This window comes from Haemaphysalis longicornis, unplaced genomic scaffold (genome assembly GCF_048455015.1).
Source record: "Haemaphysalis longicornis isolate Haplotype H1 unplaced genomic scaffold, Haemaphysalis longicornis Haplotype H1 scaffold_2, whole genome shotgun sequence".
Taxonomy (NCBI): domain Eukaryota; kingdom Metazoa; phylum Arthropoda; class Arachnida; order Ixodida; family Ixodidae; genus Haemaphysalis; species Haemaphysalis longicornis.
In genome coordinates this window covers 52,665,786-52,728,834 of record NW_027526295.1, presented here as the reverse complement: position 1 = coordinate 52,728,834, position 63,049 = coordinate 52,665,786, and the positions used below count along the sequence as shown (strand labels likewise).

At 49.9% G+C, this 63,049-nt stretch overlaps 1 protein-coding gene across 1 annotated transcript; it reads right to left on the bottom strand.

The window, feature by feature from the left end:
- Positions 1 to 5,617: 5,617 nt before the first annotated feature.
- On the bottom strand, positions 5,618 to 44,910 carry LOC144168895 (ras GTPase-activating-like protein IQGAP1). The gene is made up of 15 exons (XM_077697887.1): positions 43,694 to 44,910; positions 41,052 to 41,260; positions 39,780 to 40,068; positions 37,592 to 38,215; positions 33,029 to 33,193; positions 31,972 to 32,319; positions 30,979 to 31,298; positions 28,066 to 28,507; positions 26,468 to 27,082; positions 25,146 to 25,384; positions 24,601 to 24,772; positions 15,644 to 15,874; positions 14,360 to 14,590; positions 11,229 to 11,497; positions 5,618 to 7,248 (listed from the first exon to the last, which is right to left on the bottom strand). Exons 1-15 carry the CDS (start codon positions 44,204 to 44,206, stop codon positions 6,942 to 6,944), a joined length of 4,974 nt encoding a protein of 1,657 aa, XP_077554013.1. The 5' UTR covers positions 44,207 to 44,910; the 3' UTR covers positions 5,618 to 6,941.
- Between the last annotated feature and the right edge of the window lie 18,139 nt (positions 44,911 to 63,049).

Here is a 63,049-nt window from a genome sequence, read left to right as displayed (position 1 = left end):
CGCGCGCGCTCCGCTCCCCTCATTCTCCTCCCGCAACGTCGCAATCGAACTGAAAACTAATGGGAACTTGAGTCGACCCCATGGCTGCTTAGCATACTACTCAAGGTTCCCCTACGGGAAGATGGTGAAATTTTGAACACGAAAGTGTTTTATGCCTGGATGCACAAAAATTTGAGTTATACTGTATCCGTCACGGAAATGACGCCAATACAGCTTTCCCCAAGCGACCCGTCAGCAGGACGTCGCTCTCCAAGGACACCTAAAAGACGGCCGCAGACCCGAAAATCATTCTCACTTTGCAGCAGACTTCACTGCACATTTCACTTTCGTGTTTTACCGATTCCTATGACAGAGCAATCAACGAGTTTTTCTAAAATTTTTGGCGAGGTGATTGCACAGTGGCGCTACGACTAAGGGCGCTCTGCAACGCCACCCCGTTACAAAGGCGAAGCCGCTAAGCATCATCATAAACTTCCACTGATTTGGTTCGCCCGTTATGGGATTTCCAAGTGCCAGCAAAAGACTCAGCAGAGACACCAATCACTACGAGTCACACAATTTTTGATTGTAGGTTTTAACGCGCCGACGCAACGCAGGCGATGAGGCGCGCCGTAGTGGAGGGCTCTGGATTAATTTTGACCACCTGGGGATCTTTAACGTGCGCCGAAATCTCGAACACACGGGCGTTTTTGCCTTTCGCCTCCATCAAAAAAGCGGCCACCGCGGCCGGGAATCCAACCGGCGAACTTGTGCTCAGCAGAATCACTACGAGTCATTAACAACCACTAGATATCAGTTCAGTTCAGTTCAGTTTATTTCCCAGAAGCATCTGGACGACTTCCTGGCTAAAAGCTGCTCGAGCAGCTTGACAAAGGCGCAGGAAGCCGTTACAAGGCATGGAGAACGGACCACGTAACACAGATGTAATCATAAGTAACAAAAAAAACAAAAATAAAACACGATTTCAATTTAACAAATCAGTTCTACAAATTTCATCAAAGATAATCAAAATTAGATGAAGGAAACACAGATTAGAGAAACAGGCCACGAACAGAATGAATAGTTTACATTATCAATAGGAGATTCAAGCACACTGTAAATAAAAATTAAAAATAATACGCTAGAAATATGTAGGAAAAAACATGGTTCAGAACACAGTGCATAATCGATTCCAAACACACAGTAAACATACAATAGGACAGAAATACAGAAGTAAAAACCAGTTAGGTTCAGTTACAATAGGCCAGGAATACAGAAGTAAAAACAAGCTAGGTTCAGTTACGATTGCAGGATGTATGTTCGAAGTTGTTTTCTACTGTACCCAGAAGTATGTTGGTGTCTATTTAGTGTCATGGGAACATTATGAGATAATTACTGAAACTTGTAATTTGTACGAAAATGTGGTATAGCTCATATATCGGTGCAGCGTGTTTTAACAGTCGATGAGTAAGGTTGTAATGATGCAAGAGAGGACAGGTAATTAACGATTTGAGGTGAGGAGCAATTAAAGATCTGTAATAACCGAAACTCATACATTTTATCGGCGCGAAGTACATTATTCACTAGAAATGCCTCTTTTGTCGTGTCGGTGCGTTTAAGATTTGATATTTGTCGTATAATTCTTTTTTGTATAGTGACAATCCTATTCATATTTCTTTTAGTTGTGGTAGCCCAAGCCAGGTTGCAGTAATTTATGTGTGAGTAAAATAAAGCATAGTAAATTTGAAGCTTTGCTTGCTGCGGAAGAATACTACAGCAGAGCGACAGTACCCCATTCACTGCAGATAACTTTTTACTAAGAGAATCAATGTGAGTGTCCCAATTCAAGTTTGAAGAAAAATATACCCCTAGAATTTTGTGGTCACTGACAATTTCCACAGGCTGATGTTCATAACTAAGGTGGTAAGACGAGGAAACTTGTTTGTTTTTAGCACGGAATATGATGGCCTTGGTTTTATTGGGATTAATTTTGAGTTTATTTATTTTGGACCACAATGATATCTTATTGAGAAGTTCATTGCATTTTAGAATTATCCTATCTAAATTAGAACCAGAGACTGTAAAAGTGGTATCGTCGGCGTAGATCATAAATTTAACTTCGGGATCAATCAGGACTATGTCATTAATATAGGTATCGAATAACAGTGGACCCAGTATGCTACCCTGAGGTACACCGTGAGTAACAGGTAAAAGAGACGATTTGTGGTTGTTAATAAAAACACATTGGTGTCGGCCACGCAGGTAAGACTCTAGCAAGGCTAAAGGGCTCCCGCGAATCTTGGAGCAATACTCTCGGAAGGCTAATCTAGATATACAGGGCGTAATCAGGAAAGACGACGAATCCGTCTCTGAAATCCTTTCGAAAGTTGGCTCTGTAATAAACGAGCCAATCGCCGACAGTGACATTGAGGCTTGCCACCGTGTGCCTACGCGCAACGCTGATAGGTCTCATATCATTGTCCAGTTTAAGTCGCGCACAAAACGAGACGCTGTGCTCAAGAAAGCAAAAAAAACTCGACTCACGAACAATGACCTCGGCCTTGAGAACACGGCACCAGTTTACGTAAACGAACATCTCTGCCCCGCCCTGAAAAAAACTACTCGCCATGGCCGTCAAAAGGAAACATGAATACCACTGGAAAAGCGTTTGGTCGCACAACGGAAAAATTTTCGCGAAGCAAACTGATGACTCGCCTATTGTGTCGATAACAAATGAAAATGATATCGGTAAGATCTCTGCTAAGCAGGCTGCCAGTAACCAATGAAGCGTGTGCAGAAGCGCCTGCAGACTGCGTAGAGCAGTGAAGAAGTTAACGCTTCTACATAAAACCGCAATGTACGCCATGACTTACCACGAGTTTTGTTTGCCACACACAGTTAAGCTTTATGATTCATCCTGTGAATCGGTCCTTCATATTAATATACGTTCTATCAGCAACAAAGAGGATTCTTTTGCTCTCCTTCTCGACCAGTTCTCTTTCAATTTTAGCATAATCATGTTTTCGGAGACCTGGTATCAAAACGATTCCAAAATATTAAATTGGCCGGGTTATAATGCTTTTTACATAAATAGGAATAATAAACGGGGTGGTGGAGTTGCCGCCTATGTTACAGATCGGAAACACTGTGAAATTGTATCAGAATTTACTAGCGTCACCGATGATTATGAAGTGCTCACTGTGATGTGCAAAAAGCAAGCAATTTGCGTTATCTATCGCCCTCCGAATGGGAATGTACTGCAATTTTTCGATTTCTTCGAAGGGCTATAAGATTACATAAGCAAGAACGACTATTACCTTGTTTGTGGCGGAGATTTTAACTTAAATATCCTGGACCGATATTGGTCTATTCGAGAGTTCAACACTCTGCTTTCTTCCTATGATTTTGCCAACCTAATTTCAACTGCAACCCGAGTCACACAATCTACCTCTTCTGCGCTTGACCTGCTTATTACCAATATTGAAACTACCGTCCATAGTGCTGGGACAGTAGCATCGGGTTTAAGCGATCATTGTCCAGTTTTTCTCATTTACCACTCCCAATGCGTGGAAAACGATGCTCGATCTGAGCCTTTGATTGTTCAGCGAGTCACCCAAGACAGGCTACTATCATTTAATCAAGACGTCATGAACCATGACTGGTCATTTGTGCTTAATATAAGCAATGTAAACGATGCGTACACGGAGTTTATGCAGGCTTTTGTGCGCATTTACATGTGACATTTTCCGTTCACTGTGGTGAAGCCATCGAAAAAGATGCGGAAGCCCTGGGTGACTCAAGAGCACATAAAAATGATAAAAAACAAAAATTTCCTCTATCACTCGTTTTTGCGGACACGCTCGGAAACAACGCTAAAGTAGTTTAAAAGATTTAGAAATAACCTGAACACAGAATTGCGACGTTCCAAAATAAACTATTATGAAAACATCTTTGGGCATATCACTCGACAACGCCCTGATGCTGCTTGGAAGACGATAAATGATGTTCTTGGACGTAACACCAATAGATCCGGTGTGCAAAAGTTTACCCGTAGGCAACCGTGAACTTACAGGCGAAGAACTTGCAGACTACTTTAATACTCACTTTGTTAATGTAAAAGTGGCTGATAATAACCAACCCGATATCAGCACTCAGTTTAGCAATTCTATCGACAGTTTTTTTATTCAAAGAACAGATGAAATTGAAATAAACAATACATTTATGCTATTGCGAAACAGTAAGGCACTGGATATTGACAACATTCAAATTGAACCAGTTAAGTATGTTTTGCCTTATCATCGCCTCCCCACTTGCTCATATTTTTAACTTGGCGATTGAGCACGGAATTTTTCCCGATGCCATGAAAAAAGCAAGGGTATCAGTGATTTACAAAGGGGGAGACAAGAACAATCCATCGAACTATAGACCGATTTCTGTTTTACCTGTTTTTTCTAAAGGGTTAGAAAAAATTATATGTTCACGATTAACAAATTTCTTCGACGCAAAAAATGTGCTTACTGAGTCTCAATTTGGCTTCCGAGCGGGAAAATCCACAGAATTGGCTTTATTAACTTTAAAAGAAAACATCCTTGGAAACATTAAACAAAATTTATATACAGTAGGTCTTTTTTTAGATTTTAGTAAGGCCTTTGACTTAATAGACCATGACATTCTCACGATAAAGCTTAAACAATACGGGATTCGCGGGAGCCCTTTAGCCTTGTTGCTCGCACGGATTGGTGTCACCGCTTGGTTTTATGTTTGCAGTCACAGACCAATCAGATCTCTGGGATGTCAAAATTGATCCGGAGTCCTCCACTACGGCGTGGCTTAGAGCTTAAGTGGAGCTTTCCGCGTTATACCTTTACAATTATTTTAATACCTACGGTGGTGATTGGTATGTACAAAATCAAACATGCCCTGACGTAGGAAAATAAGCTTCCCTGGTATCATTCTGACTGTTCGATTTTTATGTTTTATTCTGATGCGAAAGCCTTATATCTTTATCTGCTTGCTTCACTACAAATATCGTCGAAAGACTGTAGTCGTCTAAAACTCCTGCTACGTTCCTTTCCACTCTACGCTCCCACCCCTCGCACTCTTGTCCTCTCTTCTCGCTCCGGTCGGGATTAATTGAATCGGGGTTTGTTGAGTGCAATTCAATTTTCTCGCCTTCGCAATGCCTAGGCGCAATTTCCGCATCCTTTTCTTTATCTTCTATTCGTTGTTCTGTCTCGAACAGCACGAACCGAAGTCCGTTCTTTTATCAGCGGGGCTCGCAATCTACGACGGTGCTTGTCACGTGTGTCACACTAGGCGAAAGTACATCACTGGGCCTACAGATGCTGCAAGAACACGGAAGTAGGACAAACGCGCATCCACGAAGTTTTAAAACCATGAAATGGCACTACACCGAAATACCACAAGCGCCGCGAGAACTACGCTCACGAGTGACAAGTGAAACAAAAATGACACGTACAGGTATGGACAAACCAAACGTGAACTTTAGAACACACCGTAACACAAATTACCACATAGACCACATACAGACTGTATTGAGGTACGGTTTTCAAACTTTATAACTATTGTTACTTGCATGTAAAGTTTGACTTTCATCAAAAGAAACGGCGCTATTTCTGTGTTTTGATTCATATTTTCCATTTCAGTTGTCCATGTCTGTACATTCTCTTTGGTCTCAGCCCAGTTACGGCACGCCGCCTGGGCAATGATATCAAATGGTGTTCCCTTCATTGTGGGGTTAAAAACACTGACATTGGGGACGACGGATGCGGCAATTTTTTTGTCGAGGTGTTTGCTAGAGGTGTTTTGTCGAGGTGTTTGCCAATGCGGTCCCATATGCGGAATTCTTGAAGGCGAAATGTCGCACGACCCGTTGTGGCGACGCGTGCCTATCTTTATCTGGGTCCAGTTTATTCCGCCGAGGGCAGGTTTGTAAGCCCACACTACGCCGGTCAACAAATGGAAGTGCTATTGTTTGCCGCTACCTTACAGGAGACCAACGAATACACGACCTCTCTGGTAAAACTTGTGTTCTATATAATATTCTAAGTGCGGCCCAGCGATAGTCAATGGTCGTCAAGAGGTATGAAGCAGATGACACAGGAGTGAGCGATGGCGGAGAAGGCAGCGTGTGAGCACAAAGCACACGCAAAAGAAAGGGGGTGACCTCCAAAAATTTCATGTTCAGATTTCAGTAGAAGGGACGTCAGGGTCTCTTATAAGCTTTTTTCATGGAGGAAAGGCTTTTCTTCATTTGTCGGCACACACGCAGTGCAGACATGCGGACCTATTTCTCCGCCTGCCGCCACAGGTACGATGACGCTGGCATGGGGCAGCGACTGTGCGGGAAATGACGGCGGCAGAGAGAAGCACTTAAGCAGCAACTTCCCACAGCTGTCTGCACTGCGTGGAAGGAATGCTGGGCAATGTGTCTGCGAGCGTCGCCCGGCGTGCGGCGATGAAGACGCAGTCGAAACATGGTTTTTATCTTTTAATGGCGGAATACAAAACAGACTGAAACCCTTGATTTCAGTCGCTGTGGCACGCACGTGAACTCACGTGGGCGTGGTCATAAGCAAAACAATGCCGAGCAGCTTAAACAAAAAAGCCTAAGGTTGGTAGTTGTCAATAAAATAAAAGGTCGTGCTGACACCAGTGTCCGCACATCGCACACTCGCACTAAACCTAACGCCAAAAACAACACAAGTACGCATAAAGAATCCGCCCTCAGGCTTATGGCAGAACTAAAGTGCTATTCGAGGCATGAACGGCGACCAAATTGAAGATGACTAGCTAGAAGACCAACTGTCTAGCAAAATTTTGGCGGGCTCGTACTGCCTGAGCCGCCTGAAAATGCTTCCAAGGAGGCTTCAACCCATAGGTCCTCTCGTGTCGTGAACAATTGCCCGCATCACGTTGGCGAAGCAGGGGCAGCTGGGATCCTACTTCCCGTAGAACTTCTTGTTCAGGAAGAAGAGCAGCAGATTGTTGTTGACCCGCGCCCGCTCCGAGAGCTCGGTGACCGCGACGCCATCGTACTGGCGCTGCAGAAGGTCCTGGATGTCAATGGTGACCTCTTCGGCGCTGACGCCCAGGAACGTTGCGCGCACTCTGAACACGCCCGCGCGCTCCGCGGGGGCGATCTCGAAGCTGACGTTCTTCAGCTGACCCGTCTCGAGGCCGGACACTTCGAGCAAGATGCCCTTCTCGTGCAGCCTTGCACCCGTGTACTTGAGCGTGCTCCGGGACCTGGTCGTTGAGAAAGTCGTGGAAACGTCACCGAATGAGAAACAAATTAAAAATGAACATTAAGGGGCCTGGGTTATCTGGACTATGGGTGCGCTGTAGTTGGTAGAAACCTACAGATTGAATGAGACCACATGCGACTCTTCAACACCCGTTAAAGTGGTGAATACAAGTTTTTCGCCACAATAACAAAAACAACAAGCGCCCCACAAAACAGCACTAGCAAGACAGCAGTGCCCGCCACCTCTTTTTTGGCATGTCAACAAGGGGTCACTCTGGATCCGACTGCTGTGTTAAACCCCGCTGAGTGGCGAATGGAAGAAACTCTCACTGAGAGAGACCGCGATATAGGGAGAGGGAGAGCGAAAGGCATAACTGCAAAAATAGCGAACCACGAAGGTGAAAGACCCAACAACATCTTAGGGCTGCAGTGCTGCTCGCAGCCGCGCAAATGAAGTAAAAAAAACAAATAAAAACCATCGCGCCTCATTACCTTAAAGGAACACTGAACTTAATTTGCCAAACTCCTTTGTTTGCATTGCGTAGACTTATCATTTATCCGGTTGATAAAGCAGCATTTATTGGAAGCTGCAAACTAACAGCAGTGACGCGCATATGAGATGAGAGGTTGATTGGACGATGTTCAATATTAGAATTAAAACCAGCTTCTGTTTCGGTTCCGAGAAACACGCTTGGCATCCGACGTTGTCGTTTGCTGGGAATCCCGATATCTCCGTAATCAGCATACCATGCTTCTGCCGTGTTGTCGGCTGTAAAATGCGCACTAAATTCACCGTGAACTAGAACTTTGCAGAAGTCTTTTCTAATTGGCTTTTAACTTTGGTCACGTGGTTCCGGCTGACAAAGCGGTTGTGTGTGCTTTCGTCATTTTGGCGTTTCATGACGTTAACTGCCTTTAGTACTAAAGCGTGCCTTATTGAAAACGCACAATTCTTGGTAGGCAATAAAAAACCAGACTAAATTCACCGCACGTGACAATGTAGACCTGTCTTTGCTATTCAGCAGCAATACGGCTTGTATGTCACGCCCTCTCCGTGAGTGCCTGAGAAGGCGTGACGTAGCACAACCAGTTGCCGGGAACACTTGCCGGAAAAAGCATGGGGAATTCACTAATTTTATGCAGTCGATCATAGGACCCCAGATAAGCCTGCCAGCACAGCTTGTAATCGCTGAGGCGAACGCAGTGGATGAACGCCCTCCGCGTCACCGGAGACGCTAAAATATGATGCGCTTTGCACCCGCCCTTGAAGCTTGCCTGGCTCGTGCCTGTGACGTAAGAGAAGTGTTCGCAGCAGGCCAAGGGTCGGCTGATTCGGCACTGTGCCCGCAAGCAGTCGGTGCTTATGGCAACAACACGCCACCGGAAACTGGCCAGCGCGTCAGTGTCAGTCTGCATGCCTTCAACGAACTCGCTCGTGGAGCAATAAAAATTACAGCCCAGAAATTGTAAATTCAGTATAAAATTTACTACCCGAAAATAACTACACGAACTTAAAAAAACATGCGGTAACGGGGTTTCGAACATGCGCCTTCCAAAACAATGCATGTAATCCTCCAGAGCACTCGGCCATAAGCCGGCGCTATCGAGAACGGAAATAGAGAATATATTAAAGGAGAGCTTTAGTGTTCTCACTGATGCGTCTAACAACTTTCTCTGACGGTGATGAGGAATGATTCCGGGTGAAGTTAAAAAAATTGGCTCCGATACACGCTGTGCAGGTGGTTGTAAAGTAAAGCTTTAAACGACACCCACAACAATTGCCCATGCGAGGTCACTTGAATTCACAAACGTGGCTAAGAGAAACCAGAGATTCTGCCAGCCGTTACCTGGAATTCGCGGGGGCGACGTCCCGAACGTAGCAGCAGCGTCAGCCACGGCCGGGCTAGAGCGGCGGACGCCGTCGCTGTAGCCCGGCCGTGAGTCCGAAGAAAGAAAACGGAGAGGAGCGTGTTTGGAAGGGCGACACAGCGGAACCTAGCAATCCTGATGTGCTAGCTTGGGCCTACACCACCATGCGACACAAGCGCATACACCGAAACAATTCGGCATGTGAGCTTAGGGATTCCCATTTATACCGATTTAAACTAGTAATTTTAGTTTAGTAAGTTTGAGAATGGCGAGAAAGCGGAGGGAACTTTTATAATCGCCATTTATCAGAACCAGTTGCTACTTTCGTTTTTTATATACTTGTTAAAACACAACCGAATTGATGTACACCAATTTACAGAACGGAGTCCCATTCCTGGCAAGAAGTGCGCAAAAGGTAGCGTTTCCTTACCGGTCAGATGTTTGTATATGGTCTCTACATTGTTTTACCGCCCTGCAAACCAACCCTTGACGTATCTTTGCCATACGACCACTTAACTCCGTCGGTCGGGTGCGGGATACCCAGGAGGTGCTGTCGAACAAATTAATCAAGCCGTGTGAAGGAAGGGCGCAATGGACGCGATGCTGCGCCAAAACAGGCGAAAAACAACCGTCGCTAAAGCAGACAACAAAGCCGTCCCTCCAACGAGCCCGCCGGTGCGAGCAGGCAGCTGCGCGGGGGGAACGCTGAGTAATAGCGCCCTATCGCCGCGCCATCTACACCGTGCTCCAGGAATAAAAACCGCCCTCCCCCTCGCCATCCGCGTTCGGAGTTTCTTGTCCCGCACGCCACGAAGGAATCCTTGGCTGGTAGATTTAGAAAGCTTTGCTTTTAAAAAGGGTTCCAGTGGCCTGAATCAAACCTGGGTCCCTTGCGCCATGAAGCCGGCGTCAATCCGACTGCTCCATATCGACATGGTCAAAGCGGTTTGGTAAAGACGGCAAACAAAGAGTCCGTCATGAGAACGCTTCGCCTTCGACCATCGTCGTCGTTGGACGAAGGGGGTGCACGATTTCTTGGCATAGCCTGCTTATATTTTTATTCAGTTTTAGCACTCCAAGCAGCTTAGACGACTTTTTTTGAATAACGGACGTTTAGTAGGCGTCCCCTAAATTCCCACAAGTGCCTCATCTCCAGCGAATGCATTGCTTAGGCAGAAAAACGATAGCAAAAGTTGGGTCGTGTTGCTGACCGCTATGCCAGTTCACCCAGCGGAAAAACGTGCTTCCCGTACCTTGGGTTCCCGCTGTGCGAAAAACGTTCCGCTTGATTTTAATTCCTTATTACCTAAATTAAATTCGCTGACTATACTTCCGGAGCGTACAAGGCAGCGAAGCGTCACAGGTGCGCTCGTGTGGAGCTAGTTGGACTTGAGCTTGATACAGTCTACAAATTAATTAAAAGCACATTATCCCAGGCACAAATCTTGTGCCTTAGTCTCAACTGAGGAACAAATTGCGACGACCCGCCGGCGACCGGCCGACTAAACGCGGTGCCGACTTGCTGTGTCGGAGGGACGGCGAGCCGTGCAGCAGCGCAGTCAGGCCACGCCATCTCGATTGAGGGACATACGATACGTCATAGGAAATCTCGAGGAGTATGCAGAGAGGCGGATAGCATTTTAGAATTGATTTTTCCACTGAATAAATTCTCGTACACGCAGCTAGAGTGGTCAAAACATAACCTAGAGACTCCAGACTATACCATCAGTGCAATTATTCCCGCAATGTTTACAAATCACTTCAGTGTCCCTTAAAATCTACGCCAAAATAATATACTTCCGGTCTTGCAAGCTTGGTAACTGAAGGCAGCAGTGTTTTACCTTTACGTCACGCTTCAGGGGCTCTGAGTGTTTCCATACACTTGCCTTAATGCCAATTAAATTATGTGAATACAGGGCTCCGAAAATCTGTCTTAGGTCGACTTTACCGTCTTCTTCCAACTTTGCACTGTCTGCACTCACACAGTATCTTCTCTCGTGAGACCTGCTGATAACTTTTATATTAGTCGCAGGCATGGAGGGGAAAAGTATTTTTCCTCCAGTGCGCAAGGCTGCGAATGGCGGCACGGCAAAGCGATCCAACGACGACTCACTTGAGTGGCCTGTGGCGGGCGACATCACCCACGAGTAGCAGCTGCGGTTGTCCCGCCGAAAGCGACTTCCGGCGCGACTTGCTTGTGGACGCCAGGTTGGCCAGGCAGGCCTGCACGTAGCGCCTGTAGTAGTCCACCGTTTCCTCATAGTGGCGGGTCTTGGCGTCGAGCTTGCGCTTCGTCGCCGCCAGCTGGGCCAGCTCCCTCTGGCGGTTGACGCGGCGGTTGCGCTGCTGCAGGATGTCGCCCGCGATGCCGTTCATCACGTCCTGCGAGTGAACGCCGTTGCACGACCGAATGAGTGCTGTGAGGGACGCTATCTCTCCCATCCACAATTTTGCGGTGACGCAGTACCCCGACTGACTTTGCAGTATGCGTGCAAAACGCATGCTTCAAATCCCAACATGTGCGTCCTGAGGGGGGCAAGGGTGGTTAAAACTGCCCACCCCCTCGTAATCACGAATTTCCCCCAGATAAACGCAAGGTGTCTGCAGGGGCTATTTAAAGGAACACTGACGGCAGTTGCATTTAGGCGAGCTTTTGTGTTGTGTGATGATCACCAGAATGCGAGCGTCGTGAACTCACCTTCACCGAGCATCGCACGCTCAGGCGCCGCTTCACAGTAGCTTTGCCTCGATGCGCCGTACCATAGAGATAATAAACTGCGCCGTACGGAGGCCCCGCATGTGCAGATGCGGAGCTGAGACATGACGAACCCACGGGGGAATAAAAGCAGCTCCGTTGTTGAACGAGTTTGTTTCTTATTTTTATTCCAATCTAAGACTGCTGTAGATGAATAAAAAACGACTAAGAAGTACAAAGAAGGCCCGCTCCACCGCCGCGGCGACAGAATAGCGCGGTCTATGGGGAAGACAAATAGAGCGACAGAAAAGAAGGGATGTGACGACTTTAGTCCAATCTCCAATATCGGGCCGGTGAAGCAGTGGCGAAACGTGAGCGAGTTGAAGGTAAAATTGCTGCTCGGGGGGGAAGCAACGACACCACCCAGAAAACTTGACCGAGTCCCTAATTTCCCACCCTTATATAAACTCAGCCGAACCGAGAATAAGCTTGTTTGCTCTGCCTTTGCGTCATTAGTGCGTAGCTGCCCCAAGATTTTTTTTGCTTATTGATAAAATTTTATTTAAAAAAAACCACTGTGTTTCTTCAGGACATTTTTCTGCGTGTATCCCTGAGGCTCATGCAAGGCTGTAAACAGTGCATGCCATGAGCCCGCAGCGTACGGTTTTGAAGTAAACTGTAGCGCTTGTTTTTTATACATTTCTTTGGTTTTGACCCTGGCGCAAAAAGACGGTCACAGGTAAGCAGGTAGCGCACATGGCTTGAAGGCAGTGTCTCACGTCCTCCCATGGCTTCATCGCAGTCACCTTCAACGGGACACAAATGTACCAAAATCCTCATTGGTCAAGGCCTTCAGTCATACTGCCCCTACATTTTTCCCTGCAGACCTATAACACATCCCTAGAAAATACGAAGTTACCGCAAGTAAGGTGCATGCAAACTGTGCTGTTCTGGGGCTAGCAACGACACCACGCAGAAAACTTGACCGAGTCCCTAATCTCCCACGCATAAACTTAGCCGAACCGAGAATAGCTTGTTTGCTTGTTCCGTCTTTGCGTCACTAGTGCGTAGCTGCCCCATTTTTTTGCATATTGATGAAGTTTTGAAGTTTTGATGATGAATGTACTTATTCATATAAAAATTATGGTCATCGTGTATCTTCAATCGTTGCCCCAATTACATTCGCCCGCCCCCTGGCGACCTACCTATGAATGTGTGCCAGTGATACGGAGTCAACACTCCGGAATTGGAATTACTGCGGATTCCTTCCACCTTTTCTCGACCGTGTAACGAAATGGGAATGGAATAGCCACATCGCTTGAAAGAGTGAAATAGGAATTAAATTAGGCGCCCCTTGCCCCGAATGGAATGGGAATGGGAACAGAATGGGCTGGATTTTGAGGCGAGCTGCAACGATTTTCAGATGATACCTACAGCCAAACCAGCTCTTGAACCTGTTGAATTTGCATGCACCTTACGTGCAATAACTTTCCATTTCCGTGATTTTGTGGACTTAATATGCTCGTAAACTACTGCAGTGATGACAAATAAATTACGTGAGAAAAGGCACGCGATATCACGCATTCATAGCAACCTCCTTTTAAAAGGCGCGCACCCGTTGACATCCGGGTCCGTCAGTTTGGCGTAGTGATACCGTACATGAGTTATTGCCGTTCTTAACGTGTGCCCGAGTATACCGTCCTACTCGCGCCATTTCAAAATGGCCGCCTCGCGGCAACAGCGCATGTGGGTAGCACCAGAGATTGGGACATGTGTAGGAGGGGCTGGAGGTAAGCCGGTAGAACTCCAGATTGTAAGGCGGGAAAAATACGTACCACCTCGTTTACCCCCCCTCCCCCCCCCCCTAGGGATTCGTACTCCGTCAAATTGAAAGGAATTGAGGAAAGGTCTGATTCCTCGGAACACCCGCCGCGGTGGCTCAGTGGCTAAGGCGTTGCGCTGGTGATCACGAGGTCGCGGGTTCGACTCCCGGCCGCGGCGGCTGCTTTTCTGATGGAGGTGAAAAGCAAAAACGCCCGTGTGTACGAGATTTCGGCGCACGTTAAAGATCCCCAGGTGACCAAAATTAATCCGTAGCCCTCATTAATCCGCGCGCCTCATCGCCTGCGTTCCGTGGCGCGTAAAACCCTACAGTCAATCAATGATTCCTCGGAACGAAGTTGGGATGGAATGAAATGGGGCTGCCTATTCGGCAACACCGATGTGTGCACCCTGCCACTTTGAATAAAGTTCTGCGGACGCCCGTGCCTACCAGTGTATAGTGCTCACCGAAGAATTTGAAGGTTCGATTCCTTTTTGCAGCTTGCACGTACAGGCAACCACACATGTACTTTACGTGTATAAGTTATCATACATACCATGTTTCAGCAACCAATCGCTAACTCAGTATAAGGCAGCATATTCCTCGGATATATGGTACACGTTATCGAGGCAAAATGTTATACAATATTATGAGATGAAGACAACAAAGTTTGTTGAATTGCAGGTTAAAGACAGCTGTGCCAGAGATTCGGAAAGACCTCGTATACCTGGTAGTCGTCCTCGGAAGAAGCAAGGCCGCGGTCCTCGAGCATGCGCAGGTTCTTCTGTAGCGCCTTGCGGAAGGCCTCGAGGGAGCCGTACTTTCGGCGTCCCAGAAGACTGGCTGTGGATGTTTTAGGGCTACGGACAGAAGTCTGCATTTCGAGGAAGTCCCGATCCAGGTCCGGGCTGACTTTCGCGGTGAAAAGTTCCTGAATCGTCGTCACGTGCTGAAATACCTGAGACGACAGAAGGGCGCACGTAGCTTTCACAGCACACAATGAAAAAGTGGTGTCAGCAGCGAATTTTCATCACTAATAACATTGACCACAACACGCAGGGGAATATACTAGGAAATGAGAACTTACTCCTTCAATGCGACACCGTTATTGCTGGCGATTCTTTTTGTTCGCGCTTGGCGATGAGGTGATTGTTAATCTGTCGCATCATAAGCCATTCCAGAAAACAAGCCCACAGCTGCAAGGCCTTGCTGTGCGAGTCATACATGGCTTTGGGTCACTAGCCCGTATCGCTTCCAGGCTTAATTTTTGCGAGGTCATTTTGCCCCTGAGCTGCCTGAACTACAGCGTTTTAAACTTGTGCATAAAACATGATGGGATACAGCCATGCAGAGCCTAGCTCTGTTAATGTTCAAGCATTACATTCACACGGTCTCCAACTCCTAGAAGGAAGGAGCAAAATTTCACGGCTTATATTCTTTCATGAACTAACACAGCCCTAATCATTTTACTTTCTCACTAATAAAACCCCACAACACATCTCTGCGTATCGACCACCCTAACAAAGTGCACCCGGAACTTTCCCGTATTGACCTACTCCGCTTTTCCTTTCTCCCTTCAACAATTAGTGACAACCGCCCATCACAAAACCCGAAAAATTTGCCGAAGAACTTGCAAAATTGTTTTTGTTGAGTGTAACAAAAACATGGTAGTATTTGCTTGTGGTGTATGGGTAGAGCCTATGTCCTGTTAAGTTTGTGGCTAGCTTTGTGTTGCTTGGTTGTTATTGTTATGTTCCGTTGTTTTGTAACTGTAGTATTTTGTACACCGAGTTTTCTGTTCCATTGTACCCTTGTTTAAATCCAATCTAGAAATTTCGCGCCTGTATTCTCTCCAATCTAGAAATTTCGCGCCTGTATTCTCTCGCGACGCTTGAGTGTACCGTGTGATTTGGTTATTCCCCTCAACGTCATACAAAAGGAAAAATAAAAAAAAAATCCCCAGCTGAACCGCCGGAAAGTGCATCCGACTACTGCAGAGCACCCTCCTCACCCGGAGCAGTTCGACGACCATGTGCTTGGTCTCCCTGAGCAGCTGGTCGGTCTCGGGGGCGTCTTCTTCCTGCTCGGAAGAGAACTTGCCGTACAGGGACAGCGAAATCTTCACGGAGGACAGCGCGGCCACCTCCGCGGCGCCGTCCGCAGTGGCGCCCCCGCTCTCCCCCACCAAGTCTTCCACGGTCGGCTCGGGGCCCAGGCCCAGCAGGAGGCCATGCAGCGGGTCCTACGAAGAGCGCGACGTTCAATGCAAAATACTTATGGGAGGATCGTTCCGTGCACTGAACGCGTGTTTCGCGTTAACCTGTTTCCTTATTTCTGCTGCCATTGTTTGTATAATAGGAATAATTCTTACATCTGTTTTATGGAACGCGTGGGGTACAGAAAATCGTGGTGAGCTAGTCAGAATCGTCGAAAAGGTGAAGTTGCCGAAGGCGGAGATCGGGGGCCGGGGATCCCGCACCAGGAAAACCAAACAGCAGGGCATGGGAAAAGTTATAGGGGGGCTCTGAGAAATGGCGACGCAGCACCCGCCAGAGTTATTGATATAGCAGTTGCGAAACTTCCCATAAGCCTCATGCATCAAAAAGTGGACCCACGATTGGTCCACTGTTTTGGATGATGATGATGTGGATACCCCTTTGTATCGGGTGGACACAACTTTGGCACCCTAGCCGTCGCTTCAAACTATATCTATAGGAAGGAAGTCCCAACGCTTGTGGTAGCGTGGAGCCCTCTGGGTCGGTTGGCGACAATACAGCACACTGGGTAGTGCTTCCCCGTAGGCTCGGCAGATGGCACTTTGCACCGCTGGGGATGAGTCGAAGCGCTGACGGTAGAGGAGGGTGCTCCCGCGCTGGCCTCGAAAAGCAGTGCATTCCCAGTGTCGTTGTCGTACAGCGTTTCCGCTGCTTGGGTGGACGTGGAGCGATACAGCTCCAGGGTGGACTTTGAAAGCATGGCCGAGCACCACTGGCCTGTTTCCACCTCGCGTATACGTTTCCGCGCCACGTGGCTCAGCTTCTGGGCGTCTGATGTCCGTAGCGGCTCTGCAAGAAAGCCGAACTTTGGACTCCACGTGTGCACTCGTGAGGTCCACACAGTCTGGGTGCTCTTAAAGCCCATGTACTGGAAGACACGTCGCGCCCACCGCTCATCGTCCATGTGCCGAAGTTGAGCCTCGAAGAACAGCTTGCTGCTTCCCACTCGAGACTCGAAAGACGACCATCCTAGGTCACCTTTGATGGCCTCAACGGCCACACGACCGTGGCAGCCGAGCGCTACGCGTCCCACCTCGCGCTGGCCACGCTTCAGCCACGCTCGGGTGCTGGATGAAAACCCACACCCCTGCGTTGGCGAAGGTCTGGGACATGGCCCTCCTTCAACAGCTCACGAACGAGGGTGTATCTGTTGCACCCCCACATTTACCTCGGCATAACACAGCACTGGCTCTTCGGCAGGCCTGCCTAAGGTGTTCCTCGTAAGCCCCCAGTAGATCCGACGAAGAGGAGAGTATCACCGCAAGGTACCGGTACACGGTCGCCCAGGGGATGGTGTCGCAGTTCGGCAGGAGCACGGTGTTTACTCCTGGACTTCTGGAGAACTGGAGCACCGCAGATTTCTTGGGGCTGAAGGAGAGGCCAACAGGGAGAGATATGTGGCACTCAGGGTGATGAGCCGCTGGATGTCAGGGATGGTTTCAGCCAGGAGCACACGATCATCCGCAAAAGCCAGTCCGAGTACCACCCAAATATGTGGTAGTCCCTCGTACAGGAACTGGAACTGGAATCCTAGTCCCGAGTCGATCAGACTTCGCTCCAGCCCAGAAACATACAGCATGTAGAGCAGGGAGAGGAGCGGACAGCCCTGCTTTAGACCCCACCGTACAGGTACCGACTACGATTGAGAATCGCCTAGACAGGCCACAACGGTGTTCTGTACATCTGGCGTAAGATGTCCACCAGTGTTTGTGGCACACCCAGGGCCGACATTCGGCTGAGCATCGGCTCATGATGGACGATGTCGTACGCTTTCGCGACGTCGAGTAAGCACGCGAAGAGACTCCGTGACTCCTTCCGTGCCAGTTCAATTGTCTGGCTCAAGGTAAATAGATTGTCTTCCAGGCGGCGATTGGATCGGAAGCCAATCTGTAGCTCCGTCAGCGCCCCGGAGCACTCCGCCCACTCATCCAGATTTTCACCACAAGGGTAAAGCGGTACACTACACTGGTCACCGGGATGGGTCGGTAGTCCCGTATGTTGCCAGCAACCCCACCTTTCTTGCGGACGAGGCGCGCGCGGCCGCACTGCCAGTCGGCTGGAACTGGCTCACCGGCAATGATTGCGGTCAAAATAAGGGCCAGTGTGTCGCGGGTCACATTCCCTAGGCTTTTCACCAAGCCCGCCGGTATTGCATCGAGACCCTGGGCCGTGCTCGAGCTCATTCCGACAAGTGCGCGGTTCAGTGCGCGCCGAGACACCTGCCAGTCGCACTCGTAAGTGTCCGCGATACTGCAGTGTGGAGCGGACTCTTAACTTCGCTCTTCAGTTGCATTGGGCGGCAAGGGGTTCCACGATATCCGTGACGGGCGCGCCTGTTTCCTCCCGGAGCTCTGGTAGAGTGGGTTTCCGGTCAAGTGTTGCCACATACGCCCAAAACTTCTGGCTCTTGTCGCCCAGCAGCAGTTATGGATTGCAGCTGGGCGAGATCGTGAGCCGCTATTTTCCGTTATACGACCTGCTGCATAGTCCGCTTGCATGCTAAGTACTGTTCCCACAGCATTTGGCACTGGCTTGTGCAAAGTGCTGCCGTCACCGCGGCCCGGTGCTGGCGATTGGCTGCTCGACGCGCATTCAGAGCCGCCCTCACCTCCTTGTCCCACCATCCTTTCCGCCGCACCCTCCCCTCTCGCGAGTTGGAGCGAATCACATAGGCGTGCATGATGCACCGTACTTCCCCCGCGTATTTTTCGTATCTCTTTGGTTGTGTAGCTTGTACACGCAGCTCGAATTCCTGCGCTACAGCCTCGTACGCTGAAGCGGGAAGAAACCGCCGGGAAGGCTCACGCTGTTCCTTGCAATCCCTCCCAGCAGATGTGGTGAAGCTGACCTTTATGCGGTTGTGGTCGCTGCTGGCGCTGAACTCTCCCGCTTTATGGATGTGGACGTGCTGGACGTGTCGCGCCAACATGTCACAGAACAGGGAGGATTTTAGAGAAGCAAAGGTCTAGCTTTGCCTGTAGTGCCAGAAAAAGCGTAGTGGCGGCGTCGTGAACTACCCAGTACGCCCGCTTGATGGCGCTGTAAACACGGCTTTGTAAACATGGCGGATGCTTTTTGCACAGGCCGCTTGAGCTCCTTAATAACATGGCTGCCCTCGCACGGCGGCCGCCGGCTCGCTGCTCCACGGCCGGACTCGACTCTCCTCCTCCCGCGCGCGAAAGGGGCGTCGAGTCCGGCCGTGGCTGCTCCTGCTGGCTCCTGGCTGGCACGCTGGTCGCGTGTTTACTTGCGCCGCGCTAGTGAAGTGATGTTACGCCAGGTGACCAGATGGCCTCGACTGGCACAGACCACAGTGAGCAGCAAGTGAGAACAAATCGTTTATTGACATCCGCAAGTTTACAGAGGCCAGGACATCATTTCATTTCGATCGCTGCAATTGTACGTCGCTTTCGTGACAACATTTTTTTTTTTTGCCACAACAACTCGTTCACTTGCGCTAAGATTTCGAACGAAGGGCACAAATGAAGTATTGACGGCGACAACGGTTTCCTTTGCACCGTCTTTCTAGCGGAGTGCATAACACTCACCTTCTGTTTGAAGAATCGAATATTCTGGCCTCGACAGCTGCCTTCCGATGCGGAATTTCCCACATTTGTCATTCCACAAGCACTCAATTCTCGTGTTTTGCCAGTCCTCTCAACAACTGATGGACGCAAAAGCACATAACAGCAATAACAGTCACGAAACCGGTGCTCCGCGCACATTGAAACGGTCGGCCGTTGCAGCGGTTTCAATTTGAATTGGCGGCTTTGTGGTTGCGAATTCAGAAACAAGGTGGTGCACCAGTCGGCTGTTCGTAAAAAGTTGCGTACATTTTTGCTCAACGGATGTTTGATGCGGAACTTGTTAATAGTATTTTTAAATAACACATTGTAAGCGAACTGTGTGGGCTCTTTGAGTCACGGAATTAATGTTTTGTATTCTATACCAAAAGTAACATTTTGCCTGCGCCGTCTGGTGGGCTTGATGGTCGAAAACAGCGCTTTAGGTTGGTCAAGGTTGGTCACGTGGGGCGTCGATTTTTACGCCGCCTATAGGGAAGACAGGGAACGTCCAAGCTTGCGAGCCCTGAACATGTGGGACCATCGAGGAAAGAATGTGTGGGACACTAGCGCGTAGTCGATGCAGCTGCGGCTGCTCCTGGCACACCACGTAAATTCGCCCTCGCAGTCCGGTGGCGCCATCTATTGATGACAAAATAAACAATACAACTTGGTTCACGGCCTCCGCGATCGGCTGCCGGCGGCGCGCCGTAGCAACGGCGCGCCGCCGGCAGCCGATCGCGGAGGCCGTGCTTGGTTCTCCGCCCGGCGGGCTGAAGAAAAATATTTGGGTCCTTACGTAAATTTTTCGTGCCGAAGAAGCCGAACGGGTTCAACCACGCAAGTGTTATATGCATTCTAACTAAGAAAAGTAAAAATTTGCGCCTGTGTGTTCAACAAGATGCGTTGTCACCTCCGCATTGTCGTCTCCTGCGCGTCATCTGCGTTCTTCCGGTGGCAAAAAACGTTACTTCGCTGTGGCGTCTTTACGCAAGCTCTCAAGGATTATTTAGAGCCACTTGATCAGCTACTAGATTAGTTTGCGCATTCATTATGATGTCGGTCGAGCAAGATCTGAAAGTTTAGTACTCCTGTTCGGACCTATGTTGTGCCGGAGTGCCCGCGCAAGCGTCAATTGTCCGAGGCATGCGCAGGCGCAGAAACTGTTGCAACAAAAAACTTCACTTAAACAATAAATAACTTAGGAAAGTGCAAGAATAAAAATTATGCGCCTTTGAAATAAAGTTTAAAGTTAAATTTACAGTTAAAATAATTAGTGTTTTTTGGATAGTGCGTACGGTGGCCACACTGGCGCCACCGTACGTACGATTCAGATGTGGTGGGGGGGTTCGGGTGCGGCTGTTTTTGAGGCGGAGTTTCGCAACTGCCTACATCGAAGAGCTCCGAGCACGGGCCAGTAAAAGAACTCTAGTTCTTTGATTGATAATGCGACCGACGGTGTACTGATGCATTCGTTTCCCGCCTTGTGATTGAAGTGCACCTCCACAATTTCTTCCCTATCTCTGACCCATTTTAGAAACGTGGCCTGTTTGAAGAGCGGGGTCCAGTTTGTACAGTGCAGAGTGCACCTTTTGCAGTGCTCAGCCATGTGGCCCCAGCGTTGTTCTTTACTGCCCAACAGTGCTCGCGCGCTCTGTCGTTGAAACATCTGCCTGTTTGGCCAATATAACACTTGTTGCAACTCAAGGGAGTCTCGTAGACCCCATGGTGCATTCTGTGTATAATTCGCCGTGCTTCTTGGAGCACGATTGCCGCTCCCTTTGCGTCATCACAGGGCAAACCTTCGCCAATTTGCAGGGCGCGCTAAACACCACGTTGACGTCGTACATTTGAACAACTCTTTTGAGGTTATGCGAAATCCTATGCCAATACGGGATAACGTGAACTTTATTTTCTTTTGCATGTCACCTTCCCTCGGTTTTCATTTAAATTCTTGCAGAAGTGCTTCGCAAACGCCAGAAATAACTGTAGAAAAAAATCCCGCATTGCCCAGCCGGGCAATCTGTTCATTAAATGCGTGTGGTACCTTGTGCGCACATGACTTGTTTAAGGCTGCCTTGATGCATTTCCCTTTTGATTAATTTCGAGTGAGCGCTATCAAGTGGAATCAACTGCTTGTTTGCGCGCGGCTTGTATTGCCAACACACGTGCGTGTTCGGAAAAGTCAGGCTCAAGTCTAGGAGCCGCAGACAGTTATTGCTAGGCAGCTCCCACGAAACTTGAGCAATTTTGAATATCTGACAAACGTTTTAATGACGCCATTTACTACATCATTCAAGCTTGTTCCGGCCACTTGATTAACCACAACAAGATAGTGATACACATATCAAAATATCGTGATGTAATGCGCATCTGCCAGTTTCGTCTTTACGCACCTATCAAAGGCACACAAATAAATATCAGAAAAAAGGGGGCTAGCGATGAACCAATACAAACTCCACGCCGTGTAGCAGAAAACCTGTCTTCAAATTGTACAACAGTACTCCGAAGGTAAAAATGAACAAGTTCCAAAAACTGTCACTACTAACACCGGTTTTTCCGTTAAATTTGAATTCACCGAAATCATCTATTTTGTCTCTCAAGGCACTGAACCCAAAATAAGGAACACTGTAATACAAGTCTACAACATCCATGGAGAAGGAATGCACAAAGTTCACGTTATCCCGTATTGGCACAGGATTTCACATAACCTCAAGAGTTGTTCAAATGTAGAACGTCAATGTGGTGTTTAGCGCCCTCTGCAAATTGGCGAAGGTTTGCCCTGTGATGACGAAAAGGAAGCGGCAATCGTGCTCCAAGAAGAACGGCGAATTATACACAGAATGCACCATGGGAGTTGTCTACGAGATTCCCTTGAGACAGATGTTTCCACAGACAGATGTTTCCGCGACAGCGCGCGCGAGCACTGTTGGGCAGTAAAGAACAGCGCTGGGGGCCACATGGCTGAGCACTGCAAAAGGTGCACTCTGCAGGGTACGAACTGCACTCCGCTCTTTGAACAGGTTACGTTTCTACAATGGGTCAGAGATAGGCAAGGATGAGATTGTGGAGGCGCACTTCATTCACAAGGCGGGAAACAAATGCATCAGTACACCGTCGGTCGCATTATCACTCATAACTGGAGCTCTTAGATGGACACGTGTAGGTTCGCACACGTCGTTGGCGTGACGTATTCATCACGTCAGAACAGTGCATTTAACCTAGGGTTTTTCAGTAATAAAGTTTAGTTGGAAGTGGCGCCTTGTCTTTGTCTACGTGTTTCTTCTGGTCCCCGTTGTTTAGCGCCTCAAATTTATTCAAACAATTGTACGTATTTATGAAACCTTTCACATTTGTTCACGATAGTTTTTAAGCCCGTGGGTCATGAACTAGTAAGTCGCCCTGGCGACGGCTAACGAGTGGAATGAGCTTATGATGTTCCAGGCGGAGGCAGTGGAGGCTAATGAGCAGGGCTAATTTCGGGGCGTGCTTTCCAGGGGAGTGGGGGCTCGTCGAGTGGAGATGGCCACGGCCACCGAGCTCACCAGTATGTTCGCGAGGAGATAAACTGAACGTATAGCTTGGCGTCGCCTGTTCCTAGGCAGTTCTAAGCAGAGGAATAAATCTTAACAGGGCATTTGAAGACGAAAAGTGCGTATACTACCAGAAATCTGTCGTGGCTTGTGTTTTCGGTCATATACGCCTCAATAGGAGGCAGGCAGAGAGTTGCTGTTCACGACAAGTGTTCGTCCCATACTCGTGATTGCGAGTGATCTATGAACTTTACGTGCAAACTTGACTAGAAGGCCGAAAGTGTGCAGAGCTATACCTCCACGCTGCGTTTTTAAGAAGTATTCAGGGAAAATCAGTGAGTCCAGAGGTAATCATGTTCAGGTTAGGACACTTTCCGCATCGTACGTACGTGCTCAAGCTTTTGTAATACAACTACTTCTAATGAAATTGGGATAGAAAGAAGCTTCTATTTATTGAGGCCAGGCTGTTTCGTTAGCGTTTGATCACTCCGTTAAAACATCAAAAATACACCGCACAATAGAACTGTTTATATATGCTTTATTTCCTACAATTATCCGAAATACTGTCAATATGATATACAGTCAAACCTCGATGTATCGAACTCGGCTATATCGAATTATTGCCTATATCAAACACTTTCTATATCACGCGGAAAATCACATGCATTTTTAATTTTTTTATTTCGAACTGGGACGGACATGAAATGGGTATATCGAACTCCGCCACCCCAGACTGCCTAGACCGCTCGCGCTCTGTTGACACGCGGCGAGCTATCCCGCAGTACCCTCGAGGATAGCGGTGGCACGATGGGTGTTCCCGACTGCTGCGCATCGGTTGCACCGAAGCAGAATTGGACGGTGCAAAAGCAGAATGCAAGCTTGAAGAAACCTGGGGCCAGCTGGAGCGCTTTGCTGGTGCTGAGCCACGAAGCATGTGCATTGATGACTTAGTTGGCGGTGACGACAGCACCGGAACGACGGCGGAGTTGACGGATGCGGAAATCCTAGCGGAGGTTACTACTGAGCGCACAAACGAAGACGCTGCCGAGGTTGTACCCGCAAGCGTTGATAGTGTCTCGCTCCCGACTTCGACCGAGGCTTCAGCGGTTTTGGCCCTACCGCACCGCTACTGCAGCGCTATACAAGGCACCGGCCTGTCGCTTGTGGAACGTTTGGACTACATTGAGGAAGTCGTGTATAACACGCCAGGCTACCCTGCTGCAGTACTTTAAGCCAAAAGAATAAATACTTTGAAGCACCAACTGAGTATTTACTGCACAATTCGTTCATTTATTGATTTGTACCAGTTTATGACGCGTTTTTTACGTGATTTTATATATCGAATTCTGGTTATATCGAACTATTTCGCGGGCACCGCGCTGTTCGATATATTGAGGTTTCACTGAAGTTAAGCATTTTATACAAAAATTGGGATAGCCGCAGTCTCATAAGCTTAATGCTTAATTTGTTTTTAGGAAGTTCCGGATTCATCGAAATAGTGTTGGAGGGTGCCGGGGGACTACTACGTGAAGTTTACGTCCAACTGCCTATGGACGCCGATTCAACATGGCGCCGCCCAGGAAATAACAGCGGTACCTCTGGGTCCGGGGCGATGCTGTCCCTGTACTCGAGCAGGTACCGGTGCGTGAGGCGCAGCTCCATGGCCGTAAGGGTGATGGTCGGGGGCGTGATGTGCGTTGCCTCGGAGTAGCTGTCCACGCCGAACCAGTCCTCGGGCTCCGGCACAGCGCACGCGTCGGCGAAGAATCTACGTCGCAGGGACCGCAATGCAATGTGTTCAAAAGCAGCCATTCATCGCGAAGATTCGGAATCTCAGATTGTGCTGTGTAACTGGCGAAAATACGAACCAGAGAAGGCGGGCGTTTGAAACACCGGATATGAATTGGCGTTGAAAGGCGCACAGCATCAAAAGCATATTGGAAAGAGAATAGCTTGGTTTTGGTTGCATACATTCCTGGATATGAGCTAACGGTAGACGAAATTAAACACAAGACGAGACAAGGGCACTTCAGCAAGCAGTTCACACCACTCTAGTAGCTGCTAGACTATGTTGAAAACATGTCTATTCATCAGATGTGCAAATGTGCAGCTCGTTGAACTGCCGTAAGAACGTTGCGTACCCGTGCAGCAGCTTTCCGCACGAATCTATGAGGCTGTCGAGGCGCATCTGGTACGGGTGCTGCGGCTGGTTAAAAGGCACGGCGGCCGAGGCGCAGCCCAGGATCTTGGCGATGTGGCCCAGGTTGCGACGCTGCAGATTGGTCACCGGGTGTTCGGGAGCCATCTGCACCACGCCGAAGGTGTCCGGGGCCACGATGCCCGGGTTGATGTAGCGGTAGTAAAGGATGTTCCCCATCACCTGCACGTGGTTGTACACAACAGCGCAGAAAGGTCAGCTGCATCGACGCACAGAAGCTTATAGTCATTTATTGACTGTGGGGTTCAACGCTGTGATGCTATACAGGTAATGAGGCAGGCCGTAGTGGAGAGCTCCGGAATAATTTTGACAATCTGGGGATCTTTAACGTTCCGCGAAATCTCGAAAACACGGGTGTTTTAGCTTTCCGCCTCCATCAGAAAAGCGGTCGCCGCGGCTGGGAACCGAGCCAGCGCACGTGGCCTCAACAGCAGAAAGAAGCCTATGGTCTAATCCCACATGCCGACGAAGTAAGCTAAGTAGCGGCCACTGCGAGGAGCAAACAGCAATCGTAAAAAAGCAAACAGCAATCGGAAAGAAGCAAACAGCAATCGGAAAGAAGCAAACAGCAATCGGAAAGAAGCAAACAGCAATCGGAAAGAAGCAAACAGCAATCGGAAAGAAGCAAACAGCAATCGGAAAGAAGCAAACAGCAATCGGAAAGAAGCGAAGCAAACAGCAATCGGAAAGAAGCGAAGCAAACAGCAATCGGAAAGAAGCGAAGCAAACAGCAATTGGAAAGAAGCGAAGCAAACAGCAATTGGAAAGAAGCAATCAGCAATTGGAAAGACTCGCGCGGATCTTACTTTGCATCGTTTATCTGTGCAAGACCTATCAAAACTGAGAAGCTTCAGCCTTTGGGGATATTTAGCAGAGTTAAAAAGAGCAAGAACAACATGTGCCCGACCAGAAATGAATTCTGGTAAACCGTTTATCAGTGTTGCTCTATCGCCTCCACTTCCATTGCGCTTTCTTTCACTGCAAAGTGATGAAAAGGCGAAATTATTACCTTTCGTCTCCAAGAAGCACTATTTACAACGTCGGTGACTTCTCTACGCATTCCATCTCTTTTTCGGTGCAGTCAGTTTTCCTAACATTAGGTCGTTTCATTCGCGCTGTTCCGTCTTTTCATGAACACTAGCAAACTACCTCGCACCAGAGTCCTGCTAAGTGAGATTTCAAATAGCTGGAATGTCGCACACAGCCCTACATAGTTCAAAACGCTCGCACGTATTTACACGTCACCTTGCTAATGTCTTCCGGCGATGACTCCGGGAACTTCTCCTCCAGAGCCTTCCTGAGCACCTTGCAGGTGTAGCGCATCCCGTAGGGAATCAGGTCCTTGCTGGCCGATATCCTACGGGCGAACATCCGGGCTTTGGTCTCGAGCGACAGCACAGACGTGTGAAGGATCTTGCAGACTGCGCCCTGCTGCAGGGCCTGTTCCTCATCGATGTCGTAGCTGAGCCCACTGGGCTTGCCGGACGTGGTCTCCAGGTCGTTCACCCACTTCTTGTAGATGTCCACGGGGTTGAGGTCAATGTTCAAGTCCTTGTCCTCGAGCACGTCCCTGACGAGCGAGCTGAGCAGCTGCTCGAGGCAGTTGTGGCCTCCCCTCGTCCGGAAGAAGCCGATGACCATGCGGACGACCAGCGGGTTTCCGCGAAGGATGTCCGACGGCTTGCTCAGCTTCGAGCTCACTTCCTCGAGCAGGGCGAATCGAAAGAGGCGCAGCAGCAAGTACTCGTCGCGAGGAGTCGAGCCGTAGTTGTACACCGAGTAGATGACGGACTCCACGAAGTTGTTCGTGGCTTGTGTCGGCATTACGAAGATCAGCTTGGCCAGGTAGTGCGGGTGCACCTTTCGAATGAAGAAAGAAAAACAAGTTTCAATGTGATTTCATTGTTCTGAGACTATGTCCACACATCAGCTAGGAGAATAAAGGATTCCTCCAGAAAATTTTGGATTGAGCCAGGCCTTCCCTAGGAGCGGGAGAATAGGGTCAAAAGGAATGGTGACGTGCACAAGACGGAAGCATTCAGGCCTAGGTCGTAGTCACAAGCTCAGTGAGGGCTATCCGCTAGCAGAGAGCCTTCACACTTGCTAAGGAGCAGGCCACAGAACAAGTGGTTGGGTTTACTTCGATTCCGCTGCCCTTGCGCTAGCAACCCTCCGAAATGATAGCAGAGCAACTTTATATAAGGACCAAAAAGAGATGGCGCGAATGTTTCTCCCAACGCATCGACAAGGGGACACACACTCAACGCCAATCAATGATTGCAGGCTTTAACGCGCCGACGCTCCACACGCGATGAGGCGCTCCATATGGCCCCGGATTAGTTTTGACCAGTTGGGGATTTTTAACGTGCGCCGAAATCTCGCACACAGGCGTTTTTTTTTTCTTTTAGCCTCCATCAGAAAAGCGGCAGCCAAACGAGCCAAGCAGTACCATACTGCACACGTACATATTGCATAGTCGCCGCAATGAGTCGCTGCCCGTTTCTGACCGTAGATTCCGTGCACATAAAATTCACAAACTCCCGCAGAAGTACTGATAGAAGCCAAACACAAAACACAAACACTCGGCCCTAGGAGTCACGGTCACCCTGAGCAGCACATCACCCGCCAGCAGTTGGCCGGCTCGACGAACGGTAGTAAGTTTCAGCCTCCAATGCCATGGCGTAAAATCAGCAGCTAGTCAACCCTAAGTGCAGGATGAATTGGTGTCTCGATACACTTCCAACAAACCACATCTTCGAACATGCCGTTCTATAGTCGTCTCTCCTGAAGAGTATTCTGGTCGCACAGAGTAAGAAAGAGCAACTGCCGCGAGATTGATGTACCTGGAGCAGGTAGAAGAGGTGCTGGTACGCCTCCAGCCTCTCGCGACTCCTTCGGCTGAGGGCTGTGAGGCCCCCGCCAGAGCTGTGCAGCCAGTCGGACTTGACGGCCGCCAGCGCCGTCTTCTCGCGCTTCCCCCCGCCGTGGCCCTTGACGACGTCCTCGAGCGTGATGCAGTTGCGCACCAGCAGGCCGATGCGGACGTCCATGTCGAGCGCCTCCTTCTCGAGCTCTTGGTTGTGCCGGATGGTGGCCACCACCCTGGCCTTGGCCAGCTGCAGCTTCATCTCCTCGGACAGGTCGCGCTCGCTGATGTCCAGCATGTGAAGGAACTTGTGCAGCACCGGCACGCTAGGATTACCGCCCATGAGGAGCCGGTAGTCTCGTATCGCCGCCTTGGCCCGGTACTGGGACTGGACGAAAATCACCGCGTCCTCCTGGCCACTGTTCGCGGCAAATGCATGGGCGCACATAGCGATGTCTGTAAATTCCCTCGCGATACTTCACCCGTTGTACGCCTCCGGAATGCACGCCTACAGCCGAAGCTATTCCAACGGCCCTATTATGATTTTCCTACACTTTTGCAGCCGTCCTTCCCAACACCATTGCTGCACGAGCCATGTGAGGTAGTGTGTAGTACGTAAAGGAGTCTCCCGTCAGTTCTCAAAACGATAACGCTGGCTAATGTTATTTCCGTCTCTTAATGCGAAGTCAACCAACCGCATCGGTACGTGGTCCCCTTTCGCGGTGAACGAAATGGTTTCAAACCTTTTCTCACTAACAACATGTTTTTTATATGCGCTGTCCTGTATGATGACGTTACGAGGCACCCTTACGGCCCAACCATTACTACAGAATGCACTTTTACAGAGTACAGCATGTCTGTAATTCACGATGTTTGCGGCTCTTTAAAGTACATCGTTTCAATTAAATGAATGGCTTAAAGGGCTGCTGACACTAAATTTTCGTGCTAGGTTTTTTTGCTGCTATCGATTGGGAATATACGTGAGTAAGGGTTAATAAAGAATACCTCAGTAACCACATATTTGTTGATGACGTTGCCTTGCTAAGTAACCCGGGGGACGAAATGCAACGCATGCTTACCGCACTGGACAAACAGAGCAGCGCCGTAGGCCTAAAAATTAATATCCAGAGAAACAAAGTAATGCTAAATATCCCCGAGAGAGCACAGCGATTTAAGATAGGTGGTGAGGCCGTGGAAGTGGTAAGCGATATCTACTTAGACCAAGTTGTGACCCCGGATCCCAACCATGAGGCAGAGATAATTCCAAGGATCAGAATGGGGCGGAGTGCATACGGCAGACATTCTCAGGTAATGAATGGCAGCCTACCATTGTTCCTTAAGGAGAAAGTTTATGACAGCTCTATCTTACCGGTACTCACCTACAGGGCAGAAACTTGCAGGCTCACTAAGAAGGTTCCACTTAAATTGAAGACGACTCAGCGCGCAATGGAACGGAAGATGATAGGTGTAACATTAAGGGACAAGAAGAGAGCGAAATGGGTCTGGGAACAAACGGGTGTTAAGGACATATTAGTAGAAATTAAGAAGAAGAAATGGACGTGGGCAGGGCATGTAATGCGAAGACAAGATAACCGTTGGTCATAAGGGTAACAGTGGATCCCCAGAGAAGGCGAGCGTTGCAGGGGGCGGCAGAAAGTTAGATCGGAAGATGAGATCAAGAAGTTTGCGGGGATAAATTGGTCGCAGTTAGCACAGGACTGGGGTAATTAGAGAATAATGGGAGAGGCCTTTGCCCTGCAGTGGGCGTAGATAGGCTGATGATGATGGTGAGGATGACCAGCCTACTAATCATAATGGCACATTATGCGGCCGATAGCAGCGCAAATAATTATTTACAGCCTTGTTTATTTGTGTCGGTTTGGGTTTCGACTACACGAACACCGAGGCGGCCGCCATGACAGGAGGGCGCTCGTGACATCACCGTTGTCAACACTGCCGGTGTGGACGCGCGCTCGCCAGCGCTCGCTTTCGCGCCCGGACCCGCGGTGGTCCACGCGCCGGAACGCATGACGTCACTCCAAAAACCGTGGCGTGATACACACGGCGGAACAGAACACGCCTACAGCAGCTAGCGCATTGGCTACGTCACGGGAGCCCTCACGTTGGGAGTTCGGGACCAGGATGAACAGATGGCGTCATGCTGATGCCGATTGGGAAAAGATACCTGTTCTGAACTTTTTTGTGCTCGGAAAGATCAAAACGTATTTAAAATATGTTGCACTAGACGGTTGCTATTGAAACTTTGCCGAGAGATATCTCCATATACAAAGGAAGCGTTTTAGATCATTATCTCAGCTTTGAAATTTCGTGTCAGTCATCCTCATCAGCCTGCTTAAGTGCCCTGTAGGACGAAGGCCTCTCCCATTGACCTCCAACCGCTCCTGTCCTGCGCCGCTCGAGTCCAGAGTTTACCCGTCATCTCTCCCTTTCATCCCTCCATCGGGTTATGGGCCATCCCCTTCCAGACCCATCTCCTGGTATCCCCTCTGTCACCCTCATTGTCTACCGGTTGTCGGTTCATCTCACTACGCATCCAGCACAAGTCCTTTTTTATTTGAGCTGTAACATCTTTGATCCAGGTAGCTCGTTTCCAGGTAGCTCGTTGAGTTATTTTTAACACTATTTGTTCCTTGGCCCATTAGGCAGACTCCAAAAAGTATTTGAATTGCAGTTTCGGCTCCAGTAAGTTTAAATTCAATATGCAAGTCCTCCCTACCCTCCTTGACACCTGTAATGTCTTGCCACCTACGTGTACGTCACTACATCCAAGACACAGATGCTGCAATACACGCATTCTTTCGTGTGCTGAACTGATACTTTTTGAAGATATTGACGGCACGTAGAAAAGAACTATGCCTAAGTCCCCGACCTGTAGTATTCGCGGCGGTCCTTGAACGCCTTCCAGGCCAGGTACCCGCGGACGTACGACTGCAGCCGCACCACGAAGGGCACCAGGGCCTCGAGCTCGTACAGCATCCTGCGGTAACGTCGGCGCTGTCGGGCGGTTCTGAACCACGACTGGATGCGGATGATCTCGTCGAGGTGCTCCATGTAGAAGGCGTACTGGTCGCGGACGGCGCTGCGTACGAGGAACCCGCGGGCGTGCGCCTGCAGCCTCGTGAGCAGCGGATTCAGCTCGGTCATCAGGCGAGACCTCTCCAGCCGCTCGTTCACCCTGAGCACGGCGGTCTGCGGAAAAGAAGGGCAGACATGAAATGAACGGAAAGGCGGGAGAGTCCTGGTGCAGGTTGAATACACGAGTCCGCAAGAATTAGTGAAACCGTGGAATAAAGTGCGTGAAAGTGCTTTTACTAATGGACACGTAGACCAAAACAAACAGGAGCGGACAGAGAGAGAGACGCCAATAGATACATTTGGTCTATTTATTGTTGACTTATTCATAACCATTCTGTAGTATACATGGACGCGTTCCCACCACGTTCTATTTTCTTGTTTACGGGTTTCTAGGTAGATTACCGGGTGGTCAATAAAAACACAAAAACATTATGAGACCCGGCATTAGTCGAAGTAGCTTTATATGGGGTACCAATAATATATTCAATGAAATCTGTAGGAGGCCATTCAGAAGAGTACGTCTAAATAATGCCAACGGGGGATCCACCATCAGGAAACGTACTGTCACAAAGAGAGGTCACGGCTAGAGTTCAAAAATGAAAACCGCGATAGAAGGAAGATGCAGATTGCGTCTGCTCATCTTATACACAAAAGTTGCCGAGCAAAGCCGTATGGATATAGTTTACAAAGAAACGGGCGAGCATGATGAGGCAACAGCAGAGGCCGGTCTTGGTAAACTTCCATCGCCTTTAAAGGAGGTCAGGAGGAGGTTTAAAGGTCAGTAAACCTGCACATCGTCCAAGGAGAGGAAAGAGTCGGGGTCGGCCTTAGGAAAGGTGGACCACTCGCTGACGAACTCGACGACGTTGAGGTTGAAGAAGAGGTCCGGTCGCACGACGTAGCTGAACCACTCTATGGGCGCGTCACTGCCCACAGACGCGCGGCGACGGATCTCCAGGAAGATTTCGTGGAGCTCGCGCATGTAGGCCTTGGTGATGGCCGCGTCCGCACCACAGAACACCTGCACGGCCTTGAGACTCTCCAGGCCTCGGCGTACGTCCTCTTCCTCCTGGTTGCAAACGCCCACGTTCACCGTGGCCAAGCCGATGCCCATATCGCTCGCCTCAACAGCCACCTGCAAAGGGCCGCAGTGTGAGTCAAAAAGTTGTGCGAATCGGCGTCAACGAACAGGCAGCCCCCTACGGTGCTCCGCGATCCGAGGAGGCCCTCCCGTAAGAGGGGACGCATATTTTTATTTGCCGCGGCACTTGGATACCTACCCTCGTAGGCTTCTCCCTAACACTTCGAAGCAGAATGTACTCTGTTCTTATAACGTTTTGCCACATCGCTTGACCAAGAACATTCAAGCTGAAGTACCTGTGCCCGGAGCCGGGAATGCGTCGCCCGCGAGTTGGTAGAAGCTTTTTTTATTTCTAAAAACCATGGAAATTGCGTGAGCGAGGCATCTGTTACGTTGTACGGAAGTCAGTGAGTTTTTGAACAGGATGGTGCATTGATAAGAAAAGAGCAAAAACTGGCTGCTTTGTGCGCGTGTGCAATGGTGTATAGTCGTGTTCGCTTTATCAATAAAGCCACTTGTGAGTCTGGGCCCGTCCTGTCCCTTCCTTATTTTCTCGTCTTTTACACGCAGTATTTTCACCCTTGAAAACGAGCGGCGACTACGTCGCCTAGAAAAGTTACTGCGTAGCGTAATGTATCCGCGGTTTTTTCTTTTGTAGACGTGGTTGTAAGGCGTTGTGAAGGGATGACCAGGCTGAGGATATATTTTCACCACGCTTACATTTGATGCCAAACACATACATTCTTAGGTGAAATCAGCTCACTTGATTTGCTGTGTCCACAACGTTCTGCACGTCCTCAGCGCTGAGCTGCCTCTCTCCCTCCAGGCAGCGCTGCTTGAGGGATAGAAGCTTCTGGTACAACAACACGTGGTCCCGGCCGAGGTGCGCGATTGCCGCCGCCGGGTCCAGGAGGGCCTTAATGGTGTCCTACAATGCAAAAAGCGGGTGCAAATCTCCAAAAACCACATCAACGGCTGCCCCCTGCACTGAAAGGTCAACTGGGCTATGAGCGAGCTTCGGATCACCACCGGGTCAGGTTAAACATCTTCCCGCGGTCGTCGCACCTGTTTTCAGACCTCGCCCGTTATTGTGCGAAGTACATTGGGACATGTTGGAAACGTTGGTTTGCAAAAAAAGACCTATTCCGGGTTTTTTGGCTCAAATTCTTTAAGTCTGCGTACGGGCTTTGAAGGTGAATGCCTAGTTATACCTTTTCAGGATTTTACTGCCACACCGTAGGTACACAACTTCGTTTCGTTTCCTTACCTTCTGGGGGGAATCACTACAACCGTCCTGTATATTCGTGCATTATATATGCGTTTCTTCGCTTACGTTTCTCTTACGGCAGGAATGGCGCCAGAAAGACTGGTGCATTTCGCAGCTTCCCTATAGAAACGGGCTTCTGCACGGCTGGTGTGCACCAGGTCTACTCTCCTGTTATCGCATTTGAGTGTCACGCGGCATGCTCTTTTCCAAAACTTGGGCTCCCTGTACATTGAATTGTGAATTGTTGCGAAGCGACAACATTGCCCCTCAAAGCTTTACATTCTTTTTTTATTTATTTATGTCAAAAAAACCCTAAAGGCCTTCTACAGAGGGTATTACATAGGGTAGGGGAGGTTACACAGGTGTTACATAAACTAGAAGAAGAACAAAATAAACACAAGAACTGAAAAATGGCAGAAATAATTGACATTGCTAGAGTGCAAACAAATAGAAAAAATTCGGTAGAACAATAAGAACAGCTATTGGTACAGTAACTAGAACAAACTACACAGATTATAACCACATGTTATATTACCACATGTCATTTGACAATGCAAGAACTGAATGAAATGAGGCAGTGAAATGATACATATTATACATTGATATTTTTGCTCAAAGCATTAGTAAATTTCGTGGTATTCGGTTCAGTAACAATGTTTGATGGTAGATTATTCCAGTCTATTGTGGTACGAGGAGCAAATGATTCGGCAGAAGCGACGGTACGACATGTGATGCGTTTGATTTTGCATGAATGATATCGACGCGGAAAAATGGCGGCGGGTTCAGATAAATTCGTTACGAAGGCATGCATGGTAGTACAGTTTATGAAATAATGTTAAGCGAGATATGTTGCGACGACGCGATAAGGTTTCGAGTTCAGCATGATTTTTTGATTCGGTTACGCTGGTATAGGCTGAGTAATCAGAATAGATGAAGCGGACAGCACGGTTTGTAAGGCTTCTAAGTCATTAATTAGATACCCCTGATGAGGGTCCCAAATGGCTGCCGCGTTCTCTAGTTTAGGGCGTATTAGTGTAATATATGCTAACTTTCGTAAACACGCGGGAGCATGTCTGTGGTTACGCTTAAGGAAACCAAGCGAACGGTTAGCAGACGCTAGGATATGGTTAATGTGATTATTCGATGTCAAGTTACTGGTTAGACGTACGCCAAGGTATTTATAGGTGGAAGTTCTGTCCATGAGGCTGTCGTTTAATATGTAGGATGCTGAATTTTGGGAGGCGTGATTAGTAAAGGACACTAGTTTTGTTTTAGCAAGGTTTACAGGCATTAGCCAGGTTGAGCACCATGTGTCTATAGCATTAAGGTCAGATTGTAGAATATCGTGGTCATGGTTAGACTGCATTTTACGGTATAATACGCAGTCATCTGCAAATAACCTTATGTTAGATTTAACGCAGTCTGGTAGATCATTAATATAAACTAGAAAAAGAATGGGCCCGAATACACTTCCTGAGGGACACCAGATGTTACGGGGACTAGAGAGGAGTTGTGATTGTTAACTGATGTAAATTGCATCCTGTTAGAAAGAAAGTATTTTATCCATGTTATAACAGCAGAGTCGATGTTCAGTAGCGTAAGCTTCTGAATAAGTCGTTAGTGAGGAACCCGATCAAATGCTTTTGGAAAGTCTAGGAAAATTGCGTCGACTTTATTTCCAGCGTCTACTTCGTGAATGAAGCCAGCTGGTTGGGTGCCACATGAATAGCCTTTACGGAAACCGTGCTGATGTCAAAAAATAAGGTTTTGTTTGTCGAAGTAGTTAATGATCTGGGAGTGAATAATATGCTTGACGAGTTTGCATATGGTACTGGTTAGTGAAATAGGGCGATAGTTCAAAGGTGAGGTACGATCACCAGATTTGAAAACAGAACAACCTTCGCCCCCTTCCAGTCATGGGGTATAACGCCGGTGGATAGAGACTGTTGGAATAGAACGGATAATATTGGGAAGATGCTTTGTGCTATATTTTTAGAATAGTTTTATTTAAACCAGTGTTGTCAGCCAAAGCAGAAGTCTTGAGATTAGTCAGAAGAGAAAATATGCCGGCATCGGTTATGGTTATTTCAGGCATAAATGCATCAGTGCTACTGCGTATGGTTGCCTGTGGGAGGCAAAACCCCAAGTGCGTATATGCACGAAGGAACCACGGTAAAAAATTTGTTCTACGCTGATAACGAGCGGACACAAAACGTTATAGAACAGGGCTGCTACCATACAGATCCTGGTCACAATCCCACCGGGTCCCAGGTTTGACGGTTTCTCGACCGGACTACGGCACAAATAACAAACGCGCTTTTTCACAGAATGGGGCTTTCGCCTTGAAAAGGGAGCCCAATTATTTGCATTACTCGCCTCATTTCATGGGAAGTACATAGCCGGTATTTAGGCTTTCGTGCCAGCTAATCATGGTGGTCACGGTGGACGGGAGCCCCGGAAGCCTTTGCTATGGCACTCGCCCACCACGGCGGTTCGCGTAATTCATCCCTCATCACGGCGTTTCTCTATATAGAAACCGTAGCCAGCTACATAGAGCAGGGGTCGGCAACCTGCGGCCCGAGGGGAGGTATTATGTCGCCCTTGGCCCGGCATCAGAACCCTCATCCTCGTGTCCCTATCTAACTGAAGGCTGTCATGGCAATTTTAACCTCAAATGGAGTCAGAAAGGAACAAAGCACTAACACTGAAACGCAGGTTAGTTGGTGACCATTCCTGACTAACTTGAGCGCACAAAAAAAGATGACTGAACGAAAAAGACACAAAGACCAGCGCAGGCTAAGACCTGGATTTTTCTTTATCACACACCACATTTATACCACCTTCGACAACCCCATCCTCGTACAGTATCCTACGTGTACATATTACGTCATACACACAAACGCAAGAAGAAGACACTTTACACCTCACATCATTTCATGTCTACCAGTTAATTTCCATATCTGACAGGGCTACTGAAGGCTGACTTACGCGTACTCCCCTTATTTTGAACATTTTCCAGGCTTCCACTATCTTCGTGGTAGTACAGCCGGAAAGGACGGCCAAGCATGCATCTGGCAGCCCATAGTGGGCAGTGTACTACAAATGCCAACCGTTGTTTGACCAGACAACGGAGTTCCACCATAAAGATCGAACTGCCACTGAGATAGTGGAACTGAGGGAACTTTTATAATCGCTATTTATCAGAAGCCGGTGCTCCTTTCGCCTCTTGTAATACCTCTTAAAACATAACTGAATTGGTATTCATCAATTAAGAAAACGGAGCCCATTCGTGGCAAGCGGTGCGCCGAAGGTAGTGTTTCTATAGCGGCCAGATGTGTGTATGGGGTCTCTACATTTTGTTTTCCGGCCCTGCAAACAAATCCTTAACGTATCATTGCCGTACGACCCCTTAATTCCGTCGTGCCCGGGTAAACCGAGGATGTGCTGTAGAACAAGTTACCTATTTATTCAAGACGTGCGATAGAAGCGCGCCATGAACAACCGTTGCGATAGAAGCGAGCAATGAACAAACCCAAAACAACCGTCACTACGGCAGACTACAAAGCCCTACCGCCGATGCGCACGCCGGCGAGCACGCACCTCTGCGCGGGGAACGCTGGGTAAATTCGCCGCGCCATCTATAGTTCATGCCATAAGCTGGCTGCAGCACTGTGGCGGCTGCATTGTTTTGCCCCTCCGGGCGCCTAACTCACCGCGAAGGAAGCTACAAAAGGCGCCGGGGCCTCGCGGTGCCACTTGCCGAGAGGGGAGAAGGGAACGTCCTTTCAGGACGCCCTCCTTCACGGCGAGTTAGGCGCTCTCAGTGGGCGCACTATTGATAACAATGTAGCCTCCAAAGCGCTGCAGCTAGCTTGTGGTATGAACTATAGTGTGCTCCGTGAGTGAAAACCTCCGTCTCCGCCCTTCGCTTCTGTCGATTTCTCCCCGAAAAGGTTCACTGAAGCCTTTAAGTTACGCCTGTCGCGTCGCTCGCCAAAATCGCTCTATGTGCACACAGATGCCCCTTCAGGCCACGTTCGCAAGCTTTTCCCCACTCACCTCTGGGGAGCCCGAGGCGACGGCCTGGTTGATGCGATCGATAGCGTCCTCCCGGTAAAGCCGGCCATAGTCTTCCGCGTTCACCTCGTTCACCACGTCCTGTATCTCGGAGTGAGTCAGGAATGCTGCAGTCGAGTCGGCGCGACTCTTCACCGAGAGGACGCTCTGCAGCCGGGACACGTAGCGGCCGTGGCTCTGCGGCCGCACGTCGGCGATGTGGGCGTGCGGGTTCTGCAGGCAGGCAACCACGTCGAAGGTGCCGCTGGCCCTGAGGGCGAAGTTCAGCTCCGCGATGGCGTTCAGGATGCGGACGCCGGCCACCAGCTCGTCGTGGCCCAGGTTGCGGCCGGCCTCGCGCCGGATGAAGGCCAGCTGGTCGTGGTAGATGGTGGCCGCGAGCGGGTACACGGCCGGCAGCTGCGAGCAGGGGTCCCGCAGGGCCTCAAGCGTGTCTTCTGCCCGGCCGCAGTCGAGGGACGCGTTGATGGCGCCGATGCAGGCCTCGAGCTGCGTCTCTTCCCGCACCTTCTCGTTGGCCAGCTGTACGGCCACTTGCAGGTCGCTGCGGGCCAGCATGAAGCCCGCGCCAGACTGCTGGGCGTCCTCCTTTATCTTGAGCAGTACCTGCGCGAGGAAAGGGCCGCAGAGAGTACGGTAGAACGGTTACTAAATATAACAAAGGACAAAAAGGTTCGTGAAGAAAAACAACTAACCGAAGCACCGAAATTGCATTTGAAACCAGCGCGAACACGGCGCAGAAACGGCAGTCGCGGGAGCGACCTCGAACACACAAGTAATAGTTTCTTCTTGGAGATCTGGAGTGCGATGGGTTTGGTAAACCAGGACTGTCTGCTGGCATGGCGCTTACCGCGAATTACACCGTTAAGGCCCAACCACATGCAGCGTAGTTTCGGCGTCGCGCGAGCGTCAGCGTCGTTCGGCGCCAAGGCGCGGGCCCGCAGGAGAGGGCGAGTAACCGCATGGGACCGGCGAAATCACGCGCCGGCGTACGCGCTCGACACTTCTTTCGGCGTCCAGCACGAGATTGAACAGTCGCCGGTATTTGTCGCGCAGGGACTTCCATTTTTTCTGCACGGTTTCTGCGGCACAAACGCGAAAACAATGACGACTTGTTACAATAACTATGCGCACAGGCTGCAGCGCAGGTGACAAGTGCCTTACCTCCGTCGGCAACACCAGGCGCCACGGCTGCTGCCACTTCATCCCACAACGTCTGTTCGCGGGGTTTGTTCTTGTTATCTTTGTGTTTAGCCTGCCATAGAGCGGGGCGGGCTGCGATTGCAGTTATTAATGCCTCAGCGTCGATGTTCGGCATGCCGGCCACCATTAAAACAGTGAGACGGACTGGCACAACCCGAAACTGGCACCGGCACCGCTTCCGCCGCTCGCGCCGATATCTGGCGAGCGTAGATAGCGGCATCGCCCGAGTGTCAGACCGCGTCGCCATGCATTTTGGGGCGTGCGCTGACGCTCGTCGACGCCGAACGACGCTGACGCCGAAAATACGCTGCATGTGGTTGGGCCTTCATGCATTATTCATCGCTTCACTACGACTTCAGCAGTACAACACTGACTTCTTGGTGTTTCGGCAGATCGGCAAGTTGGCTGTTTTGTTGCAGTTATACCGTACATAACGAAAAGCAACAAAAAGTGCAAACTCTCTTGACCCGGAAGATCTACAAAGAAGGACGATTCCATCGGGCCCCCAACAAGATGGAAGATCCAGCTCGGTGCACAAGTTCATCTGTACCGAAGTTCCAGTCGACCCCACAAATTCGCCGACACGGAAGGCTCAATCCAGCCTGTATGACCAACGAGATGATCGATCCACCGATACAAAATATCCACTTCTCACGCCATCAATCAACGGACGGGAGTTCGTAAAGGTGTCACTACATGAAAGTTTTGCGCCCAGAAATCGCTGATACTTGATTCTGATAGGCGTAAATAAGCAGCGTGTGGTTAGGTTTCAACTGTAACATTGCTGTCTTTGACGATCCCTGAAATACATTGGCGGCCGCGCCTTCTCCGGGAATCTCCATTAGAGCGAGTTCGTTCTGTATTCGCAGTAATTAGTCATTGCACGTGCTGAGGCTAAGCAGGTCCAAATATGCACCGAGCGCCAGGGAAGCGGCCGTTGAAATGAAGCAGGGAGGTCGCACTTTACCTGGTAGTAGGCGTGCACGTTTCCGGGCTCGAGGTCGTGAACGCCCAGGTCAGACCTGGTGAGGAGGAGTTGGCCGAAGAGCGCCCGGTCACCGCGCTCCACGGCGGCGTCGATCTGGCCCAGCAGGACGTTGACGTTGGTCTCGAAAAGGTATCCCTGCACTTCGGCCAGGCTTAGCAGCCGCTCGTACATGTCGTCCACGGCCTCCTCATCGCCGCCAGCCGAGAATCGCCGCACGGCGTGGTGCTCCAGCTTGGCCGCCTTGGCACGCTCCAGGACCTCCAGGTACCTGCGCGAGAGTGATGCGAAGCTCCCAAGACGGCACAAACCGCTGGAGGGCTCCTTCAAATGACTTATCAATTCTTCTATCGCCTCAGAGCCCAAGCGTTCCTTTGCGCCCTAACCTTGTGGTGTCTTTACATTCGGTCAAGAGTTATGTGATCACCGACTCATGGTGTGAGTTCGGCAGCATCCATCGATCATCAGTCCTGGACCGTCTACAGACCGCTTGGCATGCAATCAGGACCTCGCGTTCATGTGCGCCCTTACAGCAACCCCTATCCGAAGGGAATCCTCATACTCCCACTGGACTGTCCGGGATCGGAGAATTGAGACGGTTTTTCGTGTGGTGCAGCTGTGTGTTCGCACCATGCGTCTCCACGGCCTGCTCAACTGGTCCTCCTTTACAATAACTGACTGTATAGTCTTCCACGCAAGTTTCTCACAGCACTTCGCTTCGCCTCCCATATCCGCACTTTCGCCCTGGCAGCACTGTGTAAGGAGGACTTCGGTTTGGGCAAACTTTTTTATGACTCAGAAGGTGCTTTTTTGATAGGGACATCGGAGTTCGTGGTTTTTATACGACCCATTTGGAAAACGCCCAGAACATGGTATCACAATGCGTTAAACAGATCCAGTTTAGTAATTAGCAAGATTAACGTTAGTCTTGCACCACAATGCTTTTATTACATTCAGTGTAGTGTCATTTAAGAATAGGGCTAGGAGAGCAAACCTTTTCTTACGACACAACAGCCTGTCCACAGCCGTGAGGCCGAGCACAAATGCGTTGCTAGCACTTCGCATCCTGCCTAAACGTTTTTTCTCTGTCTCACCAACTTTAAGGCAGTATTCCTAATGGCCAAAAAAGCAACGCGTCTTTTGCATTCATCCGAATTAAACGCGGTACATAATGCAATGAATGGGTGCCATCTAATCAACGGCACCAGAAAGGTGTCAGGACACCCTTCCTGGTGTACAAAACCGCCCCCTTACCTGTCTATGTTCTCGGGCCGCACCCCCCTGAGCTGGGCAGACGGTGTCGAGAGCGCACCAAGGAGCATGGCGGACTCGCCCCTGTCGATGGTGGTGTTGATGGCGACCACCGCCGAGGAGTCTGCGCTCGTCTCCTTGGCAAGAATGCCATCGATGAGGTCGAACGCCGGCATGGGAACCGACGAGTTCGTGAGCAGCGTCCGCCGAACCTGCGTCCGGAATGGCGCCCACCATTGCGCTGAGTTGTCTGGGCTTGCGGACATGCGCATTCAAGGGGAAAAGACAACCGGCAGCCAGCTCTAAGCGCTTTGTAGCGAAATGTAGCTTGTCTTTCTTAATCCGTTGGTGTGAAGCCGAGGTCTATGTTGCTTGCGCGCACAGGCTTAAGCGGTGCTTAACGTTGACTTCAATAGGGGGAGAATAAAATACGCAACGACGAGGCCGCTCTGTCACGTATCTGCGATGACGAAGAGATAAGTAAAATTGAAGACACAAACTATTGATGCTAAGCGTGCCCAACGAAGAAGCGAGCGCCGAAAACCATAAAACTACTGCGCATGCCTTGCGTCTGGGCTGAACACAAGCCTTGACACAGCCTTAAAAAAGAAACAACTGAACGCAACTGATACCATCAACGCCGCCCTGATAGTGGTTTGTTTCCGCAATGATTAGTTCCCGTCAGGTTTGTACCAGCGTGGCTACCCGAAAAATAGCCCATTAAAAGGGGTCGGGGTACTCTACTCCAACAAGTTTCCCATATGCAAGCTTGCGCGGATTCTTCGAGAAGCGGTTTTCTATCCACCACGTTCCCAGCGAGCACTTACCAACACGCGCGCGACATCCTCTGAGCTCTGCACAAGGCAGGTCACGCCACATTTTCATGTTAGCCGCAGACATCCCAACATGGCAACCACTCTTCTATAAGAAAACAGTTTTCTATGGGAGAACATTGTTTTTATTTTCTAAATGCTCTGGTAACTGCCATCGTTGTTCTTAGTGGTAGACAAAATAGACCACAAAAAGTGGCTGCTGCTTAACTCAGATACCCCTGGATATTCAAAACGAAAGCTTGGTTTTTAGCGTGGTCAAATCTTGGTTAGCAGATCACCGGGCGTTATTTGCGGTGTTGTCAGACGCCGCCTGTAGACGACGGCTCAAAGCCTCCGACTACCGCGCAGCGCTCAGAGAACACGGCCCGGCCTGCTTTCCTTCATGACCAAGCCATCGCTTCGTGTATTTTTCAATGGGAAACGCACGGCCGGCTTTACGATGGGAGTGAGTGGGACGCCTGTTTTTCCCATATGTCGTGAGGTGAGGCCCCCAGCCTAACCGGGATCGCCCCACCGTACCTCAATTCGAGGGTGGTTGATGCCTGGTTCCCAAGCCAAACGACATTCAAGAATGCCGCAGCAGCGGCGCTCTGGTCGGCGATAGAAAACTCATCGCCGCGTCGGAGCACGTTTTGCCAACGTTGCCACTTTCCACCACGCGTCGCCCCAACATTAACTGGTCACGTGACTAAAGCGCTAGGAAGGCTAGCAATTCGGGAGAAAATGCTGGAGTCGAAGGAAAAGGCTTGGTTGGTCGCTCGGGGCTAATGCGTTTGACATCAAATAGTGTCTATTCTGCCGGCGCCGGCCGAATATTCTGCCGGCGCCGGCCCAATTTCTACCAGCGGTCGCCTCTCATTGGCGGCCAAAAGTCACACGACACCGGACGGTAACAACGGGGAATTGGTATTGCACCGGCGCCAGCCGAATCATTTTTTTTTTTTTTTTGAACTTCTTCCTTCCCTTTGATTTGTCCAACCATTTCTAGGGCAGGTGGTAGCTGACCTAGCCTTTGCACTACGCCGTTCGGAACAAAAGGGCAGAGACTGGACAAAACTATTGAAAACAGCAGGGATTTTTTTTGTACGATATGACGCGTCTCATGGAGACGCCACGGTAAACCAACCCGGTTGCAACAAGGACAACTGGACTTTTTCCCCCAGGTCAGAACGGCGTCACTGGTGAGAAAACACACGCTACGTTTTTTTTTTTTTTTCCCAACCTAACCCAATGCAGCTCAATTTAACTTAACCTAGTGCCCGGGCCCATAATACTTGCCAAAACCTCCGGCAGGCAAAACAGTCAATGGGCGGATACCGCCGGTAGGATTTCGGAAAAATTATTCGGCCGTCGACGGCAGAATAGACCCTGCCGGAAAAATACAGGGGGCAATGGCCACGCCCGCACCTACTAGGCGAGCGCAGCGCTCCTCCTGAGCCAGGTGCGTAACCAGTCACGTCCTCAGGCGATGACCCAGCTATGAAGGGCGCAGCATGCGCCAAGCCGGACGCGGATATCGGCGCGGCGACGCACGTGGTGCGTTGCTAATGCTACGGCGCAGCAGCGGTCAAATTGTTGGCGACTGCGAAACTCGGCGCTACTAGGTTAGTAAAGCTTTAAAATGCGACCTTCTTGTAAAGTGTCAACGCAAACGGAGAAGCGGTTTACTTGGGAAAAAAATTTAAAGGCACTCATTTATCGATGTAACACCCTGTACAAAGCATGCCTCCTTTAAATTGGTAGGTAGCATCAACCTTCAGGTCCCACGGCCCAAGCCACAAGCGTCAAAAAACTTGTAGAGAGCGCACTCACCTGTTCGACTTCATCGTCGGAAAAGTGAAGCTTGCCTGTAACCTCCTTTATCCTGGGCGCCTTGCCCAGCTTGAAGAGGTAGAGGCTGAGAGCGTGCAGGCAGTAGATGACCTTGGGCAAATTTTTCTTTTCGTAGAGGTCGAACGGGTCTGGGAAGAAGTATTCGGGGAAGCCGATGGAGCGCATCGCCTTCAGCCAGTGGTTGATGTTGTCCGTGTGTCGGAAGCACAAACCGCGCTCCCGGTGCACGTTCTGGTCGGCGTCGTATATCTTGCGCAAGGGAACCTCGTCCGGCGCGAAGAAGTGCGACAGCCGCGCCAGGTAGACGCCGTTGCGCAGCGACTCCTCGAGCCGCGTCGCCGACGGCAGCTCTTCCTCGATGCACGACGACAGCCACAGGCGGGTCTCCTCCAGGTGGCACAGGTACAGGTAGGCCAACCGAAGCTGCCGCCTCTCGTCCATCTCGTCGGACGACGGCCGTGACTCGCCCTCCACGTCCTCCGCCACCGACATGCTGCGAAGACGCGCGCTCCTCGGTTCCAGCGCTGAAGTTGCCACGGCACCGAGCGGTCAGCGCAACGGCAGAGCGATGGGCCCTCGCGAAGCACTGCAGAAAGACGACTAAGAAATGGCACCCGACAACAGCTGCCGTAACTGGCGATTGAAGACACCGTTCGATCTCGTATTCGATGGCAGGGTCGGCCGCACCAAACGCAATGAGTCAGGTCTTTGGCTGGGCTCGATCTGTTCCGCCCCTTTCCTCGGATGATGTGTGGCTGGAACTATTTTTCTTCACCCTCTCTCACGGGAACATCCCTGTGCAAGATTGTGGCCAGTGATGCCCTGCCCAATGGCGGGCTTTCTTTGGAGGCACGCTCGCTCACGTGACGTGCCCTGCCCTGCCGCAGACTTCTTGACCCTAATGTAGTGGCTCGTGCACCAAAAATTGGTATTGGCCGGGGCTTAAGAAAGGCTATTTATTTAGTTGAGTAATGCAGGGATAAATATAAACGCCAAAAAAAGAAAAAGACAACATGTTTCACTCCTTATGGGCGCGGAGACATGATGAAAAGGTTGTTTTAAGAAAGGACTATTCCGGCGGCCGAAACACAAGCGTGAAGCAAAAAGTAAATTTCTTTTCTTCCTAGGTTGCTGGCGCCTAATGAAAGAAGAAAAGCGGTGGGCACGCCTGAGGGGAGCCCGATACGCCTGGCCGCCAGTACTACCTCGAGCTTCGCGAGGCATCACGCATGCGCAGTGCGTGCCCATCGAGGCTGTGCTTTCAGCGCGCGGATCGTTTCATCTGAGCGTTTGCTTGTAATCTGCTAACCGCCTGTAGCTTGTAGGGGCGTAGCTGCCAGCTGAATGACTGGGAACTAGGGTAGGCAAGAAAAGGTTGCTCGGTGAGCAATTATGCGGTCATTCGCTCCAGTACACATGAAGGGGTACGTAACACGCCAATTTGCTGCAAGCAGAGATCACAGGGGTTGTTAAGATCAGGCAGTTTTTTGTTAGTGTGAGCTGAAAAAATGTTGAATATACGTGGGGTTGTTCGTTTTCAGATTGTATATTTTTGGGGAATGAGGGGGGGTGGAATTTGAGGGCATTTTTCAAACTTATAATGGGGGAGAAATCGGGTTTTAAATGCGAATGCATTTCTTAGCAGCGGGTTGTCTTGCGTCGTTGAGCGGCGTGCGCCTAGCAACAGCTGTGGCGCGCGCCTAGCAACCGGAGCAGGTGCGGAGTAGCGGAGGGCAAGGGGAGAGGAGGAGCGCGCTCGGCGTGTGAGGGCGCTCGCATCGCGGAGCTCGGGCGGAGTAGCGGAGAGCGAGTGAAGAGGAGGAGCGCGCTCGGCGTGGGAGGGCGCTCGCATCGCGGAGCTCGGGGAGAGCTCGCGCGCGGGCTGGCGCGGGTCTCTCTCTCCTCTCCGCGTACCCGTCTCCGCTCGCTGCGCATATAAATGCAGGGAGCGCGCGCCTCTCTCCGTGACTGCTTGCCGACTGTCGCCTTGATAGCGATGGAAGTCGGTGAAGTCGAATCCCTCGCGGCAACGATACCGCAAAGAAGAATTCGGTGCACCCAATGCATTCGCATTTCCGCATGATCCCCTTCGGGTAGGGGGGGGGGGGGATATTTTTTGTAATACGCCATTCCGAAATTTGGGATCTTGTAGCTTAAATATACATATGCACTATGTAATACACTCAATTGTTTTATGAGGCTCTATCACGTGCATCATAACTCTAACACGTCAAAATTGGTGTTTGAAGCTGGTAATCTGGGGGACCTCAGGGTTTTCTACCTAATCATCTCGTAAATTTGGTGTTTTTTGGGGGGATTAATCAGTATTGATCACAATAAATGGCATTGCTAACTTCTAAAAATAAAATAGTTTGTTCTCAAAGGGGTGGTCAGCGATGTTTTACAGATCCTTGCTTACATACATTATCATCTGCAAGCGCAACATGTCGGTCTTCATTCGCGACATATCCGACCATTGAACGTATCTGAGATGGGAGAAAGTCATCTCGACATGCCAGCTTCCGTTCGCTAGGCACAACATTGTCAGTGCATCGCTTGCAGACCTGCGGTAGCGAGAGATAGAGTCATGACAGTCCCCAATGAGTTCGAAAGCTGTGTTTGTGGGGATTGCTTCCAGCAAATAATGGTGGAGAACGGCGGACCGCCAGCCCACAGTTGTGCATATCGCTAATTTGAAAAGATTCACTCCGGGAGAAACCGGGTTTAATCCGATAGTCGGAATGTAAAAATCTCGGTTTTACCCGAAAACGAACAACCCTAAATATTAAAAGAGGATTGTATTCACGCAATTCAGTGTCTCTTAGCGCGACAGTAGGGACCGTAAAGCAACTACTATCCGTAATGTCCTCATTAACTGCAGCTATACTGCTTCCGTACGAGATGGTAGTAATTCGAATTACAGGGCTGAAACAGATGCCTCAGCGGCTCTGAAGAGCTCCAGTTTGCATTGACTGCGCCACACAGCGGGTCTCAGTGGCAGAATAAATGTGCCTACGGGTTATGATAGCTTTCAAGATGTCCCATACATTTCAACTAAGGTTGAGGCGGGGACCTTTAGGACACTATGAAGACAGTTGCTGCTCCAGGTAATACCATATTGCCGCGAACCATACACTGGGTTTGTTTATTTGTGTTTTGCTTTTACCGCCCGGCTGCGCCGGTCTGTGTTATCTCTGCGCCAAGGGAAGCGCGTGTTCCATTCTTTCTTTCTGTGCCGCATGTGTTATCTGTCGTGATAGGGGGAGCATTCCGATCTAACGTGAACAGCCCAGAATAATCTTCTTGGATCTACTATGTTCTCGATGTGAATCGACGTTTCGAGAACCACGCGCGCCGAAAGATAAAAAGCCTGGGAATATAAACCTCGGGCTTAAGGTCCCAGCACAACACTCAGTGGGGCACTCTACTTCTTTGATATTAAAGCACGCAACGCGGTAGTTAGTATCGAGCCCATTCACCGTGTGTGAGGCGCTTAGATGTTACACGACGAGAGAGAGAGAGAATAAACGTTTATTTAAATCAACAGGTGGGATTGTAGTGTAGCTTGAATAAGGCGTCTTCAGTCCCAGATGACTTGAGCGCGGGCAGCGTCGACAGCCCTGTTATCCAGCCGAAGCTGGTCGTCCCGGCCGGTACTCGCCAAGGCGCTCTCCCAAAGCTCGGCAGTAGAAAGTTGCAGGTTGGGGGAATCATTGGGGATTGGTCACACCCGCCGATCATACGGCGTAGCGTTCCGGGTTATCCGCAAAACCGGCAAAGCGGGGAGTTCTGGCGGTTACAAAGGTCGAGCCGAATAGGATGGGGGAATGGATTAGTCTGAAGAGCACGTAAATCACGTTCGTGCTGTGGCATTGACCAGGTTACCAACTAGGCACTCATTAACCTCGATGACAATTCAATAATTGAACTTACAGCATAGCTCAATAACGTGTGGTAGGAAGGTATACTACCAGAGGAATGGAAAAGCGCAGAGGTTCGCATCATACCAAAACCGGGGAAAGAACTATCAACTGCAAATGTAGGGCCAGGATTCCTCACGTCATGCGTCCGCAAGTTACTCGAGCATGTAATTCTTGACCGTTTGCAACCCTATCTTGAAGACTCGGGCCTATTCCCAACAACGATGGTGGGGTTCCGTCCTCACCTCTCAACCCAAGATATCCTCCTCCAGCTTGATACCAGTTATGATACCAGCTACTCGCAATGCCCCAATGGTCATACTGGGACCTTACCTCTCGGGTGCTTTCACAACGTCCGGCGCACAAAGATCCTGCAGAACCGCAACGCACTTGGCTGCGGCGGGCGCGCATACAGATACGTGAGGGGACTTCCTTTCCGGTAGGAAAGCTATTATAAAAATGGGTGATACCTCCACAAAACCATTCCTCCTGGGAGGTCGTGGTACCCATCAGGGAGCAGTGCTGTCTCCCCTGCTCTTTAACATTATCCTAATTGCGCTGCCTCCTCTCCTAAACAACATCCCACGGATCAGGCATGGCCTATTCGCGGATGGCAACGTTTAACGCGCAACGTTAAAACTGGCAACGTTTAACGCGCGAACCTTATCTAGCGAAGCAAGTCTCGAGGTGTGGTTCGGGGAATTAGAGGGCATTAAATGGGATGTAATAGGGCTTAGCGAGGTTTGGAGGGCAGGCGAAGCCTTTACGGTGCTGAGAAATCGACACGTCCTATGTTACCGGGGTCTAGAGGACAGAAGAGAGATGGGGGAATGGGATTTCTAGTCAAGAAAAGCATAGCTGGCAACATAGACGAATACTATAGCATTAACGAAAGGGCAGCAGGTCTTGTAATTAGGCTCAATAAAAGGTACAAGCTCAAGGTGGTGCAGGGCTACGCGCCCACATCCAGCCACGACGACCAAGTAGTGGAACGCTTCTATGAAGAGTGGAATCGGTAATGGCTAAAGTAAAAACACAGTATACCGTAGTTATGGGTGACTTCAATGCTAAAGTAGGCAAGAATCAGGCTGGAGACAAGGCAGTTGGAAACTATGGTCTGGGCTGTAGAAATAGCTGGGGAGACCTACTAGTTGAGTTTGCAGAACGGAATAACCTACGGATAATGAATACCTTCTTCTGTAAACGGGAGAGTCGGAAGTGGACCTGGAGGAGCCGGAATGGGGAGCAAAAAATGAAATAGACTTCATATTATGCGATAACCCTGGCGTCGTGCAGGATGTGGAATTGCTCGGAAGGGTAAGGTGTAGTGACCACCGTATGGTAAGATCTCGAATTAGGCTAGATTTGAGGAGGGACCGCAACAAGCTAGTACGAAAGAAGCCGATAAATGAGCTAACAGTAAGACGTAAAGTAGAAGAATTCAGGATTGCACTGCAGAACCGATATTCCGCCCTTAACGAGGAATCCGAGCTTACGACACAGGAATCCAGCGACAACCTTACACGCATTATCACGGAGTGTGCAGTAGAAGTCGGGGGCACTATGGCTAGACAGGATACTGGTAAACTTTCACAGGAGACGAAAGATCTAATCAGGAAACGGCAAACCATGAGAATCTCTACCGCAGCTGACAGAATAGAACTTGCCGAGCTGTCGAAGTTAATCAATAAGCGTAAGACAGCTGACATACGGAAGTATAATATGGAGAGGATCGAATACGCTGTAAAGAACGGAGGTAGCCTGAAAGCAGTGAAGAGACGTCTTGGCGTGGGGAAAAATCACATGTATGCACTTAAGGATAAGCAAGGCAATGTCATCAAAAATAGGGATAAAATAGTCACAGTGGCCGTGGAGTTCTATAGGGATCTGTACATTAGCCAGGACATACAGGATAATGCCGAACGAGACAGTAGTTCAGAGGAGATAGACATCCCACCAGTAACGACCGAAGAAGTAAGGAAGGCTTTGAAAGAAATGAAAGGGGGCAAAGCACCTGGTGAGGATCAGATAAACGCAGACCTCTTGAAGGATGGCGGAGAAATTGTACTAGAAAAACTGGCAAACCTGTATACGCAATGCCTAATGACCGCAATGGTACCGGAATCTTGGAAGAACGCGAACATCATCCTAATCCATAAGAAAGGCGACATGAAGGACTTGAAAAATTACAGGCCGATCAGCTTACTGTCAGTCGTCTACAAGGTATTTACCAAGGTAATCGCTAACTGAATCTCTGCAACCTTAGATTTCAGCCAACCTAAAGAACAAGCAGGGTTCCGTAAAGGGTATTCAACAATGGACCATATTCACACGATCAATCAGGTGATATAAAAGTGCGCTGAGTATACTGAACCCCTATATATAGCCTTCATGTATTATGAGAAAGCATTTGACTCGGTCGAAACCCTAGCAGTCATTCAGGCATTATGGAACCAGGGGGTAGATGAGCATTATGTAAGAATACTAGAGGATATCTACAACGGGTCTACAGCTACCATCATCTTCCATAGGGAGAGCAGCAAATACCTATAAGGAAGGGTGTCAGACAAGGAGACACAATCTCTCCAATGTTATTCACAGCATGCTTACAAGAAGTATTTAGAATGTTGGATTGGGAACAGGTGGGAGTAAGGGTTAATGGAGAATACCTCAGTAACCTCAGATTTGCTGATGACGTTGCCTTGTTAAGTAACTCGGGGGACGAATTGCAAAGCATGCTTTCCGCACTGGGCGAACAGAGTAGAACCGTGGGCCTGAAAATTAATATGCAGAAAACTAAAGTAATGATCAATAACCTCGGGACAGCACAGCAGTTTGAGATAGGTGGCGAGGCAGTGGAAGTGGTAAGCGAATATATCTACTTAGGCCAAGTTGTGACCCCAGATCCCAACCATGAGGCAGAGATAACTAGAAGGATCAGAATGGGGTGGGGTGCATATGGCAGACATTCTCAGATAATGAATAGCAGCCTACCATTGTCGCTAAAGAAGAAAATGTATGACAGCTGCATCTTACCGGTACTCACCTACGGGGCAGAAACTTGGAGGCTCACTAAGAGGGTTCAACTTAAATTGAGAACGACTCAGCGGGCAATGGAGCGGAAAATGATAGGTATAACATTAAGGGACAAGAAGAGAGCGGAGTGGGTCAGGGAGCAAACTGGTGTTAAGGACATATTAGTAGAGATTAAGAAGAAGAAATGGACGTGGGCAGGGCATGTAATGCGAAGGCAAGATAACCGCTGGTCATTAAGGGTAACAGAGTGGATCCCTAGAGAAGGCAAGCGTTGCAGGGGGCGGCAGAAAGTTAAATGGGCAGATGAGATCAAGAAGTTTTCGGGGGTAAATTGGTCACAGTTGGCACAGGACCGAGATAATTGGAGAATAATGGGAGAGACCTTCGCCCTACAGTGGGCGTAGATAGGCTGGTGATGATGATGATGATGATGATGATGATGATTCGCGGATGACAACCTTGTGGACGTCCACGGGATAAATTGGGGCAATGCAGGATTCGCTTGCAAGAAGCAGCGGATGTGGTAAGCGGGTATGCCAAGCCGTGCGCCCTTTCCCAAGTTCGCTTCCGGCAATCCTGAAAAATTCCTCTCCTCCTGCGTTACAACTACGCAGTACCGATATGTCACATTTTCTGCACCGTAAACTTATTTATTTCGGAATCTGGCCGACCCCCGTGCCAGTCGCCAGCTGACAATGTCTGGCATCCCTCAAAAACCTGCCCGCACATGAATCCTACCCGCTCACTGCCTCTTTTTCAGTACATGTTTTTCAACATGTTCATATTGAATATGTGCATTAAGATATACTTAAACACCCTCACCACATAGTCACGTCAGCCCAGGTTGGCGTTGCCAGCGGCCCGGCACGCGTGATGCAGCGTGTGCCTACCTCCTGCCCTATCCCCACTTCTCACATCAGTGGCCTCCGGTCCTCCTCTCCCCAATCAAAAAAATAATCAATGAAATAATGAAATCACCACATCCACTTCTTTTTTTTATTTTTTTGTGTCACAAGACGAATAATTAGAACGCTGCGCACAACCTCATAATACACACACACACACACACACACACATATATATATATATATATATATGTATATATATATACATATATACATATATACATATATACAGAAAGATAGGTCGGCAGTCTACAGCGCCAAAGGAGGCATAGGGGTGTGGTTAGGCTCTTTTTTACTGTGGTTAATGAAGTTAACACTTTTTTTTAATATACGGAAGAAAGAAAGAAAGAAAAACACGCGCCCAGAGTGGGGACCGAACCCACGCCTTTCGATTACATGTCGAATGCCTTACCATTCGGCTATCTGGGCGACTGTGTTCTCCTTCGCTTTCTGGGCTATTTATATTTACTAGAAGTGTATCTGAAGCTTGAGGGTGGTAGCCAGCGCCACTCTGACTACACGGGGAGAAGGGGACCTTCTTTTCAACCCCCGGGGCGTGACTCGAACGTCTACAGCCTGCCATGAGCGGGCAACTGGCAGGAAGCCCTCTTATGCTACCTAGGCATCAAGGCTGCCAGTCCCGAGACCCTCGCTAGGCTTTCGCAGAATAATATAGTAAGGAAATGAGGGGCGCGTTGAGGAAAATACAGAAAGATAGGTCGGCAGTCTACAGCGCCAAAGGAGGCATAGGGGTGTGGTTAGGCTCTTTTTTTCACTACGGTTAATGAAGTAAACATATTTTTTTTTTAAATATACAGAAGGAAGAAAGAAAGAAAAACACGCGCACAAAGTGGGGACCGAACCCACGCCGTTCGATTATATATATATATATATATATATATATATATATATATATATATATATATATATATATATATATATATATATATATATATATATATATATATATATATATATATACATAGGGAGTAGTAGAACTTTGAAGATGGTAGAGAACACAAGAGAAGAAAAACTTCGAACAAGGTAAAAGCACGATTGTGGCCTACGTTTCAGCAAAGAGAACTTGCTTTCCTCAGGACTTCCTTTCCCTGAGGAAAGCAAGTTCTCTTTGCTGAAACGTAGGCCGCAATCGTGCTTTTACCTTGTTCGAAGTTTTTCTCCTCTTGTATATATATATATATATATATATATATATATATATATATATATATATATATATATATATATATATATATTGTACTGAAGATATCACGGTCACTTCCTTAAATGGGTGTGCCCTGTGCATCTCGCGTCAGACTATGTATGTGCTTGGATATGGATATGGGACAATCCACCACGAGTGGGTATATGCTTGAATCTGGGCTAGGCAGCCCCATCGAGAGCGCTGTGCGCGGGACTGGCGCCCAAACCCGCGAGCTCGTTTGGACGCGTTTGGACTCCGCGATAGTAAGGTCTTGCTATAACGTCCTGCCAATAAACCCCACTAGGGCCTTATCAGATACCACATTCTTCCAACGGAACCTTTTATCGCTTGTAAACTGCCTAACCGCGTACCCGGTATTCTTCAAAAAATGCGTCCGCTGAGTCATCAGCCGTTCGTTGAAGTCGAAAACCAAAGGAAAGTGAACGCGCAGCTTGTGTGTGTGATTACTAAAACGTCCATTCCTTGATTTCGCTCCGCATTTGAACACAACAATAATTAAGCGGCCCCTCGCCACTTACCCCTCCTTATGTCTTGCTAAATAGCAGTGCATTCCGCATATAGTTAGTCCTACCCGGATATAAGTTTAGTTGAACGTCCTTAGCATTTCCGAAGCTACACTACGTTTTTTTCGTTCCCGTACGATGTATTCCATATTTTCCGGACTTGAAGACCTTTTATTTTTGCGTGGTTTCATTAACTTACCTTGGTTTTTGCTGTAACACGTGAGTGGGTACATATTTAACGACGCCCAGCATTTTCGCGTGGCTTATATTCCCATAAATGGCCCAAGCAGGAATTGAGTAATCACATCCTCGAAACGTACGTTTCTCCGACGTGCATCTTCGTGCATTTTCCGACGTGCACTTGTTGCCCGTGCTGCAAGACGAAACAAACCTCTCACTGTGCCAGTAGGAGGTCTAAACGGAGCGTCAAAAGAATTCACTTGTCCCTGACGTGTTCGTCGCCGACGTCCGTAAGAGCGACCAAACAAAAAGCACGCAGAACCGCGTCCCCGGATAGCTTTTGTTGGCGTTCGAGCACTCTACCAAGACAGAGCTGTTTTTTTTTTTTTTTAAGTGCCCTAACCGTATTGTTTGCTTGCAAGCATTACCATTACATGTTGTTGAAAAGAAGCGAAGAAGAACCAAAACACTGCATGAGCCCCTACCCTATCAGCCGTGCAGTGCTGCTCCCTTAGACGCCACGGAGAAGTGCCGGCAGAAGCGCCGGCAGAAGCGTAGCCATCGCGAAGCTCAAGGAGTATAGCCCAGCGTCCATTATATATGTAGCGGAAGTTTGGCGAGTAATAAATTGTACATTGTCAAGTCAGTCCCATTCGGCCAGCAGACACACTCGAATCTGCATAGATGTCTCGTTCATCACGGAGTTTAGCCGCCAGGGGGCCAGAAACAGCATAATGGCATGATGGAAAGAAGTAATGGTTCCTGGTCTCACATTTGTGAATGCTGTACTCTGCTTAAAATCAGACGTTCTATCAGGCCTTGAAGTGAACCAGAGAACGGTAGGACGTTTGGCCTTAGGCGCGCATGGAAAAACAACTTACGGAGCAGTACAGGGAGATATGGGCTGGACGTCGTTTGAAGTTAGAGAAGCAAAGAGTAAAATATGTTTTGAGATGAGGTTGAGAGTAATGGACCAACGAAGGTGGGCCGCTAAGGTTTTTAGGTACCTATACTTGAAAAGCATGGACACGCAGTGGTTAAGGAAGACTAGAAGGTTAACGATGAAATACGGAAAGAACAGTGGAGAAGCCACAACAGCCAAGGTAATCAAAAAAGAGGCAAGGCAGATTGAAACGAATAAATGGAGAGAAAAAGTGGAAGCTAAAACGTCGTTAGAGATGTACAGGGCTGAGAAATCGAACATCAGAAAGGAAAATTTCTGTGATAATTCCCAGGGCAGTGCTTTGCTTTTGCAGGCTAGAGCAGGTTGCTTGCGAACTAAGAGCTTTGTGGGGAAGTATTCACAAAATGAGGGGGTTACGTGGTCTGCAGAAAAGAAACAGAAACTATGCGGTACATTGTGTTAGAATGTGAGGGTATCCATCCAAATCTACATGAGGGGAATATTCGGCTTCCAGAAGCACTAGGATTTAAAGGTAGCACAGAGGAAGTTAACTTCAAGGCTGTAGGGGACGAAAAGAAGGTTAGAATGCTGGTGGACGAAAAGCAGAGAGGGAAATATTGCCTAGGAAAGTTACCACCTGTAACAAAAAAAGTATTTTGTGCCTAATAAGCTTTGTGCGCCTGCCCTAAGCAGCGCTAGTATTAAACCAAGAGTATAGAACATACGTATATTAGTCCTTTTTGGTAAGATGACATGTCATCACCCTGCTACAAAGGGGAAACCAATAGCAATCATCATCATCATCATTGGCGATCTCTGGATCGGGATCTGGGGCGCCCTTTTTTTGCGAGAGTTTGCCTTACGGCATAACAGTTATACATACAACATGACATTTGTGTCACGCAGAAACGTAAGCAGAGACCGGTACTGCGGGCCCCAGATCCACCGCTGTAGATCAGGGGGTCTCCCAGGATGGAGCCCTGTGCCTCGGAGGTGTTGCAGGCGAGAGGTTTGCAGGGCAGGGCAGGTCCATAGAAGGTGGCTCGTGTCGGCTTCGGACGCAGGGACCGTACAAAAGGGACAGATGTCCGCAAACGGTGAATGATAGCGGGCAGGCCAAGCGATTGATTGATTGATTGTAGGGTTTAACGCGCCGACACAACGCAGGCGATGAGGCGCGCCGTAGTGGAGGGCTCCGGATTAATTTTGACCACCTGGGGATCTTTATCGTGCGCCGAAATCTCGTACACACGGGCGTTTTTGCTTTTCGCCTCCATCAGAAAAGCGGCCGCCGCGGCCAGGAATCGAACCCGCGACCTCGTGCTCAGCAGCGCAACGCCTTAGCCACTGAGCCCCGCGGCGGGTGGCAGGCCAAGCGTGGGTCACTGCTGGGAATAAGGCCACCCCCAACTCGAAGCCTCCGCAGCAGCACCTCCTCCCAGCGAGCGAGCCCACTGGGGAGGTCAGTTCCACGCGGTGGAAGTAAAGCACGCGTGGCGCGGCGGAGGCTCTCCTTCTCCACCAGCAGTTCTTGGTGGACACTGGAAGAAGTGGTAGCGGCCGTGAAAGGTCTATACGGCGACAGGCGCGATCCGCCGCTATGTGGGCAGGAAGCATGTCCCGGCGAACCCACAAAGCACGCACAGGGCATGGGTATGTGTCCAGGATCGCGTGAATACGCGCCGATATGCTGGTGCTACGCGCAACGCGACGTAAATCACGTATCGCTGTCGTTGAGTCCGTGTAAATTTCCAGTTTCACGCCCGTAGTTACTGTCGATGCAAGTGCTTGGAGACCATCCCGAATAGCAGTAACTTCTGCCAACAGGCCTGGTAGAGGTCGGAGGGTCTCGTAGGCGCAGCTCTGGTTTAAGATTGGGTGAGAAGGACAAGCCAAGGCTGTGGTTACGAGGGAGTCGTGTGCCCCGGCGTCCACAAAAGCCTGCATGACTCGTGGCCGCGTCGCAGGCGTCCAGTGACCGACATGAAGTAGGGCTGCATCCGGAGGTTGATGAAGGCCAGAGGTTCGGACATGTAGCCTTGCCAGAGGCTTGTTGTCCGTCACCTGATGGTAGAGCCAGTGCGGCCTTGTGACGTAAAAGGCTGGCATCGTATTCGGCGGCAGCTGTACGCGGCCAGAGCGGCCGCCTCTGGAACCAGCCCACGTTTCAGCAGGCGTGCGGAACGACGCTGATGAATGAGTTCATCAAGCGTGTTTAGCTGGGCTTCGGCTTGTAGCGGTGGAATTGGTGTTATGCGAGGGAGGCCAGTAATGGTGCGCATGGCGGCCCTGTTGATGGCCTCAAGCCGAGCCCAGTCCGCTTGCGTCATGTGCTGGAACTGTGCCTGATACACAAGCCGTGGCTGTAGTACGGCGCTCACGAGGAGACGGGCAATCGTCCAGCAGGCCCCGCCAGACTTCTGCGAGATGCGGCAAACGAGGTGGAGCATCTGTCCGGCTTTCTGTCGAGCAGATCGTAGCCACTGAGCTGCTGACCCTGATGACGATATTTCTAGTCCTAGGACCCGAAGATGGTCGACCGCGGGGATGTCGTTCCCATTCAGTTGCACTGAAATGGGAGACACAGCAAGGAGGCGGCGGCCCCAAGCGTTGACCACGGGAAGTAAAGCAGTCTTCTCTTGCGACAGAGTGAGGCCCGCATACTCGCACCACATCTGGCAGTCTGTTAGTGCTTGCTGGAGGCACTCGGCTTGTCGTGACAGGTCTGGATGCACTGACCACACCGTAATGTCATCCGCGTACATGAGGAAATATAGATCTCGGATTGAAGCAAGCTGCCAAGCTAGCGGCAACATGACGATGTTGAAAAGAAGCGGGAACAGAACAGACCCTTGTGGTACGCCTCCGACTGGTGTAAAGTGACCGAAACTTGCTCCGTTGATGCGGATGGAAAAAGAACGGTGTTGAAGGAAGTATCGGACGAAATCGCAGACTTTGTCTGGAAGGTGAAGGCCATTGAGAACTTGTAGGATGGCAGCGTGACTAACGTTGTCATACGCCTTGCATATGTCCATGGCGAGCACATATCTCACACGGCGGCATCGGCCTCCAACTAAAACCATAGATGAGAGGTATTCCAACCCAACCTCAGTACCGAGATAGGGCATGAATCCAATTTGCGCCGGGTGATACCATTGGAAGGTATCAAGCCACCACTGAAGCCGTGTTGCAAGCATTCGCTCTAACAACTTGCACAGCGTCGATGTCAGGGCGATGGGGCGCAAGTTCTGAAGTACATGTGGTGGTTTCCCGGGCTTTGGAATGGGAACAATATCCGCCTGAAGCCAAGAGTCTGGTAGTTGACTGGAGAGCCACACCTGATTAACCGAGTCCAAAAGCGGCGCGAGGGCTGGGTCGTCGATGTTCTTGTACACCTCGTAAGTTATGCCGTCGGGACCCGGAGCAGTCCGCTGTTTAGCGTGATCGATCGCTGCCAGGAATTCAGCCACTGTGAACGGTGCCTGAATTCCCAAAACGGCTTCATGAGTAGGCCGTAATCCATCATCGTTCGGCAGGGGGAACGGAGACGGCATGGCCAATGGGACAACATCAAATGCAGGAACCAAGGCCCGAGCAACGTCCGGGGGCGAATTGTGCCGGATCCTTGTTTGACGCAATACAAGCGCTGGCAGCTGCATCCGGAGGGCGACTGCCCGATTCCATGGCGCGAAACGTGCGCCAGACAGACGCCGTTGAGGAAGATGGGCCTAGAGAGGCGCACCAGTCATGCCAGCGCTGCCTCTACAGTCTTTTTTCGTACCGTCTGGCAGCAGCGGTAAGGCGCTGATACTGAAGCCTGGCCGGTATGGACGAAGGATCCCGGGCGGAAATTACTTCAGCTTGCTTGCGCTGAGCCCAAAGCTGCAGGAGCCGAAGATCGGGCTTTGGGCGGGACTCCTCCACCCACGTATGTTGAAAGGCCTCCATGAGGACACGCCGAAAAAGAGCGGTGGGGTCCGGGATGGGCGCCGAGACGGATGCATTCAGTGTGGAACGGAAGGTGTCCCAGTTCACCACTGTGCAACGGCGACGAAGGCGACCCGTCGACTCTGGCATGAGGCCCAGGCGAATGGGGTGATGGTCGCTGCCCCAGCAGTCAGCTTCACGTTGCCAGGATACGGGTTGTGCACCCAGCCACCACGACAAGTCAGGTGAGTACGGTGGCATCCGTGCGTGCGTACACCGGCGTGTCGGGCAAGAGATGTTGTTCAGAAGCGTGAAGCGGGCATCACTGAAGTGCTCCAGTACCACACGACCACGCTCACTCCAGGACGGATATCCCCAATCACAGTGCGGAGCATTGAAGTCTCCTGCCACAAGTATGGGGCACCCATGGTTGTTTCGCCGAAGTGCGGTAAGCCAACCCAATCGTAGGCGGGGCGCACGACCACTGTAAGGGCGCACATAACAAGAAACCAGGATTACCGCACAACGAAGAAGTTGCACCTTTACCGCTACCACCTCCTGCCAGGCTGTACACCATGTGTCCAGAGGGATGGGGTTCTGACGAAACCGAGATTGGACATAAATGGCCGCCTTGCCCGGAGTAGTAGAACTGGAGCTGCACCGGCAATCAGGAATTGATGGCTCCGCATACGCCGTAAATTGCGGCAGGCGTGGGAGAGAGTTCGTCTCCTGAAGTAAGAAGGCCCAAGCATGGAGCTTGCCCAGACGGAGCCTTTCACGGAGCTCTCCAATTTTCGTAGAGAGGCCCCGACAGTTCCACTGTACAATGTACTGTTGCGAGTCGGGCATATTGACGGAGTGTTTAGCGAAGTTGTGCGGCAAGTACAGATACCAATGACTGTAGCTGGTGCACCACAAACTGGAGAAGTTCTTGGTGGGTTAATGCACAGGAGGCTGGCGGTGAGGGAATGGAGTTCGTGGGCGGGGCGCTTTGATGATGCTTGCAGAAAAGACGAGGCGGACTTGTAGAGTCTTGGGACGATTGAGGTAAGCGTTGCTGGCGGCGAGTTAATTGAGACTTGTGCTTGGTGATTTTGGTAATTTCACCATGCAGCATATCCACCTTTTGGTCCAGGGCAACAAGTTCGTCTTCCATAGGGGACGAAGGAACCTCAGAAACAGGTTGCCGACGATGGCGCGAACGGCGAACAACGTCTCGATATGTTGGCTGGGAGGGAGGCTCTGCGGCTTCCTCCTCCATTGCATCCTCATCCTCCTCCACCAAGCAATCGAATCGGTTGAATGTCGAGGTTGGGTTTGGCTGATAACGAGCACGCCATGCACGACCCTTAGCACGTGTTGCCTTACTCTTGGTGGGACAGCCTTTATCGGTGATCTCATGATCATCAGAGCGGCAGAGACCGCACTTGAATTTTGGCTCTTGAGGCGATGCCGTTGCGTCCTCACGGGCATCCGGGGCTGGGAACGGGCAAGACTTGCTCATGTGACCTTGTCTAAAACAACGGTAGCAGTGCACTACCCCTGCTTTATTACACCCGCGACGACATAGCGGCGGATGTCGGTGCCTGAAACCAGGAACGCTTGCACTTGTAGAATCGTGTCGGCAGTGAGAGCTATGTGCTGCAGTGAGCAAACCTTTGCCACGGCGTCCAGAGTCGGCACCCACACTGATACCGTGTTTGTTGGACGATGATAAGCATATCCGGTGAATCCACTGGTGCCGAGACAGCTATCTAGCAACGTCTGCAAGGTCTTGGTGGAAAGATTCAGAATATTGAAATGCTGTCGTGGCTTGATGGCAACTTTGTATCTGGATGGGTGCTGGGCTTGGGGCAAAGAGTTCCGTGGGGTGGAAGTCGTCGCACATGTTTTTGCGGGAGGTAGTGACGAACCTATCTCCACTAAGGATGCAGGCTGCTGAGTGTTGCCCGGTGCCCAAGCCCGCTTCGCAGCAGGCGGTAGGGTAGCTGCCTCTGGCACACCAGTAGTCTTGTCTGCCGTTCGCTTCGGTGACGTGTCGGTGGATGGTAACGGGAGCGAAGACGTCACCTCCATCAGTGGTGGAAAGTCGTCACTTGCACCAGCAGTAGCGTCAGCGGCAGCAGATGCACCTGGCAGCTGCATGTTTTGTGTCAGTCGTTCCTGTTCCAGGGCGTCAGACATGGCAGGGCCTTGTCTTGCTCGCAGGCAGCTCAGTGGCAGCTGTGCTAGGCCTAGCGGCCGAGGGTAGGGCTCGCTTGGAGACAACCCCCGTGGGGTCATCCTTGAGCTTGCCGCCGTGTCGTATCGGTGCCAGGAGGATGGTAGAGTCGTTAGAACAAGCAGAGATGATGCAGCAAGAGGATTGAGCCCGATAAGACGAAAACAACGAGTAGCCGGAGAATACAGGCAAGCCGCTCCTTTGCGATCTAAATTACAATCCCTAAGCAGAGTTCCCATGGGGAGGGGGAAGGAAAGTTGTGGCAGTTCAGGGGAGAGTTCCAGGTTCCAAGAGCCACTGCCTGCAATCTCGAGGAACGGCGATCTTCAAGCAGTTGAGTTTCCTCGAGGAGCAGTTGGAGTGTCCGTACCGCGGGTGATTAAGGGCGCCGTACCCGCCGCGGTAGCTCAGTGGCTAAGGCGTTGCGCTGCTGAGCACGAGGTCGCGGGTTCGATTCCCGGCCGCGGCGGCTGCTTTTCTGATGGAGGCGAAAAGCAAAAACGTCCCTGTGTACGAGATTTCGGCGCACGTTAAAGATCCCAAGGTGGTCGAAATTAATCCGGGGCCTTCCACTACGGCGCGCCTCATCGCCTGCGCTGCGTCGGCGTGTTAAAATCCTACAATCAATCAATCAAACCGATTAAGGGCGCCGTGGGGGTATTGCATGGAAGGCCAATAATGGCCATAAGTCGGCGCACTCACTCGCGAGTACACTGATTTGTACTCATCTGTACTCAAACTCACCAGTGAGTACGACGATGAGTGAGTACACACTCAGATTAAAAAGACATCCCCCTCGCGAGGGGCACGATCAAATGCACAGCATTTCCGAGGGGGTGCGCCGGCAAGTCGTATCTCTCGATCGCGGGACCCGTGTCGCCATCTTTTGGAGGCGCGGGACAACTTGTGGCACTTTCGAAACAAACGAGAAATGAGTGAAGGATATAAGGCGCGTTCGGTGCATCGAAATCTGTGTCGGTTTCGTGGCTCGGTCGGTAGAGCGCCGGGCACCTTGCGTTCCAACGCCCGCGGCGTCATGGGTTCGAAACCGGACGCCGGAAACTGTTATTTCTTTCATAGTGTAGTGGCCTGGCTGCGGACTACGACAAGGCGCGCACTGCGGACTACGACAAGGCACGCCAACGCCGCGTGACATTGTGAGTTACTAAAATGCTATGCATTTAAAAAGTGAGTACGATGACGATTGAGTACAGACAGGGGTAGGTCCACTACTCGTGAGTACAGTACTCATGAGTACACCACTCATGAGTATGAGTAGTACTCATCAGTATGAGCACTCATACTGATGAGTAATGTACTCATGAGTATGAGTACTCGTGAGTATACAGTACGCATGAGTAGATAGTCCTCATGAGTACAATACTCACGAGCACTGTATTTTCGAGTGCTTGCACTCGTGACTTATTAATGTTGCAAAGAAGAGCAGGATAAAGAAGGGTGAAGATGTTTTTTATGCACCTTGTTGAACTTATAGACAGGAGCACGCGCTGCTCCAGCGAAAGTAAGGCAGGCTGACTGGCATGCTCCGCCGCACTTGTTCGGCCTACGCGATATAGGTTTCCAGATGCGCTTGTTTGAGTGACGCCCCTGTCTCTGACGTCGGCTTAGGGGCTCGCGCCGCTGCCGTCTGCTCGATTCCGCATGTGAGGGACAGCAGTGCCTGTGCTAGAAATCGAACGCTTCGATGCTTCAGTGCATTAAAAAGCGTATTTCTAGTAGTACAGTTATTTTTGCCAGCTTCTGAAACATCTGAATAATTTCAAGCTATATCTCCCCCAAGTTTAAACACAGGAGAAGAAAGAGAACAACTTTCTTCCCAGCATCGGTCAGAAGATGGTGTGCAACTCGTCCTTTCGAGGTTATTTGCTTGCGAAAATGGTGTTTTTGAGCGCAATAAGCTTACGGGGAAACATTCAGCCAGTCACACCTTCCGGACATGACACCACTCTGACATCATATCATGTGATGTGGATTCCTTGTAAAACGAGAACCCTCAATGCCGGGTGTCGTATATTCTTGTCCTTTCTCGGGTGCTAGCACCGACGACCCTGTTGAATATATATAGGAATTGTGATTGGCTTCATTCTCGTTAAATTAGGTACTATGCACATTCAGCCAAGCCGAACAGTTTTGTAACTAAATACCACATTTTACGCACATATTGCCGCAAACCATGCCCTTTTATTTGTTTATTGATATTTGTGACTAACACGTGGCCGCGCTCCGCCAACTTATCTTGTGTTCCATGCGAAGCGCTGCTATCCCTGTTCTTTCATATGCTGTATCGGCAAGACTGACAGGGAAAGGGGGATGGCTTTCGGTCCCTTTCATAGACTGTTTCTGTTTCATCGGCAGTGTGCTCAAATTAAGCCCATGTTTTCAGAAAGGAGAGCCCAACAGATCAATGCGTAAAAAGCAAACGCCGTGGATGTCGATGTCGATGTCGTCGACGTTCGACTGTGCACGTTACTTTGTTGACTGCGTTCTTCGCCG

Bases quoted from the DNA above. Each gene is read 5' to 3' on its own strand.
- LOC144168895 (XM_077697887.1), bottom strand. From the start codon at position 44,206: ATGTCGGTGGCGGAGGACGTGGAGGGCGAGTCACGGCCGTCGTCCGAC. The intron at 41,261-43,693 runs GTGAGTGCGCTC...TTCCGGACGCAG, and splicing joins CCGACGATGAAGTCGAACAG to GTTCGGCGGACGCTGCTCAC. The intron at 33,194-37,591 runs GTGAGTGGGGAA...TTTGCATTGTAG, and splicing joins TCGCCTCGGGCTCCCCAGAG to GACACCATTAAGGCCCTCCT.